Source organism: Calonectris borealis, chromosome 2 (genome assembly GCF_964195595.1).
Source record: "Calonectris borealis chromosome 2, bCalBor7.hap1.2, whole genome shotgun sequence".
Taxonomy (NCBI): domain Eukaryota; kingdom Metazoa; phylum Chordata; class Aves; order Procellariiformes; family Procellariidae; genus Calonectris; species Calonectris borealis.
The window spans coordinates 115,254,535-115,317,457 of record NC_134313.1 but is presented as its reverse complement, the minus strand read 5'-3'; the positions used below and the strand labels follow the sequence as shown (position 1 = coordinate 115,317,457).

Genomic DNA, 62,923 nt, shown 5'->3' with positions numbered 1-62,923 from the left:
CCTAAGAAGAATTAATTGCAAACCTTTTACCTTTTTCCAAAACAACTCTTACCAGAAGAAAGAATTATGTTTCACCAGATTCTTCTGAACTCCTTTCATATAAGTGGGACAGATCCAAATAAAAATGAAAAGCAAAAGCAGTAAATAAAACTGCTATAATATGATTATCAAGCCTGTCCCATTATTAAGTTTTTCTTATAAAACTATTTCAGAATTATGCAACTCAACAAAATTTTTGTAATGACCATATTGTATCTGACATTTGTTTGAAAATTACAGAGTGACTTTGTTTTTCAAGCTGTGATTTTACAGTGCTATTAGTTATAATGCAAGTTAATGTTGCAAACTACTTAGAATGTATAAAAGGTCTGTCTACTAACAGGGTACACTAAAGTTTTAAAAACAGTTCTGCAGTATGGCTTATGCTGCTTAGTAGCTGCCTGTTTAAAGTTTGGCCCTTGACATTTAACAAATTTTTTTAAAGGCTCACTTAGCAGCACAGTGGGCTTATTGGCCACCTTTAACAATTTTTTTCCCCCCTCAGCAATCTAAGCAATCATATTTAGTTAGTGGAATAACAAAATCTTGAGAAGCAAAATGCTTGTTCACTTGCATGTACTGGATTACTAATTTCCTCCTGAAAAGTCAATATAATGGTCAAGTCAATAATTATTCTTCCAGAGGTGCAGGCAGCAGTTTTTTCCCTTCTGGTGTCATCGTTCTCCATTTCTAGGTCAGTGTCTTCCCGTGGTCTCTTTCTGCAGTACAGAAACAAAACCAAAGTATGTTCTGTTCTCCTATCACTTAAGCAAGAAACAAAACCAAAGTATGTTCTGTTCTCCTATCACTTAAGCAAAACACAGGCGCAGCAGATGCTCTACATTAACACTGAAAATGCAGAATGTTTCCCAAAGCTTCCCAGAAATAAAGTTTTATTTTTACTTCTAGGCATAATTTGTTAGAAAAGAGTAGTTCATAAGGGAATTTAAGACTTACTGATCACACCAGGATTCTAATCTTTAAGCACGAAGTCAGCTAGGCTCTAAAGGACACATCACAAAATGTTGGTATTTCTAAGGATTTTCTTCATTATCATTTTCCTGTAATACTGAGGGGAGGGGGAAAATTCTTTCAAAAGACTTCTGCCTCTCCTAACAGCTCCCTGGAGGAGCTATAAAAGATTCAAGTGCTTTTATCTTTACTAGGGTAACATCTACAAAATTCAGTAACAGAGTTTATCTTTCTATCCCCCACAAGAGAATGACCTCCAAATAGAGATAGACCAGCATGATCTCACTAAACTAAAGGCCAAAGAGAACAGAAGAGTCTTCAATTTCAGGGCCATGCTGTGAAATAAATAAGTAGCATTGCATGACCTCGAGAAAGATGAGACTTGCTGAGGAGGCACCATCTCAGGGGACAAGTGCCCCCAGGTGTCACTGTGTCCCCCTGAACATCAGCCATTTCAGCCAGGCAACTGTCATCTTCCATTTCAGCATCCTGTGGCCTGAATGCACCCTCCGGAGGTCCTGCATTAATCTCTGTCAACCCTTCAGTGGGGCCTGTACTTAGGGGTTGTTCACTGGCTGGAGAAAAGCATCCAATTTCTGCTCTTGGGAATCCATGCAGCCTGGAATTTAGACATTTACAAACAAAAAATTAGTCTAGAGAAATATCTCAAAGTGTTCCTGAGATTGTTGAGGTGACCTGGGAGGTACCATGAAAAGCAGTAACAAAAAAAAAGAAGGCAAGAGGTTATTTTGTCTTGATACAAGTATAGGCATGAAAAAAAACCTGTAAGTAATAATGACTGACACTTAGATAGCAATAGAAAAAGCTCTTTTTTGTTTTTAATCAAAGCACAGTTCATTTAATCAGAACCAGTGTATCTGTGACAGGCAAGTGAATAGTGGCTACATGACCTTACCAGCATTGCTGGAGACCACAAATTGCTTGTTGGCCAAATGAAAAGCAAGTGTTAGCTGTAATTATGGAAAGCTTATAGGGAAAGTTAGTATTTTGGGTCAGACCAGCTGGGGTTTGGTTGAGAAAAAAACACAAGTTGGGTTTAATTATATTAATCAGATAGTTTTAGAGATGCTTGCAAGGGGAAAGAGAAGGTTGTTAGTGCCTCTTGCATGCACGGTTATGCCCTATTACTGCCCACAAAAAGGTGCAAAGTTAGTAGAAAGTGGGCATAAGGATAATTGTAACATTGCATAATGCCAGTGTTTTTATTGAGGGCATGATTTTTAACACCCAGCACAGTGCATTCTTCCCTCAGACCTGCGGGGGTTTTGTTTGGTCCGTAGGGGGTTGTTGGCGCCAGGTGGAAATATTGGGTGAGTGTTAGGGGACAGACTGCAGCACCGAAAAGGTAAAGATTCGTCTTTTGTGGGACATCACATGCCAAAAAGCAGCCTTTGGGATGCCTAATGCGCTCACGGTTTTTTCTACCAAACTCCACCGAGACCGTGAATCTCCACAGCCTCATCTTGTGCACCAGAAGGAGATCTTCACCCCACACTTCCCACTGAAAACCAGGCGTCCGTTAACTGCAAGCTGTTGATTTACCCCTCATAAAAGCTACAGCGGTGAGGCCAGTCAGGCTGAGCAGCAGAAACACCCCGCACAACCTTGCCGGCGGAGGGGTGAGGCGCCCTCCGGCAGCTGCTCGGGGCCCGCCCGCGGGGCGCGGCGGGAGCCGTGGCGGTTGCGGGCGGTTGAAGGCTCCTCGCGCGCGGCCCCGCCTGGCGAGGGGCGGGTGTAGGCCCCGCCGCGGCCGGGGCGCTCGGCCGGGCGGTGAGGGCGGTGCGGCCGGCCGGGCCTCCCGGGCCCGCCCCGCCTCCGTGTGCCTCCTGACGGCTTCGCAGCCCGTCTGCCGCTCCCCGGTTCCCTGCCGCGGCCGTTGCGGGTGACTTCTTTGCCACCGTTATTTGTGAAGGTAGGAGATGGCCAAGTCCTTGCGCAAGCCATGCAGAAGGAGTCAGGCCAACTTGAAAGAACGAATAAAAGAGAGAAACAAGAAATGGACAGGGCTGGGGAAAGCCTACGAGCCCGCGTCTACAAGTGCCAACGGCACATGTAAGATGCTTTGGTTGCCTGTGTCACAATTTGTCTGGTGCTTGTTCTTCTTAATTCCGGATGTGTAACGATGGATGGTTCTCTTGCAGCCAGCAGCCCTGTGCGACTGAAGAGCATCCAAGCCAACAACAGAGCTCTAGCTCTGGCTTTGCAGGAGGAGAAGCTCAAAGCGAGAGAAGCCCAAGATGCATTTCTGCGTTTAAAGGGAGAGAATCAATGCCTGAAGTTTGAGATCTTTTACTTACAAACACTGCTTCAATCACAGCAAGTGCAGGCACCTGCTGAGGTATTTTGAACACCGTCTTTGTCTTGCAGTAATGGGGAGTGTCAGAATTGGCTCCAGATAAGCCTGAGGTCTCTTTCTGAACTTTGGTGACTCCTGACAAGTCAGTTAGCTACACAGGAGAGGTTGGGTTTCCCCTGGTTCTAGTCATTAATACTTCCTATTTTTTGCTTCTCCTCCTTCTGTAAGGAAAGTCTGTGACAGTCTGTGACACCTGATTTACATATAGTTCAGTTTTCTCATAACATGGTTGTGAGATATGTGTATGTGGAGCTGAAAATACCTGCACCAACATGGGTTGCACTGTTCCTCCATTAGACAAGTGTGTCAGCCTTGTTTAGGCTCCCGTCTTCAGAAGCTGCTTGGAAATTACTGTAGTCAGTTGCTGGGCCAGAAAGGTCAGGGGGTTTGTGATGTGGTGGCATCCCACCTTCCCGTCTTTGGTCTGGACTTTTACTTCTGTCTGCCAGGGAGGCTTCTGTTTTCTGAGTTTTCCCCTCCAAGTACCTCCATTGCTTTCTTCCTGCAGACATCCACACAATTCGCATGTAGAGGTGAAGGAGAGGGCTGGCTCTAAGCGTGGCAGAATTTGGGTTTCTCTTCTCTCCTGCTGCTAGTCATCTGAAGCCTTGCTCTCCTGGAGACTATCAGTCTTGTTTCAGCTGCTTAATCACAGTGAAACTTTTCTTGTTGGCAGAATGCGGGAACGTTTCCTTCAGTGCCTGTAACGATTCCCGTTGTCACTGGACAAGAGTATTGTGCGTAAGTAGGTCTGATAATTTGTCTTGTCACTTCTCTTAGGGAGGCGCATGTAATGCAACAGAAATAATTCCTTGTCCTAAAAGCGATGTATTTTTCCCCTCCCTAGGGGAGCTCCACAATATACCGTGGAACGTGAAGAAATCTCTGAGAGTAAGACGAGGGCCACAGCAGATGACAATAAGCCAGCTGGCTGCGTTTCAGAGGACCACTGTGAATCTGCCAGTGCCGATGCCATAAAGGAAGTAGACCCAGAGTGTGGTAAGGAAATCTACTGGGCATTCCTCCCTCCTGAAGTAAGGGGGAGGACTGTGTGCCTATAACCGCATCATGAATACTCCCTTGTAGTAATGGAGAGATAATACATAAGAACGGAGAAATTCTGTGTAGTGGTAGCTGTGGTTGTACTCTAGTGAGGAGCAGACTTGAGTATCAGCAAAGGTTAAAAGTTTTGAGTGAAGATGCCTGGCAGAATGGGGAACGAATTTGAAAGGTCTGACTCTTGTACCCCTGCCTCCTAGTGACCTGATCTACTGAACAGCTGACTAGAGAAATCTCCTTTTCTGTGGCCTGTAAGTGTTTATGATGAGCTACTTTTTCAAAGCTCAATATTTGAAAAGGCTAATTAGAGAATAAGTGTGAGCCGCAGCTCAAATTTCCTGGAGTCCTGCTGTTAGGACTCATGTTTTCCTATGAGGAGAATACCCAAACTGTAGCCTATTTCAGGATGCTTTCTGGAGACTGTTCACCCGAGCTTATCTTGGTGACCACACACTGGGTCTTGCAAATCTTTTTAGAAAACTCTGCAGCTGGTCTGACTGATGGATTTAGAAAGTAAGCAAAACTTCTCTGGGTTGTTAATCTGTAGTTCAGTAGGACTCTGTTCTGAGTTGAATTTTTTTTTTTTTTTTTTGCCTTGGTAACATAGTGCCAGAGGTGGAGACTGTTTCTTCAAATGAAGAGTGTGGACAATCTGGCAATATGTTCCACAAAAGTATGTCCATCAGGCAGTGCTATTCAGAGATAAGGGCTCATGCAGTGTGTCCTTAGGGTTTTGCCCTTACAGAGACACCTCATTCAACAAGAGCCTTTTCCACACAAGAGGAAGTTAGACTTAAGGAAAGCCTAGAAGAACATAACGTTGAAAACACAAATCCCAGTATTTCTCAACAAAATGAAAGCATGGGAGAACTGGAGTAGGTGTTGAGGCAGGTGATTCTGCAGGTGCTCAACTGAACTCAGACAATGTGCCTGACCTGAAGGAAGTTGTATGTAAAAGGCTCTTGAGTAAGGAGGGAGAAGTATCAGCAGAGAAAGCTGGAAGGTGCTGGACCAAGCCTAGCACAAGTGAAGACTTTCCAAGGAAAGCCAGAGGTGCTGGCTGAGTCCTGTCATAGTAAGGGCCACACTTCTCAGAATGGACATCAGGTGACAGCTTTTTGATGGAAGAAGGTGACTGACCCAGCTACCAGTGGGGCTGACACAGAAGGTGTATCTGAGTCCCAGCCACAAGTTGGGCAGTGCTGATGAGGATTCAGATGATGGCCTCCACATGCCCATCAGCATAAATCACCCAGCAAGTGGCCAGAAGAGGTGCCTGGGGAGAACACGCAAGACCTGACCTGAGAGGTGTCTGGCAGAGCCCGAGCAGGAACTCCAGAATGAAAGAGAGATGGAGCATCCTACACCAGGGGTAAAGCTAGCTGGTAGGGGGAGTTTGGAAAGGGTTGTGTCCTGATCGATTTCTGTACTTCCTAGACTGTTGTTTTAGGGAAGCAGACTGTTTCAAGCTAGCTTCCACATGAAAGGGTGCTGGAAACCTGATATGACAGTGTCATTTATCCAACCGCTTGTTTTGTCAGCAAAGAGGTAACTGAAGCTGGATACTGTTTGAAAAACTGTTTAAAACCAAACTATACTGTGTTGTTTGTGTTTCACAGTGCTTTAAGGATGAAGGGAAACAGGAAATCGGAGCTCCTAATGAAAAGCATGTTGCCAGAGAAAGCTGGATATTCTTTTTTTTAATGGCAGATCAGGGCTTGAAGAGGATCAGCTTAAGGATTTCTTAGTCTTTCTTGAATGGAGAGATGAATGTCATAGGTGCAGCTGCTTAATGTCTACTAGTTCATTTGTATATATTGTGCCTTAAGATCCATGTTTTCTTGAAGTGTTGGGTGTATAATGAACTAACATGCCTTGAAACTTTTTGAACAGGGGAATCCTTTGAGCCTTCTCGTAGATGTCTTCAGAATGTTACCAGCGCGGCATGCTCCCGCCTCGGCACCGGGATAACAGTTGTTCACCCAGCACGTGAAAGGCCACCACCTCTGAAACGCAGGCAACGTGATCCCAGGAACTGTGTATGTGTCCTACTTCTCAGCTTAATGCAGTAAAGCACTGAGGCCTTTCTTAAGAGGCAGGATACGGCGGGGGTTATTTTGGGCAGAAAGTTTCAGGATGGCCTTTGAAGAAGTGTCTGATATGAGTCGTACAAAATAATTCAAGCAGGATCTAATGTAGTAGTTGGGAGTTGAACTGTTTTGTAAATAGAGGAGGGAGTGGGAGATGAAATAGAATCCAAACTTAGTTTTGCTGCATTATTTTTGCAGGAATCTTAGAGGAGATGCATTTGCAGATGAGTATTGTCTGACAGCTCCAATTTTCCAGCAGAAAAAAAAGAAGAATTTCATGAAATAAAGGAGAAATGTTTTAGTTACCAGTGAGTTTTCCTGTCATTCTTAACACCTAGGCAGGTTATGATGCGTGAGAATGTCTTCTACAAGTACAGTCACTTCTGGGCATCTGATACTAGGGACACAGGCAAAAGGTTCTCTTGTTTTCTTTAGTCCAAGGAGTGACCTGCTTTTAAGGAGGTGCCTTTTGTGTGTAAGGCATAAGGTGACTTTATAACAGAGGTGATTCTATTCAAACTCTTCTGAGAGAAATAATGTTCATTATTTCTCATTTTAGAAATGTCCTATACAATGATGTTTGAACATTAGATGTTGACTTTCCTATCATGTTTGAAGTAGGACTTTGGTTGATGAGGGTGGATTTGGAGTGCCTAGGATCACTTGATTCTGAATGTTCGTGTCTCTTCAGGTCTAGTTTATGCCAGGGTTGGTGTTTTATAATGATGCTTGTAGTAAAGGCATTAGGAAGTACAGTGGAGATCTGGGAACTGGTTGGCATCTCTTGCATGGCCTCAGAGGTTGCTTTAAGTGTCCTCTGCCAGGTACTAGAGTCTGGTCTGGGCACAGTGCCAGCCGCTTTTCCTCCCCTGTTGTCTCTGTATAAGCACCTGTGTTAGCCAGTCCGTCAGCTCTGGTTTGACTGCCCAGCTGGAGCTGAAAACCATCCGAATCAGTTGGCACAGCTACAGATGTGGCTTGAGAAATAGAATCTGGGTGCTGCCTTGGTTTGGTGCCTGTCTGGCTTGCTTTAAGACTGTGAGAGGTGCTCTGCTTTGGGGCATGGGAAGGGGGATATTGTAAGGGTGGAGAGAGCTGTTGGCAGCAGAGAGCTTCCCTGCTTTGTTCTCACGGACTTGATGCATTTGTCCCTGTTAGAACATAACCTCAAACCACCAAGGAAGAGCCCTCCATTTGTGAACTGATGCTCTGAGTACTGCAGTAGGTGGTCTGTTAGAGGAACCTCTGAAAACTGCTAAACCATTTTAAGGCTGTGTAGCACTGGCTGTTTTTTCTTTGCCTGTCTATCTGCCACTTTCTGAAGTGAGGGCATGAAGAAGACAAGTGCATCCCAGGTTCATGGTGACAGAGGACAAGTGTACAGCTTCTGTCTCTTGGAGAGATTCCCACCCTCCCCTGTCCCATGTGAAGAGGCACGAGACTTCTCCCCTTCTGTAGTTTGTAAACAGCAGTCACTCTTATGCTTGCTTTGTCTGTGGTGGTCTCAGCAGTTCAGATGAAGGCAGTGCCTGCTGAATGTTTTCTAATCTTCTGCCGTAATACAATGTTATGGTTGTTGACCTAAAGCTTACAGGCTTCCCATGGGAGTCAGTGATTCCAGTGGGGAGTGTAAACTTGATGTGCTGTCCCCTTCTGTAGTCTCAGAAGGATGTAAGTAGGGTGAGCTCTTCCCTGGTGCTTTTTGTCACCTTAGCACCCCTGCAGCCTGCAGTGACTGTTTTCTGTGGCTAGAAAGCTAGCTTTGTACGGAGCCTGCCTGAAGCATAGGAAGGCTTCTGAACCTGAGTGTGCTGCTGCTTCTCACTTCTGTGTTGGTGTGCCTAGGGCTGTCAAGAAAATAAGGATGGGTTTTCTCTGGAAACTGCTGGATGACCTCTAGCAAATGTAGGTATATTTATCATATACTTTCTCTGCCTTAGGTGATGGAACCCCAGACTAAATCTTACTCAATGAATAACAGCCCATCCTTCCATGTTTTTTGGAGTGCTTCTTTAACACTGGGCAGATGCAGCCCTACCGTTTAGAGGGTTTTCTTCCAGTGTGCCAAAAGTAACTTGCATACCGGCAGATGATGGTAGGTAAGTTCAAACTCCAAAGGGAGAGGATATTGCTTCTGTTCGTTGTGTACCATTATGAAGGGATATTTAGTGAGCAAAATACGCACCTAGCAAAGAGCATGTGTTTTCAGAGGAGAACTCAAGACCTCTGAGCAGATAAATCCAAGTTGCTTGAGGTGTTAAGGTTGCCAGGGGTTAGTACAATTTGTGACAAGGTATGAATGTTATGTGGGGTCTTCCCTGCTCTTCCAGTAGAATTGCTGGCTGGGCCCTGCTTGGACTCAGTGGAGTCCCTATCCCAGGGAGTTTGTAGGCTTTCTGAATAGTTTTTGGGGCCACTGGGAGGGGAGGTAACTGACCTCTTGCAGATTCTGTGCTCAGTTGTGACGTGGCAGCACAACCTCTCTGCCTAGAGAGGTGGTAGATGCCCCATCCCTGGAAACATTCAAGGTCAAGTTGGACGGGGGTCTGAGCAATCTGATCTAGTTGAAGATGTCCCTGCTCATTGCAGGGGGCTTGGACTACATGGCCTTTAAAGGTCCCTTCTAACCCAAACCATTCTATGATTCTATGAACTATATGCTGAAGGCAGACCTAGCGAAGTAGAAGTCCAAGTAATTCAGGTTTAGTTATACTTAAGTTAAACCTCTTCTGTACTAGTATAAAATACTGATTTGACAAATATGGAATTGGTCAGATGTTGAAGCATTTGCTAAATCACATATGCTACTGTGACTTGTACAGTATCTTGAAAACTTCCAATTTTAAAATTGGGGAAACAGTGAATCTCTTTGAAACTGAAAAGGGAGACATTCAGTATGCTTTTTTTAAGATTAGTGACTTTCACAGGCTCTGAAGCTAAACAGGTACATCCAGCCAGTTGCAAGATGATTGTGGTATCCAACCTGGCTATAAAACAGTTCTGTCTGTATTTTAGTAATACATCCAGGTGTTGATCAGACTTGTTACACATTTAAGCTCTAAGCTAATTCTAACATGGGCATTTTGAATGCCATTTTTGTCACTGAGACTCCTTCCAGCTAGTCTCTGAAATGTTCTTACTGAATAGAACCCTGATATAACGTGCCACAATCCTCCCACAAAGCCACATTCTTTGTCAGAAGACTGGCTTTTTCTCAGCCTGGTACCTCCTAAACTTTACCTGTGGAGCATCTGCAATTATCAGCTGCCAAGAATGAAATGTTTTAGTCTTCATAAGAGTAGTTTATGAATTTTAACTAGAAAATATCAAGTGATGAGGTTTTTTTGGCCCACATTCATCTCTGTAGAGTTAGAGTTATGTCTGGGATGTCGTGGAAGCAGGAATATGTATGTATGTGTATTCAATTTCATGCTGTATGATCTTTTATACAGTAGTTTTCTCTGTCCTGGGAGAGTTAAAGCATTTATCAGTGAGCAGTAGGACATGAGGCAAAAGTACATCAAAACCTCATCCTGTTGAAGCCACTTAAATACAAGTCTAATAGACCAAAGACATTCTAAAAGATATTTTGGGTTCTTATGCCCTGCATAAACCAGATCAATGTATAAACAAAGAAAATGTGAAAGACATGAAGTATCTAGCCAGACACTTTTCTTCATATACTGGTCATGAGACTGTAATTTTCATGTGGAATGTTTGTCAGGCTCCCCAGTACGGCAAGTTTTACTTACATTGGGATAGGACTTGATAGAAGATCCATGAAACTGTTCTTCTGGATGTTGTTTCTCTTCTCTCACCTGAGTATTTCTTCAAAAACTCTGTATTAAAAAAGATAAAACCTCTTCAGCCCCTCATTTCATTATACCATTTTCTAGTAAAATAGAATTGGGGGGGGGGAGAAGCTTTTAAGCCTGACACTTCATTAGCTAAACTGCCTGAATAGTCTTTATATTTCCAAATGTGCAGTTTACCATGTTCGGAGGGATTTTGCACTGTAGCTAATAAAACTTTACATGCATACTGTAACTGGTCATGAAAAAAATTTTCAGACATCAAGTGCAATATAAGGCATCACTTTAATAAAATAAAATTTCTGTATCTTCAATATAATATGTTTGCAAACCTGAAAGAGTTTTTAGAAGTGCTAGTGATTGAACAGGGAAGTTTCCTGAAACACTAACTTGTGAGAAACAGAACTGCATCCCTACCTGTAAAACAGGCACACTGGTTGCAAGAAAGGCAGCCTCACTTGTCAATCACACTTGTTTAAATTACTATAGAAAAAATTCTCCATTACACTGGCACTTTGGTAGAATTTATTCTCAGGGTAGTTCGTGAAAAGTAACTGAAAAAAATGCTATGAATAATTTGAGACACATAATCGCTACAGTTGCTTAAAAATTAACTAATACTGTGTTGAGGATGTGTTTCAGGATGTGGTGCGGCTAAGGGAAAGGCAGGAGGTACAGTTTAAGAGAAGTGGAATAAATAGCACTTCCCTGTGCCAGGGAATGGTTGCTTTTTTGTTGTTTTAATTGCTAATTAAACCATAAGGAGGATCAAATTAAATACTTGCTTACATTTTCTTGAATGCAAGATGTATGGCAAGAGGTACAGCTGGGAGTGAGTTCATGTCCAGCCCAGTTGTAGACATGGTCTTTTAAAGAGCCATGCTTGCTTGAGTTACCTTCAGTGAAGGATCTAGTGAGCATGGAAGTTCCCTGAACAAGGGAAGCTTTTGAGCCATCTAGTGGCTGGCTGTGGGATGTCTCCATGAGGGCTTACTCGCTCAGCACCCGGAATACTCTTACCCTGGGAGATGAGGGAGCAACAGACAAGGTGGGCTGAGCTGTCCTCTTCCTTTGAGCTCTAAAGAGCCATGTGTTGAGGGGTAGGTGTCTTTGTTTCATCTTATGGAGCACAATGAGTGTTCTTTCCGTGTCTGGTGTGTGCATTGAGGGAATGCTTAAATACAGGCAATAAGCTCTCACTTTTTCAAGAAGTGCTGATATTAATACAAAAGAGTCTAGGGAGTGAGCAGCTTCTCTCTCCTGTCACTGTCTACTTCAGTCCCTTACTTGTTTGCAGAGGAGGTCTTTCACATTTTCTCTGTTTATATATTGCTGTGTATATCTGTTTTCTCTAGCACTTTTGTCAAGCTTGGGAAGAGAAGGAAGATCTGGACCTGCAAGGGTTGCTCTGCCTGGAGGTGCAGAGGGAAAATCTAAATGAGGATGTTGTTTCATGGTGACTTCCACAGGTGTTTTATTGGCCAGTGTGGAGGCAATGTTCTTGGCTATCCTGGGTGTGAGGTACTGGGAATGTCCTGCTAAATTGTGAGCTTGTTGGCCTCCCAAGGAAAAGCACTAAAATTCACATAAAGCACTGAATTTCCCTGCAACCCTCCTAGGGGATTTAGGAAAAAACCTTTCTAACTCACATGCTTGAAATTAACAGTAGTGAGGGCTGCTTAGTGCTTCCAGGATAACTCTTGAGGGATGAATTAATTTCTTGCACCATGAGCTGTTTACATGATTTTGAAAACAATTATGCTCCTGGGCAGTTCCTTTTAATGTTTGTCATGTTTCCCCAACCTCAGGCTTTGTTTTTAACTGGTGAAGTTGTCTCATCGTTTTTGGGTTTTTTTTTTTTCAGAATAGTCTGAGGTCTTTAGGGGAGGAGAGTTGTGGATAATGAGTATCTTTTTGTTTCAGTGTATGTCAACAGAGGCTGTCACTTGTAGCACGTGAGCATTAGGTGCTGCTGGAATGAAAAGGGCAGAGCAACCTTGACTTGGCTGCCCTGTGTATGTACACCTCAGGCTTGTTAATGGTATAGTTGCAGGTTTTTTGTTATGACAGGAGGTCACTGGTGGTTTGGGAGTGTGTATTGGGAACTTTGCAGAAAATGGTGTATTTGAGGAGCTAGTGATCTTGAACAGACTGTGTCCACTCTATTGTGCCTTGTACTTAAGGCTTGAGAAGCCTATATGTTTTTAATACAATCTGTAGCATCTTTGGGGAAGGTAAACTGCATGTGGATCAAGGGGTGGAACGTAGTGACCACTGCACGTCGTGGAGTTAATGATCCACGTAACACAGCGCAGGCCTGTGCTGTGCTGCACGTAGAGTGGCCTTCAGGCCCTGTGTGCTGTACAGATTCCTTGGCTGCAGGATCAATTCAGCCAGCTCATTGTAACAGAGGAGCCGGCGGGCAGCTACCACTTGGTAGCAGTGGTTATGCCACCTCCGTGGCTTTGCTTTTATCTAAAGGACAACAAGAAGTTTTCCTGTGAACATCCTTTATGAATAGAGTTGTTTTCTTGTAAGACAATTATAAAGTAGCTCACATGACCAAAATGGAAGAATCTCTTCTACGGATAAAGTCTGCCCAGCGTGCTGTGCGTGGATCGGAGGCCTGTTCGAAGCTACAGCACCCAGGGTTCCCACCATCTACAGTGACAAAAGATTGTCTATATTATGCTCTCCTTATAGCGTTAGCTCTGATAAATAACATTTTAAATGATACCTTACAGAGCCTGAGTGCCCTTCTTACTGGATCACCTCCTGGTGTAAAACAGGGGATGTTTACCTGCTCGGTAAGTAAGCCATATCTAGAGGCTTTCTTCAAGATGGAATTAGGAGTCTACTAAGATAGACTTCTATAGTTTTTAACTTGTGATCATCCATAAAGTCTATTTCAGTATCCTACACAATGTATCAAAATAAAGCAGGTTCATACTGTTTTCGTATTAAGCGTTTTTATTCTGTGGAATCCAGGGCGTCTCAATTTATCAGGAGGTTTAAGGTAATAATGTAGTAGAAAGTCTCTCACATCTATCGTTTGTGTTGGCAGCAGTCCTCTAGCATCCATTTTTTTGAGGATGTTAGAGGACTGCTGAAGATTTTTCTTGAGGAAGAGAAGATTCTTCCTCAAAATGGATTGCAGAGTGACAAATATTAGAACAAAAGCTATCATGAGGTGATGTGCAATTCAGTATGCACAAGGAGACTATAACCTATGTTCAAAACTTTTCAGACCTCTTTGCGCATAAGAATATCTTTATTGGTTTTAGACCATTTTTACTATTTCGCAGATTTAGCCTTATTAGAAAATCCCATCTGGTACTGTAAGCTCATCTTGCATGTTGTGTCAATATTTACTAAGATTTAACTCACCAGCTGTGGTACCTGCAGATAGCGAGCCCTGCAACTTTGCAGAAGTATTTACAAGAATTCACAGATTTAAAATTGGGGTTTGGAAGGACTTGCTTAGCTACAGTGCTTTAACAAATATCAGTGTCAAAACTGTAAGAAAGATACTTAGAGACTGAAAGGTCAAATTTTTATAACTGTGTAGCAGTAGTTACAGGTTCTTATTCTTCAAGGTGGAACTGTTACTTGCTGAACCATTTATTCAAATGGTTAGCTTGAGTCTAACTACTGAGGTTAAGGAGAAAAGTATTTGTGTTCTCAAATACACAAATGGAAAGAAAACTACCCCATATACCTTGGCTGTGGCAGGGTTTGGTACCTCCCTCTGTCTCTCAGCAGAGAGCACTCTCCTGGTAGGTGAGAAATGTGGGGAGGACTATAACTGCTGGGTTCATAGGAAAGGAAAGCACACCCAGCCATCAATGCTGAAAAGAAGAGTGTCAGGAGCAGGAAAGACCAAAAAGCCCATTCTTTGGAAGGCTTCTGCCATGCTGGGCAGAAGCCCTCCCAGAGTGAAGGAGTGGGATGATTGGGGATCCTCCTTTAAGTTAGCTCCTTTCTCTGAGTGCTGGCTCTGTCAGTCCTCACTCTCAGACAACCAATTTTCCTTCTGGAGTACATGGGACAGGGCCTTGGGCTCTATTCCAGGGCTGTGCGCTTAAACGCTGAGCATCTAACCTGGGTACCCAGGGCCTGTGCAGGCCATTTACTTCCCCTGGTCACCCTCCCAATAGTAAATACTGTGCCAGAAGAGCCATCTACAGAGCAGAGGTGGGGGATCGACTGTGTCCTGACCTCCCTTTAGTGGAAATGTTCAGCTGAGTTGCTCTTACGCACACTCCAGGGCTGTGCTTTGTCTCTGCGTTTGCGGACTTTTAAATTTCTGATTTCTGTGCGTTTAATAATCTACAGATTAACCCACAGTAATCCCCGTCGAGCTCATTGGGACATGGTGTATTAGGGTAACCAGATAATACATTCCTCAGAGCTCCGTGGCAGGGACAGTCCTGGAATCGGCTGTGGGGTAAATTGAAGCAAAGCCCATATTGCAGGAAGGAGCGGCCGGCCTTAACACTTCTGTGTTTGGCGCACACATGGCTTGAACAGCTTTCAGTGAAGTATTGTAGAGGTTTGTAACAGAAATGACTGTGTGGATGCAGTACAAAAGGAAACATGCAGTAAGAGGAGGGACGCTGGCCTTGTGCTTGCAGCTGTGACAGATGAAAGGTGGCACCTTTCAAACATGCAGCAGCTATTGGTCTCACATTGCATGTCCTCTATGGTCCTGTCCTTAGTTGGAGGGGATCATAGTGATCAGATTTCCCTCCTTTGGGTGGGAGTGACTAGTGAGTGGCAGTCAGGAATGCTGTGCTCTCTCATCTTTGGGGCAACCACCAGACGCTAAAAGTACCCTTTGCCATATTGTATTATAAAGTTATAAATGTTGGTGATATTTTTCACAGCTTAATTGCTGCCTTAACAGTTACTGAGTGATTTTTTTGACAGCACTGTCTCATACCTTAGTGATGTTCATCAAGGGTTCTTCCCACCCTTAATTATGTTGGGTGGGAAGAAAAAGAACTATTGGCTCTGTGTCCTGTGGAGAGCTAATCCGCCAGGAGTCTGAGCTGCCTCTCTTGCTACAGTGTTGGAGATGCTGGTTACCTGGCTTCTGAAACTCAGCAGCCCCTTGCTTTCTGACCTGGCATTTCACTATCATGAGCGAGGCTGGAAGACCCTTTGCTGAAGAAGGGATTTTTGTTCCTGTTTCAGAAAGCATCTTCAGATGTCTGGCTGGTACTCTGCACTTGAGCTTGTCTAAAGGAGCGTGTCAGAGCTCAGCCATCGGCCTTTCCCAAAGCTTTGTGAAGGAAGAGGATTCTTTGCCCAAGGAGCAGAGTGCAGAAGAAGCAGGATAGCCAGCCCTGGGGTGGAAGTGTTCATAACCTTTCATGGCCTTTGTAAGCCCATGTGCACATTCTGTGTGTTTTTCCTTGCATTAAGGAGTTTGCTAGCATTTATTCTGCAAGCTTATATGAAGGTGAGCAGATATGCTCTGTACCTACTAGGAATTGGAGTATATTCAAGACAGATGTTAAAATCTTTCTCAAGAGGAGTTAGAACTCGATAAAACAGTAAGAAACTTTGCAGTGTCTTGGCATAAGAAGTGACTTACAGCTCCGTCTAGGGGTGATGAAGCATCAGGACAACGAAGAGTATAATGCTGTGCTGTACCAGTGCACTGCAAATTAAGGTCTGTTTTTGACACAGGAGATACTTAGGAGGGGGAAAACTTGCGTTACAGGAATATAGGTCACGAATGAAATACCCTGGTTACCAGGCAGGCTGCTGGGGCTCCAGGTACAGTCTTTCCTCCGTGGAGATTCTTGAAACCTTATGCAGTGGCATGATCCCTGGGAGTACTGTGGACTGAAAACACATAACATCTCAAAAGGAAAATGTATTTTAATTAAACATAACAGAGGCTCAGTGGTCTGGTTTTGGTTGCTGGTGGATTGAAGAATGTTGGTGGAAACAGGGTGCTTTCACCAAAAAAGCAGATTGAAACTGCAGAACATTAGCTGTTAATATTTTTAAGAGGAGGTGCAACCTTTTGCTGTGAGTAGAACAGTCAAACTTGAAAATTCAGAAAATTTTGAAAGACTGTATGCTCACTCTGGAAATGTTCTCCTTTTGTTCCTATATTTGTGACCATACTTGAAGATAGAAATGGCTGATGTTTCTGACTCCCCCTCCTTCTATTCCTTCTCTTCCTCCCTGCTCACGTGCATGAGCTGAACGAGCTAATGTGTTGTCCATTGCAATTTAGCCAGGTTAATGCCTCATACTGCAAGTGGTGGCAAGGGGCCTGTGACTGGTGTTGCTTTGAGCTCAGCGAGCTGCCGCTTGAGCCTCAGTAACAGCTCGTGCACTTTCTTTCTGCTAGTCTGCCCCAACTGTCAAGCAAATAGTGTTGGTTCAAGCACCCTTTATGGCTATGAGGAATGAAATTACATTAAATGATGTGAAAATGGTTAGAGACTTCATATTAAAGGTGAAGGGACTAGAGATGAAGCGTTGGTTGCTGAGTAATCATTCTGCTACTAGCATGTACAAAATCAGCCTGGAAACAGTTTATTCCTACTGTTATTTTACAATTTGAGCCTCAAAATCATCGGCAGTTATGCTATTCCAGGAAAGGAAAGGAAAAGTCTCCCTGAAGTGACTAATCCATCAAGCCACCTTCCTGCAAAGCAGTGCCTCCCGCCGGAGCTGTCTCTGGGCACGTAGCCCTGTGACCAGCTAAGCTTTCTTTTGGGGGGCCTTTGAGCACTTTGTCACAGCAGAGACCTGTATCTTTTTGTAGTGCTCTTTCGTTGAATGTGAGAGATGATTTCCTCATTTTGGTTGGGAATTACTTCATTTATTTTCAGGATTATCTTGCCCCATGCATTCATTTTGCCACAAATGGCAAAGCTCCAGCTGGGGGAGGAATTAAATGTTCTGGAGAAGCTGAAGCTTCTGATCTGAAATCTTCTAGTGCTTGTTAGGAACAGTGGATGGCCTTTTCTTTTGAGCGTGCCTGTTTTCAATATCTGTTGTCTTGACTCTCATCTTCATTCATCCTGACTTCTGTAAAAGAAAATCTCTGTGGGAAGTTGTTGGGATTTGGAAACTGTGGCAACAGAGTCTGTGGCTGACTTGCTGGTGGAGCTGCTGACAGGAGAGTTTATTCGTTAGAAAGCAAAGGGAACGGTTCCCGTGCACTGTAATACCTCACAAAGGTATATCTTCCTGGCACATGTGTATTAGGTTGCCTCCCAGGTGGTATGAAAATATTTGTCCATGATGTATTCAGTAGTTCCTGAGGCTGACCTTCCAATGACTAGGTAATCACTGGAAAGTGTTGTCTTGTGTACCTAATCAAGAGGCTGGTAATACAATGAAGTAAAACTTATCTACGGTGGAACTATATTTAATGATTGTTTGGACTCACTAGGTAATACTTGTCAATTACTTCTTATTAATTGTCATTCGATCTATTTGCCTGTAAATATCTATAGGTGCAGAGGAATGAATTCTCAAACTATTTCTCTGAGATTTTTTATTTCCTCAGCACTTTTTAAGTGTGTGCTGGAGCCCCAGCAGTTTCAAAATCTCAAACTGAAAAGTCCACTAGTTGAATCTCTCTTAAAATTTATTAGTGTCGGTACCTAGTATCAACAGAAGTTAGCTGTTGGCAGACTGCTGTAATCCTTATGCAGATCTTTCTTATTTACAACTACATGTGAGAGGAATCCATGGGTAGTGTTCCATATCACCTATTGTAGGTTATTTTGATAGTTGAGAAGTCAATATTCTCAAGCATGTAAGTTGCTGTACAGCATAGGACACAAGATTTTTCTAGCAAGATACTATCTAGCAAGATAAAGAATACATTGCAAATCCTTTTCCACAAAGAAATTCATTTGTGCTGATTACTCCTTTGTGCTTTCATGGCAAAAGTTGATCCCATTCTGACATCTTGTTATTAGAAGCACCAGATTGCCTGTAACCATTTTTGTAGTATTTGCATTAATTCTGCAAGTCTGTAACAGGAGTAGAGCAGCTGTAATGCCCATACTCGTAGAAGCTTGAAATCACTGAAAATCAGTTGTGTTACTAGATAACATCTAACTCTGGCGTGCACTCATGATAAATAAGACTGCAAGTCCTGCAGACATCCTGCAGCACCCATGTTTTTTGTGGTAGCAATAGCCCCTACACGTACATATCACAAGCATGCAGTTAGACCAACATGCCTAGCGAACAGTGAGTTTCGCTGTGTTATTTACATGTAACTTAGGCATGTGGTTTTTATCGCTTTGTATTTCCATTAGAAGGAAATGGTTTAGAAGTATACTGTGGTAAAAGACAGGACGGCTGTGGTCTAACTGTCCTCAGCTTATCACCCATTCTCATCGCAGCCCACCTCCTCTGAACCAGTTGTGACTGGTTCAGTTTACAGGGTTTTTCCACTAAATAACCCAACCTTCCTGCAAACAAACGCCCCAGCACCCAGAAGCTTTAAAAATCCACTTGTCTTCTTATTTGGCCTAAATAAATAAAAATTAAAAACTTAGGATGAACAGTATATATCTGTATAAATAAATTTCAGGGACATATGAGCTGTTGCAGATGTAAAACCTGCAACCATGTACTTGAGAAACCCCAGAAACTATGAGGTGATAGCTATGCTTAGCATTGTTTAGGGTTGCATGTAGGCAGGGGGGTTTGTGCAAAAAGCTTAAAAAGCTGTGTTTTCTCTCTGTTTTCCTGTGCTGCACGGACAGTATCTTTCAGTTTCGTGTATGAGACACGACAAGTGGATTTGGGGATCATTTCCATGACAGAGATCTCGGTTCATTAAGTGTTTCTCTAGCAGGGATAAAGGTAAGGGAGACCAGGACGGTAATATCAATGAAGCTACTGAAATCTACAGTAACTGCGTTCCAAAAATACCTTTGTAGCTATTTTATATCACTTTGATTGGAACAGAGCCTTGACAAATAATAGCATGGGTTATCAGCTGTTTCTCAAAGAGAGTTTGACTGAAGACTAGACATCACATCTTTCTTCATGTTGAAGAGTAACATGACATTGAAGGCAGTAGTTAGTTGCATTGGCTTCAATATGCAGATCGTAAAATAGCTTCTAAGATATGCTGTTAGTAAAATAGCTGTGGTTGTTAGAACTGAGCCTGACTTATGTTCTCCTTCCCTTGCAATGGCGTGAGCCCTAGAAGGCAGTCCTGTTGTAACAGCACTGCTTTTCCCCCTGGCTCAGCTTGGGTCTTCAACAGAAAAGATGTAACGAACTAGCTTTTATTGTTCTGTGTAGAAGTGTTCTTTTTTAATACATTGAAAAGCAGAAAACTGATGGTTTTAAGGATCTTTGATTCCCTGAGGAATTTATACGAGCAGAGAAATGAATCAGGTTTTCTAGCCATCTTGGTACATGCTGTAGGAATGCTGGAGAACAAACACAGGCCTCACAAATGCACCTGGAGGAAAGCTTTTATTGCCCTCTATATCATTACAGATACAGTGAGTGTAAATGCTGCAGGCACTTATCTCCAAACTTACAGCAGTGTTTTGCCCCAAACTGAGCAACTGAGCTTTACCCCAATATGTCTACTTCCAATTTTTCCACAGAAATTTGAAAGGAACTGATTTGTGGAACTTGGAGATGAAGAGTTCAAAGTCCAACATCTGAGAATTGTTCCTCTATTGTGAAAACACTTTCTCTAGCAAAGCTTCAGATTTAAGGTTTTGCTCAACTTAAAAAGGTATCTCTAAACAAGATGATGTTCATGATCATTACTATTGTTTTCTTTCTTTAAAAATACAACGTGCAGGTTTTCAGTCTGTGTCATAGTGCTGGTGTGGGGCCTGCTGGATTTCTGTACGTGTGCACCTTAGAATTGTTTTTATGCTCGTCTAACTTCTTAATTCAAAAATATTATGTTATAATATATATAGTACTTTTTAAAATTGTGTTTAATTGACTCTTAAAGAACACATCACTTCAGAATATTTAAGTGCTGTTTTGATGGATATATAAGAGTTGCAATAAATCGATAGTAAAAATGAACAAATACCTGTGAATTTACAGCACAGGAATGCTCCTAATGAAGCCTTAAGCGCAATGACAAAATGCATCTGTGCTTTGTATGTCAAAAGCCCCGTTACACCTCTAAACTTCTGCATGCATAACTACTTTTAACATGACTACCTTCCTCATTTTGCAATGAGGACTTTGGATTAAAATCCAAGGTATGTAACCTTACTCCTATTGCCCACCTCAGTTCAGTACTCAGAAAAACTAGGAAAATCAGACTCTCATAAAAACACTAGCAGTAAAGCAAAACAAGCCCTGTGCACTAATGCCAGAAAATTATTTTGGGATTTTATTTTTGTTGTTATATCTAACACTGAGAGCAGGGGAGTCTATATGGATAAGTATATAGCAAAGCAAATTGAAGGCGATTTTGTAAGCCTTTCCTAAACCAGCGTTTATGCTTTCTTTCCTTGGTGCTTGGTTGAAGCCCACATTCTATAGATGAAGAAGAGTACGATGAGATAGTACATGGAGCTCTTCAGAAGAAGGACGATGTACACTAAATATGCTGTCCTGTGCATTAAGTGATCTGTAACAAACATACGACAGAAAAATCTTGTTTAATGTCAGTAATGTACAACCTCCTAAAAGACGGGTAGAACTGGGACCGTGTAGTCTGTTTACTGCTGCAATTACATTGATTCCAGCGGACAGTGTATAAACACATACAATGTCTGACTGTACTTCGGGTTTGCACTGCTAATAAGTTCTAGACGGAGTGGGTTTCTTAGCACTAGAGTGCCTCTCAATGCCGCTGCGTTATTATTCCCTGCAAAGGCAAGAACATAATTCTAGTGCTTCCAGCACTGATTACCGGTAGCACCGTGTTTGCTTGAATCGTTTTGTGTTGGATGTTTTGAACGTAAGTGCTCACGATTCTTCCTAAATCCCCATTCAAGCTAAAAGAAAATTTTTTTGTCCAAAGTGCTGGGCAATTGCTAGGCTGATGGAGCGTCAGCTGAAGCGTTGAGCATCTAACTATTTCAGGTATTTAAAAAAGTGGCACTGAATGCGGGCTAATAATCTAGTAGCCCAAACAGCATCTGTAGCATCCTAATAAAGCTCCTAATAAAGCTACCTAATAAAGGTAGGAGAGCCCCTTCTTATAATCCACAACAGAAGTTAATTCAGAGTAGCACTGAAGCGTTTTTAAGTTACAGACCGCAGACTTAAAAGATTTCCAGTATGCTATTTATAAAGATCATTTTCATGGTGTTCTGCACGTATGTAGCAATATCTAACTCTTGCATGACATGCATCATTTTCCCACATTTTAATACATTTTAATTACCTCTATTAAAAACTGTGGTGTTTCCAGGATATGTGCTGCAGTCCTCTTCCTGAAGAGCAGTCTTTGAAGAATCTAATGGAAAGAGAGTTTAAATGCCCCAATTAGGCTTTTCTTTAATTTTAACAAACATGAATTGAGAAATAGGGAAAAAAGAGGCAGTATAGGAATGGCAAAATGGGAAGTTAGTATTAAACAACAAAAAAAAGACGTTTAAGATCTGTCCGCAGAGCAGATGTTCACAGGTAGGATTCATTTGCAGAGAGAATTTGAAGGGGGGAAACGCTGGTAGAGAAGTGACTGGGTATTCGTTGCCGTGAGAGGTTTGCCTTTGCCCTTTCAGGAATGTGTCCGTTAGGCTGTTCCTTGGCAGAGTCTCTTTTACTTGGAACTGCAGTCAATTTGACCACCTGATCTTGTCACTGAAGTAGCTAGAGTCTGTTTGCCTTCACAACGTACTGTTATTTGAAATGCAGAATAATTTACTTCGGAAGGGACCTCAATTAGTCTTTTACTTAATGGTTGCTCAACACTAAATAATCTTGAGGAGAGTATGATCTAAGGTGCCCCTCTTGGGAATTTGCTATTTTGGTGGTGATTGTTTTCTAAAATAAATAAACCCCTTTTTGTGCTTGAAGCAGCAAATTTGTATTTGTTCTTGGTTATGGTGTTTGTATGCATTGATACATGGGCTTAAAGACATCCATATTACATCTCTAAATACATCCTCCATCTAAATAAACTTAAAGCATATTTTTGTCAGAATATATTTTGAAGGTTGAAATGTAATGGTTATTTATGACCATGCTCTCACTTATTGGAGTTACTTTAATTTATAGTAAGTTGAACAGAGGTAGGTACTGAGAAGAGATTAATCTAAACCAATATAGGTAGCTTTTCTTAAAGATATTACCATGATTTAAACAATTTGCATTGGTTATAGGTGACTTTTTTCTTTAAAATTGCATTGTCTTTCAGATTTTGCTTTGCATAATCAATCTTTCCACAATTAAATGAGATATGTTCATATATAGTTATTACCTCACTCTTTCTGGACTATGAGTAAGTAATATATTTATACTTTGCTCTACATCTCCAGCAACCTCGTTTTTAACTGCTTAGTTTTTTATAGCTGTGACTAATGTAAGAGGGTATCAGAGGGACTTACACCCATGTAAGCCATGGGTAACAGAGAGGCAATACTGTTTCCAGAAACTTCTGTAGACTGGAAAGTAACCAACACGGCTCAGTGCAGACCTTTTGGAGCTATGCTAGTTTACACTAGCATACACTAGTTCTTGATGAGGTTCAGGAACTGCTCTTTTCCTATTACAGGGGGACGTTCACTTGGGGAGCGTAGCACAGGCTGGGTTGTTTTTCCTGGGAAAACTTTGGTAGTTTCTCTGGATGTGTATTTTAGCTATTATTGTGCCAAGGAGCACAGATGCTTTCAGGAACAGTAATAGAAAGTATTATTTCTATAATTTTGTTGCAAAGAAAAAGTGATGTCTATAATAATATGTAGAATGAATTTTTTAACATGTAGTATATACCTTGTGTCGGCAGTGAACGCTGTTGGCTTTCATGCTCGTAATTGCAGTAATAGTTCTTGTCTTTGTTCTCCACCGGTACAGTTAACCAGCTGCCGATTGAGTATTCATCCTCTCTTGTGGGCTTCCAAGTGTCTCCTTTTACTACATTGTCTGTTATCTCCTTATTTTCTCCATCGGTCCATGTCACCCGAATAACTTCTGGGTAGAATTTCTCAATAAGGCAAACATAGGTTATCTGATTTTCATGTTTCTTCTGCAGGATTTCAGAGTTTGCCGGTGGAGAATTTCCTTTGTCTGGGTTGGTTATTGCAGGGAAAAAAATTAACAAAATAGAGAGTTGGAAGATCAATTGTGTACAGCAAATAAATACGCAGCCACAAAATACAAATTCTGAAGAGCAACAACCTGAATGTGTTATTAACAAATGTTTTAGCTCTCTAATTTATTATGAAATACTTAGGATGGGAATAGAAATGTCTCAAGTATGAAAGGAATATTAGGTAATAGGATAGATTAATTACAGCTGTTTCCGTCCTTGAAGTAAAAATAGGTTTTTGGCGAGCTGGACGAACCTGGCATTCAAACACACTTTATATTAAATATTATTTCAATGGAGCCAAATGGCAAGTTTTAATTTTCAGTCAAAAACAGTTACAATACTATTTAGAATAATTGGGAATAGAATATATGACTTTTAACCTTATTTTAAAATGTGTTATTTTATAGAGAACTAAAATGAATAGAGGCTTTTATGAGTCTGGTACAGAAAATGAAGCTCAAAATCAGAAGACAAGACTCCATTCAAATATTCTAAAGTCATTTTTGTTTAGATAATATAGAGTCTTCCAGATTCCAGAGAATGTTTGATCTAAGCTTTGATACTGTGCCATGTGCATGGAGAAACATTATTTAAGTCCTAAATTGTCTAGTGAACACTAACATCTAGACTGCTTCGTTCGTGCTTCTTGTAAAGCAGCACATCTGATAGAGGAAGATTAGAGTAGACTACGTCTACTCTTTAATACTGTAATACTAGAATAGATCTAAAAATATCTTTTAAAAGATTTCTTGAGTATTTTATTAGAAAAATAAATTTAAGTCTGGTTATTTAAAAACTTAGAAACCTACTCAAAAAAGTTTGAAAAATTATTTTTGAGAAACATTAAGAAACTGAAATATTGTTGAAGATATTAATAATCTCCCTTGAAACTGAGCTAGAAAACTTCAGGCAACAACGTGAGAGCTTATATCCCACAGCCTTCCAAGCAGTGCTGCTGTCAGAAAGTGTATTTGTCTGCACAAGTCTTTGACAATTTTTAAATAGTAGTAATAGTTCCTGAAAGAGCTTTGTTCATTCATTTCATAAGAGGAATTTAATATTAGTTTATAATGTTTATGCAAAAACAACTACATGAAAATTTTGTCTACAGAGTGTTCAAGATAGACGACCTGCCTTTCAAATCTTTGCAGTTTTATGTCCCCAGTAAGTCCCCACTGCTAATTAATGAACATCTGCTATATCTAATTAATTTTTTAAAAGTTGATACTAATTTTGTGATTTTTTTTTTTTTTGGGGTGGGGGGGAAGGCAACAAAAAGACGTTCTATGTATTTGCCAGGTAAAGATCTTGATAAAGACAGGAAAATGGAATCACAAAATGCTCTGGACCCCAAAGGTTGACAATGCTGTTCCTTTAATGCTAGATTTGTTTAGATGTTTAAATTAACACATCTGAAAACGAAAAACCAAAACTAAACTAAAGCAGAAGAACATGCTATATCTAGATAACATTTCAAGATCCATGTAGCATATCTATCCATACCAGGGTTGTCGTAGGTGATGTGCTTTGTGAAACATGCTCACTATGAACATACGTGAATAGATTTTAAATGAGAAGTGAGCTGTTTCCACAAGCTAACTGTAGGTAATCTCCATTTCATTTGCATCTCTGGATTAAACCTTATGTTATTAGGAGGAGTCCAAATCATCCAGATTTTGTCCACACAGAGAAGACATTTTGATATTATAAAGGTGGATAGGAAATTTAAGAGTCTGTTTTAGTTAAACATGAACTTCTGCAGTGCGTGCATAGGCAGTGCTCGTGGGCAATCGTTTTTGTCTATGCTTAACTGCAAGTGAAGACTGGATACAGTTTTCAAAACTGACTTTTGTTATATAGAAGGTACTGCTTAAGACTGTGGGTTTTTTTTTAAGGCAGCAGAGAGATTTTAGGTGTTCATCTCCTTACACCACTCTTTCTCTTTAGATTCCTATGTAAATCTCCGCCACTGAATTTGAGCAGCTAGATGCACAGGGTTTAAAGTGTGGTCTGACTGAGTGGTGCAGTTTTCATGCATTGTGAGAAAACACATTAATATAAACATGTTTTTTTTTGTCAAAAAGTTTCCACCATTCTTTAAATGATCTGGCTCTTCTAGAGCAATCTTCTACATTGCAACCCTCCTTAAACAACTTAGTGATTCTTTGAAGTATTTCATACTTGGTGTTTAAAAACACAGATGACTAAAGCATAAGGCTGTCTACCTTCAAAAAGATAACCCTTATATTATTAATTTCCTTCATTTTGGAGATTTGAAATGAAGATGTGGACTGAGTTCTGTTGTACAAGAAATAAAATTGCTGACAATTTTATGGTTGTCTAACATTAATTTAGGGGTTAATTTTATCTTCTTTCTGCATCAGTCCTCCTAGGGATGCAAGATTAAACTAATTCCTAAAATTATTTATTTGTTCCAGAGTTGTATATGTTCAGAAGACCATGACGTAGCTCCTGTCCCAGTGACATTGTACTCTGCAAAGCCTCTTGACTATTTCAGATGTTTCTTTTAGATTTTCAAAGCTTAGTTAAGTTACCCTGACTAATTTCAGTAGGCTAAAATTTAATTGTCTAGTTTGATGTTATTCTCTTGGATTATCAAATCCAAATAGAGAGGCAGAGAGAGGTGCTTCCTGCTGCTAGTTCATCCTGACCATTTTAGAGACTTCTATTAAGATGGAATAATTTCCACCTCTGGAATTGCCAATGTCTTTCCTTTTACCATAAAAAGGTTCTTAGCTTAAATGAAACATCTAAATCATATCACAATATTGAGGAAATATATTGCTTGAATAACTGCAACTGTGTGTATGCATGGGAGAGTCTCATGTACACACATAGGTAAATGGGTGACAGTGGAGAACTGAACAAATTAAGTTTTGCATGTATATGTGTATATATATGTTTACGTGTGGGAAAAAAATATATCTTCATAAACTGTAGGTATGTTTACGGAAAAAAGGATGAAAACTTGTAGAATTGGCTGAAGATTTTGATATATTTTCAGGCTGATCTGTAAAGTCGTGAAGTCAACAAGACAGTTTACGCTGGCTTTTCTGGGCAAATGATCTGATCCTTTCTGAAGAATTTTAACGTCATGAACTTCCACTCCACTGTCTTTTTTTGTTTTAGTTAAACTTAGTTTACTTTGTTAAACAGTTTTCTAAGGCAGGTTTTAAGAAATACATAGATCTTACTTTTTAAAATTATATATAAGCATGTGCAGATATTTCTTAAGCTAAAATCTGTCTTTTCTCTCTTGTAATAATGCAGTGAGCCTGCAAAACACTGTGCAAATAAAATTCTGGAGTTAGGCTTGTAATCAAGGAGCTATTAATGAATTTGGGTTCAAAATATATGTTTTTATAAATTAACTGTCAAAAGTTTTCTTAATGAAACTCCTCCACAGTTTCTTTATAAGTATCTATAAATAAGATTTATAAATAAGCTCAATGTGTTCTTAAGCTGAAATTTTAATTCTTATTACTTGGATGATCCCACAAAATGGAGTAATTTTGACTGATACTCAAAGCTCCTCAGTTCCCCTTCAGGCCAGTGGGAGCTGAGAGCGCTCAGCACACTCAGCTCATAAACAGTGTTCTTGTCCTGCTTGCCAGCGACTTCAGTCGTAGTAGTATAGTCCTGACCTACTGTGAGCCTCCCCAGATACCTTAAAGAGCTGTCATCCTTCACTCCAAAGCTTTCCCATTACAAAACTTAAAAAAATAAGTCTTTGAAAACACTTACTGGACACGATGAGTTTTGTGCCAGAACCAAATATCTTGTTGAACGCCCTCTGGTACATTCCTTTACAAAAACTGTTTGGGACGTTTTGGCCTGACAAGGACTGGATTTAACAACCATCATATGAATAATAAGAGTCTATTCATTTGGCTACATGAATGTAGAAAATTTGAATGCAATCTCAGCTAATGCTGCTATTCCCAAAGAGCCTTTAGTGATACGTACTTTAAGTTCAGTTTCAAAGTAATCTTTGCCATCACTTGTTTAAAAAAATATCAAAACAAACCAAAACTGTTGTTGTCCAGGGCATGATTGAGCTACCATATTTCCTCTAGATTTTTTTCTAGAAAAATTAATTTTTTTCCAGGTTGGTGGGTGTTTTTGATCACACAATTTAAAAATGCACGCATGCTAGACCACTATTTAACTGAATTAATGAAAGGCAGTCCTGAACAGCCACGACTCCTCTCAAGCCTGGTGGAGGGGCATTTACTCATCTTGGGCCTAATCCTCTGCATGTTGAGGTTACTGTAATCTGCTTAAATGGATGCGGGATCAGGACTGTTCACCCTCAAATCTTGCCGTACTTGCCTATGCAATACTATTGCAGTAGTCAGTACCAAAAGGAAACATCACACGTGCATCTATGTATGCTGTAGAGCAGCATCAACTTCCATCATTCCCATGCACGTCCTTCCCCAGGGCCTTCTGGCTTCTCCTGAGGGAAAACCATCTGCAGCTCACATGAAATCCTGCCGCCACTGAAACCAATGGCAACATTTCCAAAGGTCCAGGATTTCCCCCCACGTTTTAATCTTCTGATCATTTATTGTCTGCCTGCAGCTAACCGGTGCTGCCGTGCATCCAAGAGAGCTCAGTTCCTCTTGGCTGGAATAAATCAGCTTTGTTAGGACAAATCCATGGGGAAAGACCTTCCCCTTGACCAAATAGAGAGATGCAGAGCTTCAGCCATGATTTAGGGGATCTGTTGGCACTCACAATGTTTTCCTGTACAGCACCTCTATTCCCCCTGCTCTGAGGCCAAGGGGTGATCTACAGCCGTGTTTCTGAGTTACCCTGACCCTGCTGCTCTGGGCAGTAAGCTTTGCGCCAGGGAATGACCTGATGTAGCCCTAAGTCTCCAAAAGAAGTTATATTTCAGCAGTTTATGGTTTATGTGAAGTCCTGTAGTTTACCCTGACCTCTCTTGTACAAGCATTTGGATGCTAAAGAAATGAATTCTCCTACTGCAAAGTCCACATCACTTTCCTGTATTATACTTTTAAATCTGTATTTTAATCTGTATAATAATTTTAAAATAGCATATCACATTTCCCTCTCCTCTAGATTTTGGATTATCAGAATAAGGGATATTTTCTTAGATGCTAGAAAACTTACCAGAAACAATGAGCTTTGTGCCAGTTCCGAAGACTTGGTAATAGTCACTGTGTACAAGTGCTTTGCAAAAACCCACCCAGTCTCAATGTTTTTAAAACTTCATTTTGTGTGCCAGCCTAGCCTCATTTTCTTATTAGAAATGCACCTGTTTCTTTTGACACTCTGATTTCTATAATTAAAACTTTCCTTACAAAATGGTGTATGGATGAACCTGTGTTTGCTCATACAACAGATTTCACTTTTATGTTAGTCTTTCAGGTTTAAATAAATAAGCTTGCATGTACACAAAAACTAAGGATTTGGAATACTGACAAAATGGAGGATGGAGCCCTAATTTAACAGTGGGCATTCAAAATCATGGAAATATTTAAGCAGAACCTGCGCACCTGAGATTTGTAACTTTCTAGACTGAGGCTCCTTCAGCATTCCCTGAGGTTTCTATGGAAAATGTGAGGAACAGTAAAGGTTAGCACCTTGACAACATGGGAAATAATGCATTTTTATATATGTATGTGTACATCTGTGTACGCATATATATCCTACAACAACCACCTAGCACTGCACGCTATCACCCATTCAGGCTGATCTTTTTGGGCCATGGCTTTAGGGTAACAGAGTTAGCTGGTTAGCCTGCACCGGTTAGCTGCAGGCAGACAATAAATGATCAGAAGATTAAAACGTGGGGGGAAATCCTGGACCTTTGGAAATGTTGCCATTGGTTTCAGTGGCGGCAGGATTTCATGTGAGCTGCAGATGGTTTTCCCTCAGGAGAAGTCAGAAGGCCCTGGGGAAGGACGTGCATGGGAATGATGGAAGAATGATAGATGCACGTGTGATGTTTCCTTTTGGTACTGACTACTGCAATAGTATTGCATAGGCAAGTACGGCAAGATTTGAGGGTGAACAGTCCTGATTATGAACAGGGGAATGTACACGCTGAAACCTGTTTGTGAACATTGCCTTAAAAGAATTGGATGCTGAATTCATCTTCATGCCCATGAAATCTTTGATATTTTAAAGCCCTTAGCAAATGTTCCTATTAATATTAATCATGGTAAGAGGCTTTCGCTCTGCAGATTTCTTTTGAGTGGCCACATCTTCCCTTATTTATGTCTTACAGTTCCATCCTTCTGCCCTAACACTCGTTTGGACTTTCAAGTCTACTAGGTTTTGATTCAGGGCTTCATGTTTTTCCCCATTAAAAAAAATACTATTGCAAATTAATGCATATATTAATCTTCACCATTTTGATTTAAAAGGGCAGAAAGTCAGTTTAATCCAACTTCAGGTAATGTATAAATAAATTTAAGTATAATCTATCTTTAGGCAACGTATATTTTATAATGTATAATTAAAAAAGTAATTGTAGCTTTTTGAGCTCTAAACTTTAATGTATTTGATGAAAACAAGGTCGATACTTCAGTAATATTTAGGAACTAGCATTTAAACAAATCAAATATTCCTGCCATAATTTCTGCTGTGAAATTATTTCCTAGAAATGTTAGTAGATTGTTCTTTTTATCACTTCAAAATAAGTTAGCAATATGCTTCTGAGTTGCCAGGGAGACCCAGCTGCAGCTGTAGCAGAAGGGGTGGCAGAGGGAAACCAGCCCCACGCTGGCTGAGCAAGCTACTCTGCTTCTGTGCTGAAGGAAAAAAACTGGATTTGGAGAGGCTGGTTCAGTGTTCGGTTCAGTCTTGGCTTCCCTGTTGTGACCTTGTGAGTGCCTAAATTCCCTGGAAAGATACTTGCAGAAGAATCCTGTATTGCCAGTTTATGTTGGATTAATATTCCTGTTCCGCTGTAAGCTTCTAAAAACTCATCTATTCCACCAAATGCAAATGCCAACCCAGTCTCTCAAATCCCAGCCTTTCTGTTACCTGCATTATTGTAAGTCTCAAGCAACTTTCATTTGGTCAGAACTAATTAAAAAGACCAACAAGAACAAAATCAAGTTCATTACAAGTTGATGGGAGTTTGGCTGTTTATACATTTGACTCTTTCAGTATAGATCTGGGAAAAGATTCTGCTCAAGCTCAAACCCTGATGATTCAATTGAATTAAAGTCACTTATCCTAAGTCCTGGTTTTCTCCATTTCTTTCCGTTAGGACTAACTTTCTGAGCTAATGTTGGATAGTCACCTCTGAAAAGGCAAGCTGTGATGAAATGCCTGATCTTAAGCATGAGGTAACTACAGCCCTTTTACTCTATTAATCAGTCAGAAGCCTTGGGCACATAAAGACAAAATCCTACAGAATTGGAGTGGTGCTTGAAAAGAATTTATTTTAAACTGTAGATACTAAAAGCATGGCGACTACCTGATTAACAAGGTAAGGATTTTCACTAAAACCAGCACGCTTATCCTGACACGGATATTTCTATTGAATTATAGTTATGATTTACTTAGTCTTTCTGACATAAATCATCAACAACAATATTTGCTTGATAGGCTAATATAAGTTTATGTATTTAACTAGGCTTAAAACATTTGGTAGCAATAGTTCCTCTGCCTTGTGTTTGTGTAGTTGTTTATTCCAGGATTATGGCGTTTAAAGCACATTTAATGGGAAAAAGGTTTTTGTCCTCCACTTTCCATTAAAATAAATGTCTCTGCAGGAAAGGCAAAAAAATGGATCACTTCTTCATACGTGTGTTATTAAGCAATAAGAAGAGCATTTGGAGGTACTAATTTTTTCTACTGCCAAAGTGCTGTGTACATGACAAAAATAACTATGGACAAGTTATTTCACTTTTACTAGCCTAATTAAAAAATGGATTTTGGCAATGGCCATTGCATATCGCTCATTGTATCTATATTGGGAAGAGGTTTTCTTTTTTTATGCTTAATTCACAGCTGCTTGATTCCCTGCTTATTCCTTCAGTACAGCTGGAGGAAAGAACAAGGACTCTGGAAACTACTACAGGCCATTTTCCACCACATTTCCAAGGAGGAGTATAATCAAAAGTGGCTCAAAATAGCTCCTTTTCAGCAATGTTTGTGATCCTAAACCACTGCGCGACAAATACAACAAGGCTAGGAATGACAAGCCAGGGAGGGGAATCCTGCGCAAGGACGGTGCCGGCTGAGGCTCTAAGCGGGCTGAGAGCCTTCTAGGACACTATAACACTCTTCTATATGACCACCCCAAGCTCCTATAGCTTATTGGATGGAAAATAGCATGTAACTTATCTGACACAATGAGTTTTGTACCGGAGCCAAACACCATGATGTAATAAGCAATCACAGTAAATAAAGTTTTTGCAATAACAGTGCAACTCTGTTATCTTTATATGGGTAAATAGTATTCTTTAAAGAAAATCAGATTTGCTGTATAATCAATTTTTAGACCCTAGGAAAGTAAAACAGAGCAGTTGCCTAAACTAAACTAAAAAAAAAAAAAAGGTGGAAGTTTTTGAGGGCATGTATGTTGTTAAATGGACAGGATTCATCTCAACTAATTTTAGTCTTCTGAAAGTTTAGACGGACGGTGCAGATTAAGCACCTTGGCTCCGTCTCTGCTTTCTGGAGAGAGGCAGCACTAGCAGGGGATCTATTTGATCAGATATTGGCCAAGTAATTTGCTCCTTATACACCCCCATAAAATCAGACCTAGAATTGGTGAACATTATGCTGACATCTGAGCAGCACAAGACCCCCGACCAATATTTTTGTTGTCAGTAACATGTGAAAACCCTGCATGGATTGGAATCAAACCTCCTACTAACCAGATGATACACCATTTTCAGATGGTCAGAATTAGGCAAACTATTTTCATCTCAGGTGCTTAGCTAAGCCGAATCACAGGCAAGTATCAAAGAGCACCTGAAGTTTTCTTGAAGCAAAATAATTTTGATAAGTATGTCAAAACATTTTGAGTTTGGCATTCTTCCTTAATAATAGTAATAACTGATAATAAGCAGTTTCTGCAAAAGCTAGGAAGCGAGAGCAGCCTTTCAACTATGCGAGTCTTCAGACAGTTCTGGGCATATCTCAGATCTAACTCCTTTCATTTAGTATAGTCAGACGTAGTGCTAAAGGAAAGCGTTTTGCTTTTCAAAGAATTTGAGTAACCCAAAGGTTTGACATTTTTCTTTCAGAATGAATTAGAAATATTACAAAGGATGAATATGCATATTTAAAGACAAAAACATCTTTCAGTTCTCCAAATGCTATCTTTGCCATATTTAAATTCACCTTTATAAAGAAAATAATAATGGGGTTAGTTATACCTCTGTGCTGCAACAGCTGTTGTGTTTCCCCCATTTCATGCATAAATACAGAACAATTACATTGTGTTCTGCATATGGAAATGCTGTTTAAGAGGAAAATCCTGCAAAGCATGCAGTAGGGTTAAAACTAGCGGGAGCTAAAATAGCAGAGCACTTCACGCAGCCAGTATGTAACTGTATTGAAAAGCATTTCGGAAGTAGTTAAGTTTTACATTTTGTACTCACTTGAAACAATAAGCTTAGTTCCACTTCCAAATATTTTGACATCAACATCCCACAGTCTGATAATGCTTAACAATATCTCCTGCACTGCACTTTTCTTGCATAGGCTACAGAAGAAGTCTCTCTGATTTAGTGGTTGGTGATAAATCTGGCCCAGTGCAATAGCTGAATTTTCAACATTGACTAGAGTGACATTTTTAGAAATACTTCTATTTTTGTAGTGAGTAAAAAGTTCAGGTTTTTAAACCCAGCGTTTTCTGAGCAGAAAGCAGTGTCGTGCTTATTTTATAACTGTTCTAATCCTTCTAGCTCTGGGATTTCTCTAACAAAGATCTGTTGCCTCTGCTCTGCTAGGTTTTCTCTGAAGTAACCTTCTTTGCTGTTTTAAGGAGAAATGCGGTTACATTATGATTCCCAAAGGAAATTAAGGAAGTTTACTAGTTATTTGTTGATTTAAATCTACAGGTAAATGATTTTTTTTTTTCCTAAGAGTCCTATCTTGTGAATTACTCGTTGTGTGAAAGTACCTTAACTAAAGTTTCATCAAAATTATATTTTGAAGTCCACATTTTAAATGCAAAGTCCATATTCTAAACAAAACTTACTGATGCCCATAACTAAGTTCATGCCCTAGGTAAATGGTTACGCTCTTGTCTTTTTGGCAAAATCAGCTGCTTCTACACAGGCACAGTTTAATTGCAAATTGCAGCAGAGAACATTTTTGGTCAGAGGCATGGATAACATTTCAAATTTCTCTCTAACTCTCGTCTGCTTTGTACGATTTGACTTAGTTATAGTCACCTTGATAATATCATGTATTTTCTGAGCAACATACTGTAGGCATTGCTATAGGCTTTATACTGAAAACAGCATTCATCCTATTGATTGCATAGCTTCACCACAATTAAGAATAATACAAATGCAAAAGTAAACCTATTACTTTCAGTAGGGCAAGGAACTAGAAATTTATTACATTCCAGGCAATTTTCCTTCCCGGTCAACTTAGACTGCACCATCTCTATCAATAAGAAACTTTTTGCATTTCTCACTTGCTGTTCTGAGAGGAAACTTTCAAGCAGTTCACTTTTCTTTCCCAAAACAGGAATGAATCCATCCCAATATTTAAATTTTTACCTCTCCTCATTTTTCCATTCCACCGTCCTTAATAAGTATTCAGTACTTGTTCTAGAGGCGATCTCTGTATTCACGAGGTCGATATATTTATTGCCCATCAACCCACACAACTGGGGCACCACCACAGTTCACAGATAAAACACGATTTATCAGGCAGAAATTAATTTTCCTGCAGTCTTTCATTCTTAATTGTCTGAGAACCTGAATTACTCTGTAAAAACCAGATCAATAATAATGGTACTTACTGGAGACAATTAACTTGGTTCCTGTGCCAAAGTATTTGATCCAGGTGCTCCACACTATGTTTTGACTTTGCAATAACCTAACATGCTCTCTTGCTATGCCATTGTTGAAGAAAATCCCATTTTTTTCCCAATCAGCCCCAGGAGACTAAGTGAAGGCCTGGCCCTTGGCTACTGGGAGGATATCAGGAATTTCAGACTCGTACCTGGTTGTTCAGCTGATATCTAATGCCCTTCGGAGCAAATCTCTTTCCCAAAGTGTTGCAAATTTGTTAGATATCCCCTCCGCTTAACGCCTAAGAATTGGGTGAAGGTTTCTCTGCAATTTTAGACACACAAATAGGTGCACAGGGTTGGGCATCTTAAAACCCACATACCTTCAGGTGACGATCCTGCTCTTTCCCAAAGGGGTACACCCCCTCTCGCCTGCAGTTAAATGACATCAAGTACGACTAGCATGGAGTTCATTTTTAGTTGTCTTAATACAATTCAGCAGAGGGAAAGGAAGGAGAGCCAGCACCATAGGCATCCGAAGGTGTCCGTGTGCTGCAGGTTGCGTTTTCTGCCCTGGTACGTGGTTAGTGTCTGCCCATCTCCTGGAATCACTCCAGGCTCTGCAACAGCAGCTCACTGGCATCTTTTCCTATACTAGCTGGTGGGAGAAGGAGGCTTTTCCTTTGCGCACGGGTTTCTTACAAAACAGTCCAAGGTAACATCAGAGGAGTCACTGCTACTGTTGATCAAACAGCTTCCATGCTTAGTTTGCCATTTAAAAGAAACTGAGTTTGAGTGCTTCTGGGATCTCGTGTGGCATACCGACTGCAAAACAACGGTAAGAAATTACGATCTGCGGCTAGAGGGAGGAACTAGACTGAGGGTGAAGGTCTTTCAGTTGAAGTAGGTGTAACAAAAGCAATTGTCTACTCTGAAAGCTCGTGGGCAGGAACATCGTAATCACAACCACAAAGCAATGGCAGGAGTGATGTAGACAGATAACGGTGCCAACTGTTATCTTTTCCTGCCATGTCCTTAGACACACAGCGAAGGAGGCCACCACCATCTCACCTGCAGTTGCTGGGACTGTTGGATTATGGTCATGACAGTGAGTAGCTGGGAGGTCTCATTAGACGAAATAAAGTGAAACACTGCATATTGCAGACAGCTTGTCTAACTGCCCTGTATGAACTGGGCTTGCAAGTATGAGGAGGACAAAACTGAGCTGTAGCTATTTGGAGACCTAATACATATTTGAAACTGTTGTGTCACTTTTTCGTCCCATCAGACTAATATTCTTTAATGAGTTACACTTCAATGGACCAAGTGAGGAGAGTATCAGGGTACCACAGTAAAAGAAAATATTAAGGAGAGGCTTGATGGTAAAGAAAAACATCTGTGGATGAATTTCTCAGGCAGGAGGGTCAGCATGCACTTGGAGGCAGTAGCTACGAGGGGTGCTCTGCGTATGAGACATAAATACGAAAAGTTGTTCGTAACTATGGAAAGCTCTTTTCTTTGGTACTAACTTTGGTAACTCTGTATCCAACTTTTTGGTTGATTCCAATGCATCACTACTATGATGAACACCAATGAAATAGAGACAGTGATAAGAAAGAAGGAGGGGGAAAGGGACTGATACAGCTCAAAAAGAAAGAACAAAAATGCCCACCTCCAGATCTCAGGAGGAATAAATAGAAAATCTTCCTCCTCTGACAGCTGCTAACTTTTAAGTGAAAAGAAGACTCCCTTTCCTTTGCTTAAAATTTTACAAACCTTCAGCCTAAAACTCTCTATTTCAGTTTTGTTTGCCAGGCCAAAGTCTTTGAAGACCTCCAGTAAAATGTGCTGACCTATTTCCAGGAACAACAATATGGAAAACTGCCCCCTTTCCGTTAAATAAATCCTTGCAACCAGTTCGCTGACATGCTTGAGCGAAAAGGAAGAGAAGATGGAATGGAAAGGGGTTAGATATTGGACCTTCATCATCCCCTTTGCATTTTCACTTGCTCAGTCAAAATCTCTAACTTTTGGCAGCTGATGCTTCCAAGGAGTTGGTCAGCACCACGCATGTCCTGCTTCTCCAGAGCCTGTGTGTGAGGCCAGGCAGCTCATCCACACCGGGGGAAGTGAGTTGGGATCTTTCAAGTGATTTATGGTTGAGACGCTGAGGGAGTATTTGTCTCGGTGATCTCTGAGTTTCTACCACTGTGACTATGATAGTAGGCGCAATAGTAGGTAGCAGTGTCGTCTGGAATGACATTGTTTATTGTAAGAACACACCGATTCTGGCCAGAAACCTTTTCAACCATGTACTTGTTCGCTTGGAAGCCCTCATCTACTATTTTTGTCTGTGATAAGTAGAGCATCCTCTCTGGAGCTTTATTCGCCTTCTGTTGATACCAGTGTATGATGGTGCGATCAAAATTTCCAGAGAAGTCTTTAAAGTGACGTTCCAGGCGTACACTTCCTTTAGACTTGGTGACAGACAGAGGACTCTGCATGGGAATTACTTGTGCATATCCATCTGGGAAAAAAAAAGAGGAGAAATTATGTCATTACCTGGAATTCAGGAATTTGGGAAGACACCTGTTAGCACAGCCATGGGTGCCTGTGAGGAAAGGTAGGAAAATAAGGAAGGACTTACAAGAGCAAGCAGCTGTGGCCACAAGCGCTACCAGCAGCAACATGTTTGCTTGTCACACTCCGCTGTCTTTGAGACTCAGAGGAGAAGGAAACCGGCCCTGGTGCAGAGTGAGCAATGCCGCGTGGGAGGAGGAGAGGACTGCCTTGGGTGGCAGCTGGTGATACTATGCGTCAAGCCAGAGGAACATGTCCCCTGAGCTCCTGTGCGGAGCAGTGGGGATGGGGGAGCAAGCGGGAAGGGAAGGGAAGGGAAGGGAAGGGAAGGGAAGGGAAGGGAAGGGAAGGGAAGGGAAGGGAAGGGAAGGGAAGGGAAGGGAAGGGAAGGGAAGGGAAGGGAAGGGAAGGGAAGAAGGAGACTCTCCCCTGCATGAGGCTTTGCTCTGTGGACAGACCATGGACGGCTATTGTGAAGCGTGGGAAGTTCTGGTCCCCTGTGAGACATCTGGAGTGTGCCAGAGGTGGTGAAACCACTAGAGTAGGGTCTCTTAATGGTCCACATCAATTTTACTATCATAAAATGGGCATAGTGATGCCACACGCTCCAACGAGAATGAGGTCTCCTTCAGGAAGCTTTCTGACACCATGACAGGACCAGAAGGAAAGGGTCCCTGAGAAAAACATCAATGCTGACTGCAGCAGTGCAAGTGCAGTAGTGATGGATGCTGGAAACCACTGCACACGGAAGGCAGAAAACAAAAAACGATGATTCACTGAACTAAGAGGAAACTCTTTGGAAAACTGCCATGAGATCCTATAAATAAAGACAGCATGTGAGAGTACCAATTTCTGGTTGAGAGTTGGGCATTACGGCACCAACTAGCCCTGAAGATACCAAGAGGATTCAGTGAAATCAGTAAGCACCTGTGTCCTTAACTTCACTTTGTGTTTAAGATTTTCAAGGCCTGAGGCTACTGGTGGTTAGTGTTTATTTGCATCTAGTCCGATCTGATGAGTAGGCACATACTTGGCTAAAGGCACAAGCAAAAATTATTCCTCTCAGGTTCTCCTGTGAAATGCTTGCGGTGCCCAGGGCCATATACTAACTCACTGCAAATTTGAAATAAGTCCATCAAACTTGATAGTTTCAGCAAATCTCCTTCTTTCCAAAGAAACCTGTTTATCCTATGTACCTTAACATGAAATGAAAGAAGAGGATGTTTTTAAGCAGCACGTCATCAGCTGTGGTGGATAAGAGACTGTAAATCTCTGATTTAAATTGGTCCGTGTGGGATTTTGCGGTATCTGAATTAGGTAAACAATATTTCCAGGGACTTACAGTTGTTTACATGTAGAGCAAAGAAGACTGCAGTGGGGAACACGGAAAGCTTTTTCTTAGAAGTGCTAGGTGGTGGCAAGCATACCGTTCCCACCACCACGGTACTTTCTTCAGCATGTTGCCTTTCTTTTACTGCCTTCTTTCCTAGGGGAGAACAGTGGCTGGACTAGAACATCAATGCAACGTTTGCTCCCCTCAAGGGCCACCAGACTTCTGCCATGGCTCACCAAAGGAGCAGGTGAGTTTCCAGTATTTATGTGCTAATTCTTAAGGCAGTGAAGACTTCCTTTGGCTTAAAATAGTAGACGTGTGTTTGAAGACCAGAATGCTATTGACAACCCAGACTTCGATAAGGACAGTTGTGCAGGGTTAGCTGCTTTTTTGGGTACAGAAAAAGGTTTGGCCTTTCTGCAGCTGATACCAGACAGAATTAGAAGATCAGGGGAGTGGCACAATTACAACCCTGTGGTTCAGACGTTGAGGGAGGTTTTTTCTTTTTGCCGTGATGATCTTTGAATTTCTATCACAGTGAGGATCCCAGTAGGCACAGTAGTAAGTAGCAGCGTCATCTGGAATTACATCTTTTATTGTAAGAACACACCGGTTCTGGCCAGAAACCTTTTCAACCAGGTACCTGCTTGCTTGAAAGCCACTTTCAACCAAAGCTTTCCCTCCTGAAAAGAACAGGAGCCTCTCTGGAGCTTTACCCTCCTTCTGTTGATACCAGTGTATGACAGTGTCATCAAATCTTGCCCCTGATGTTTGAATTTCACATGTCATCCGTGCACTTTTTTGGAACTTGGTGATGGATATAGGGCTCTGCACAGGAATTTCTTGTGCAAATCCATCTAGGAAAGAGAAAAGGAGAAATTATGTCATTTGCTGGAATTCAGGGATTTGGGAAGAAGCCATGGGTGCCTGTGAGGAACAGTAAGAAAATAAGGAAGGACTTACAAGACCAAGCAGCTGTGGCCACAAGTGCTGCCAACAGCAGCATGTTTGCTTGTCACGCTCTGCTGTCGTTGAGAGTCAGACGCGGGTGAAAGGGACCCCAGATGGGGACAATGTTGTGTGGAAGGAGGATGTGGCTCTCTTGAGCTTTCTTCAGCAACAGGTCTTCTGTGTGCAAGCAGATGGGGCGCATTTGCAGAAAACCCTCTCCAGGATGGCAAATGCTAAAATTGGTTAGAGGTTGTTGTCCAGTCTGCTTTTCAGGTAAATCCGAGAAACATTGGTAAATCCTAGGATTGTGACCCTTGAAAACTCAAGCCGGAGCCACTGAGAAAGGATTGCAAGCAAGAGCAGCTCCAGCATGAAGGTTTCAGCCCAGAGGTCACCCCGGTGGGCGGTGAGTGCATGTCGTCACCCGGAGGGGTGAGGAGAGGTGTACAGTGCCCGAGTGGGCGGGAGGCATTCCCCCATACTGTTAGGGACCTCCTTTTGCTGCTTCAGCTTAGTCACCCAGCTGCAGCATGCTGAGGCGGCCAGGGTGCCCCCGTGCTGGTGCTGCCCTCCACCGAAGCAGCTGGAGGCCATCAGCCTGCAGCAACCAGGGCAGCTGCACGGCGGGGACGCACCTCCGCTTTGGTTTCGAGTGCGGGAGGAAATGCACAGCCACAGGATTTTGGTTTCAAAGCTCAGCTGAGATGCAAACACTTCTTGGAAAGGAAGACTGGAAAAGAAGAGCGAGCCTGGTGAGGGCTGCTCTCAACAGCCATCGCAGAGGGCCATCTCGATGAGCGGGGCTGGTGCTGCAGGACACTCCCCTGTGACCGGTGAGCAGGGACTGCAGCTCACTGGGCACAAGGGAGATGAGCTGCTTCGGCCTCCCTCCTGCTGGCAGTTGGCCACATGTTGCTAATCAGCTTGGGAAGGTGCCCGTGAGCGCAAGGCTCCAGGGGGAGGCAGGCAAGGAGACACCTGCCCCTGTCTGGTGGCAATGGAAAGGGTCCCTCTCTTCCCAATAAATAACCGTGGAAAAGTCTATTTAATTTTCTGTCAGGCCACCCTGAGAGGGATGAGAAGGACAAATGACTCAAGGACCAGCAGGCACAACAAAGTGACTAGGTGGTGAGTGACATCAAAGTGACAAGGAAGAGAAATATGAAGCAGACTTTAAGGTGAAGGGAAAGAGGTGCAAGGAGAAAGTCACTCATCCCAGCAGCATCCCATGACAGTCTCCTGCATGAGCAACTACAGTTAATCAGAGTGAAAACTGTGTGGCAATTTTACGTTGAGGACCTGAAATCAAGCCCCTGTTGCCAAAAACTACCAGGACGTGTATAAAACAGTAGCAGTATGTTGCTATTCTTCTGATCACACAGCAGAAGTCTGTCAGGCACCTGATCCCAGATGAAGAGTAAAGGAATACGGTAGTGATTGGGTCTCACACAATTAAATGTCTAAATTACAGCCACTGTCTAGGTTTTGTACTGTAGCTTTCTAACACAGCAAGTCTCCCAGTAGGAATAATTACAGATCAAACTTGATGGTGTCTATGCCAGGAGGACACATGCAGTGGCCAGAGTCGTCTTCAACAATATATCTTTCCAGGTTCAAATTATCACCAAATAAACTTGTGACTGATGAAATGGCCAACATCCACTTTGCAGAGAGCTTCATTATCTAAAGCTATCTAAATAGCTTCCCCTTTGTAAATCCATGCTGACTACTCCTGATCACCTTCTTCACCTTCATGTGTCTGTAAATGGTTTCCAGGATTAGTTGCTCCATCATCTCCCCAGGGATTGAGATGGGGGGTAACCCGCCTGTAGTTCCCCATGTCTTCCTTTTTGTCTTTCTTGAAGATAGGAGAGACATTTGCTTTCTTCTAGTCTTCGGGAACCTGTACTGATTGCTGTGACCTTTCAAAGATAATGGAGAGTGGCTTTGCAAAGGCATTGGCCACCTGCCTCAGCACTTGTGTGTACATCCTGTCAGGCACCATGGATTTATGTATGTTCAGTTTAAGTTCTCACTAACCTGATCCTCCTCCACCAAGGGTATGTCTTTCTTACTCCAGACTTTCCCTCTGTTCTCAGGGGCCTGGGATTCCTGAAGGCTGGTCTTACAGGTGAATACTGAGCCAAAGGAAGCATGGAGTATCTTGGTCTTTTTCCATGTCATTTATCACCAGTATCCCTGCCCTATTCAGCAGCTTTCCCTAGTCTTTCTTTTGCTGCTGATGTACTTGTAGAATCCTTTCTTGTTCCCCTTCACATCCTTTGCCAAATTCAACTCCAGCTGGGCTATTGCTTTCCTAAACCCATTGCTGCATGGTTGAACAGCAGCTCCGTACGCCTCCTGGGCCACCTGCCCTTGCTTCCACGTCTTGTACACTTCATTTTTATGCCTGAGTTCAGTTAGGAGCTTTTTTCTCATTCATGAAGCTTTCTACTGCCTCTGCTTGATTTCCTACTTGTCAGGATGGACCTGTCTTGAGCTTGGAGGAGATTCCTGAATATCAACCAACTCTCCTGGACACTTCTTCTCTCCAGGGCTATATCTGATGGGATTCTCCCAAACAGATCTCTGAAGAAGTTAAAGCCTGCTCTCCTGAAGTCCAGGGTTGTGGTCCTGCTTTTTGCCCTGCTCCCTTCTCCCAGGAGCCTGAACTCCACCAGCTCATGGTCACTGCAGCCAAGGCTGCCCCTGACCTTCACAACCCCAACCAGTTCTCCCTTGTTTTGAGTAGGAGGTCCAGCAGAGCGCCCTTCCTTGTTGGCTGCTCAATCACCTGTGTTAGGAAGTTGCTGTCAACTCACTCCAGAAACCTTCTAGACTGGGTGTGAGGAATCCTCACATCCCACAATGTGAAGACAGAAAGCAAGCTGACAAGTTAACATCTGAGGTCACATGTACTACAACCTGTTTTTCAAATAGTTAAGGAGGCCAGAAACATCTAAGCAAGCTTTTACATATTCAAATCTTTCCAAAAGTCCAGCAAAACCCACGTTCCGAGCCTGTGGAACTGGAAAACCAGCACTATGGAGGTATTTGTGCTCATTTTTGAAGGTCCAGACACATTAGTGGAATATTTCACAGGATATTGAATATGTGCACTCTGTCTTAACTCAGGAACTCGAAGGCACAAAACTATCTCAGTTTTCTGACTTAGCTGTCAGGCAAATGCCAGCTTTCCTAGAAACAGTCTTTGATCGTAGAACCTGATTTGTAAAACTCAGTACACTTGTCCTGAAGGGCCTGAGAGTCTCCGCTTGCCAGGGGCATAGGCCTGTGGCTGAGGATTTCAGTTCTGTCCTGGACATATCAGGTGAGAAACTGACAATAAAACTGGGTTTTCTGGGATGTTGTAGGAATTTGTAGAGACTGAAATGCAAAGGAAGGCAAAAGAAAAATATGAAGGAGGGTGTGCAAGATCATCTGGTCTTCTCTCCTCCTTTTATATTCATGTCTTTTTTTTCAAGAGAAGGCACTGAGGGGATGGAGATACGTTTCTCTACTTGCTCCAAGGGTTCTAACAGAGAAGAGAAATTTACAGCTCACATTTGTTCACACACAGAGACAGGCAGTGTTCACTGTCAGGTGAGTGCTTTCAGTACAATCAAGCCTTCATCTTAAGAGCAAAGTTCAATATATTTACGCTAAAGTGACTGGGACTCTCCAGTTTTCTGTATGTTACAGATATGTGTGAGTACTGAAATGATATACTGATTATTAACAGCATATATTCAGCAGTTGTCATGATAAATTGCTGTTTTTCTTATCCTGTTGCAGAAAATTGTGAGAGAAGAGTGGAATAGGGAAGTATCTGCATTTTGGCAGAGTCCAAACCTTGCGGTTCAGAGCGCAAAATGCCTTTTTGTATGGCTTATCTTTGCCCATCTAACACTGTGATGCCTTGATAAAACCAATATGCACAGTAGTAAGTGCCAGAATCCCTCAGGGTTAAATAGTCTATTGTGAGACCATAGAGGGGCTCACTAGGATGTTTCTGAACTTGAAATCTCCTTCTGTCGCTGCTGTCATCAAAAAAAGGTAACTGTCCCGACACGTACAGTATCCTCTTCGGTGGCTCTCCGGGAAGCTGCTTGTACCAGTGCACGACGTCTTCGGCGCTCATTCGGCACGCCATGCTGGCAGAACTGCCCTTCACCTGCCTCCGCAGCTCCGGGGTTTGCACCGGCGCTGCCTGCGCATCTCCACCTAGAAGGGGAAGTGGAGAAATTGTGTGAGGGGAAGAAACCGCTGGAATTTGGAGCCGGGACTGTTCTCGGCACCTGGGAAGGAGAGGGGAGAGGAGAAAGGGCTTACGGGACCACAATGAAATTGCAAGAAGGACTGGAAGCAGCCACATGCTGCCCGTGTGGATTGAACCTGGAAATGAAATAAACAAAGGCAGAACCGTTATAAAGCCCTTCAGGTGGAGAAAGCATCAAACAACTGGGAGGAGGAAATGACTCATTTGGCACAGCCAATGGTCGTTCTTCAACTCGCTTTAACTCGAGGGGGTTATATTTACTGACAAGCTAAACCACATCAGTAAACGGTGTAGAAAAGACCTAAAATACTCAGCCTGAAATAATTTTTCTCCATCTATCAGTCTGCTACATTCTCTCAGACTTACCTGCTGAGCTCACACATAAAAACTCAAGTTGTTCAGTATGGCCGTTCCCCAGGCTGTTCTCCTCTCCGCAGGTGCTCCAAAGCTCTCCCAGAAGCGCATTTCCCCAGCCTTTCCTAGAATGTCCTGCCTGCTTTGGTAGCACAAATGGGATAAGTCATAGTGCACTATCATCTCTTACTCTTACTTGAACAGCTCCAAACGGTCTTGTCAGCCTTATCCACCTGCCCAAGACACGGTGAAGTGAAGCCAGGGTGAAGCATGCATGTCTTACAGCCAGCTGTTTGCTGCCCTCTGCTTTTTCTTGTACTTTCCCTCATTTCAGAGCCCTGAAAATGTTCCCTGCAAAGGCTTCATGGCAAATGGTCCCTTGGGCAACAGTCACCACACAGCACGCCCTTCCCTGAGAAAGAGTTCTCATTTTCTGACTCAAAATTGAGAGAATCCTCTCTGGATCTTTTTTAGGTCTTTGTCAATAGCAGTGCACACAATTAAATCTCATCTCACAACTAGTACAGAGAATTCGTATTGTTCTGTTGTCCCTGTGATAGATACATGAACTTGTGTCAGGTCCTGTAGCGTAGACATATCTACAATGAAAGAACAACAAAAAAAAATTATAAGCATGGAATTTACTGACTTGAAGACTCTGTCTTTATTATTAGTGAAAGACAGAGAAGAAGGTATTTTCCAAGGCCAAACTAAAGCTGCAAGAAGAACTTGCAGCAATGATGTTTTCAGAGAAGACGGCTGGGCCTGTGGGAATTGAGGTTCTTCAGGTGGGGGATGGACTGCCATTGAGGAGAGGAAATGACGCACTCGAGTTGCATGAAACACTCATATGGACATGGGACTGTGAATACCATTGCCACATAAATGAACTTTTACTCTGGCTCTGCTCCCAGCTGCCTGGCTGAGCAGTGCTGTGTCACCGTTTCCATACGTTCCCTGCTTTAGTCTGCAGCTTTCTCTTCTAAACGGCCTTCACAACCCTTTCTCAGGGCCGTCTTTTCAGGAGTTGCCCAGTGTAACAGATCCTTGTCTGTAACAAGGGGTCCTAAGGGATAGCGGTGTTATAAGCAGTCATCATCATAATCGTTAAGATGGGAGTGACCAGTGATGAGTATCACCAGTATCTCCATCGTGACCTGGATTTGAAGTCTCCCAAGCTAGATTTTCAGTGCGAATATCCTCCTCCTATGCTCCCTCCCTGCCATTTGCCTCACCTTTGCTAGCTCAGACTGTATTTGGGAAAGCATCTATATTCAGCAAAGACGATCTGTGTTACTGTATAATTCAGCTGTCATTACCATCACCCACAGGAGCGCTCCTTTTCCCCAGCATTATACCAGCTGAGTTGTAGCACGCTGCATTTCTTTGCTGTTCTCTCTGTCCATCATTTGTATTTACGTACTCAGCATAACCCCGTGGGGATGTTTTAGAGGCAGGAAGGTGCCATCGTGGTTCTCTGCGTTTGAGAGGAAGCCTGCCGCTCAGGGTACAGGCAGCTTTCTGTACAGGCTGCCTGTGGTCTGCCAGTTCTGTGGGACTGCCAGTAGGCACAGTAGTAGGTACCCTCGTCGTTGGGGTTGATGTTATTGACTGAGAAAGTGCAGACATTTGTACCTTTCTTCGAAGAAGAATACTTGCTCCTATAGGCATTGTCATCATAAGAAGCTGCACCTGATCCGATATACAGAATCCGTTCGGGAGCTTTGGAGGGTATATGTCGGTACCAATGTATATACGCAGACTGGAAATCAGATATGCCCTCGACTATACACTCAATCCATGCAGTTGTAGTTTGCCTTTTGGTAACGGATGCTAGACTCTGCTTCAGAAGCGCTTGTGCTTGTCCGTCTAGAAAGAAGAAGAGAAAACACAACAAGCGCTCAGCCCGCTATTCATTCGCACTCCTAAACCCGGGCTGCCTCCCGCCGCTGCCCCGCGCCGTGCCGTGGTGACAAGGGAACCTACGAGAGCAGGCCGCAGCCAGGACCAGGAGCGGGAGCAGCAGCATCCCGAGGGCTCTCGCCGGCGTCTGCCGCCGGCAGGAAGGCGACAGCTCTCCCGGCAGGGACGGAGGCGGCGGCTGAGGAAAGGAAATGACTGACTTGGGCATCATCCGGAGAGGCGGCAGGCGGGTGATGTTGAGATAAAGCAGCGTGACTGAACCCTGCTAAATGTTAACAGCCTGATCATGGCTTTTACACAAGCGGCACAAACTCACCTTCTCTCTCTCTCATGCACACGCACAAAATTACGTTACCTCGTTTACAAAGTAATTTTGTAGTCTGAAGCAATTTTACCACTGCTCTTAGACTAGTTGAAGGCTGCTAAACAACGCCTGGGGTCAGACACTTTTCCTCAGGTCCATTGCCAATAAAAGGAAAAAAAATAAGAACATGGAACTTAATGAATTTGAAGGCTCTCAAATTACTGCCCATCACACAGGTTGAATGCCAAAGGCCAGGAAAATACACAGCAGCCATTTGGGAGCTCAGGAGCGGGATTGCTGCCCTTGTAACTGCTTCTTATCATAGGTAAGGTGAGACGCCGCACCTCAGGGCGGCATCTCCAAATGTACCTTGTACCAGAGACTGGGAATACTGGGTCCTTTGGGATCAGAACACAGTGGTCCTGTGATTTTAACAATCGGTTGTTTGGCCATAAACAGAAGAGGGGTGAAATAACTTAAATTAATGTCTTTCTATTTGCACGATGGAAGTATAAATATTTGTTTTATAGTTGCCGTTTGTTTTGCAGGCTTGCTGCCGTGTTGGATGAGAAGCCCCACTGAAGACAGTTAAAAGTGACTTGTGTTTTAACTTAAATGAAGGTTATGATCAGCTCCAGATGGAAAACAAAGAGAAACTAAAACAAGGTTCTCTACCAGCAGAGAAATACAAAACGGGTATATTATATCTGCAGTCCTGTGCGGTGCTTGAAGTTTATTTTCACTTGTATCCTTCTATTCTGCCGCACAAATGATGTAACTGGGGATTTATTCCAAAGATGTAGCTTGAAGGGTAGTGGGAATAAAAAGATTTTTCCTTCTTTTAGCTAGCCCACCCACCCGGAGGCAATCCAGCCAGACCTGTGAAAACGCCCTTTTTGTTGGTAAAGCGAAATAACAGCTTTGCTGGTGCTGGCTGCAGTGCGTGTCTGCAAAGCCTGCACTAGCTCAGCAGCGTCTTTTGTACCTGGCTGCCTGTCCAGCGTGTCTGATTCAAGGCTGATGGGGAAAGTAGGGTGGGGATGTTCCCGCGTGTTGTCAAACACTTCAGGATCTGGTTCAGAAAGCAGAGCGTGTCTTTGTGCAGGTCCCCTATGGCTTTCTACCGCTGTGCATCCCACCTAGCACAGTAGTAGGTAGCGGAGTCTTGCAGAGTTACTTTGATCACTGTCAGGGTGCAGAGGGACTTGGCGCGGTCCTTCTCGATACTAAATTTCCCCTCGTCGGACTTGTTTTCAAGGAATACCCGGGAGGACATGTAGGCAATGCGCTCGGGAGCTGCATTAGGCCTCTGTCGGTACCAGTGAATGAAAATGTTGTTAAAATCAGGATCGGAGACGCGGCAGTGGATTAGCACCGTTTTGCTTTCTGTCTTGATGATGGATATTGGGGTTTGCTGCAAGATTTGTGCAGAACAGCCTGTGTGAAAGAAGGAGAAAAATTAGAAACATGAAGCTGAGATAAGAGAGCGTCCCCTTTGCCACTGGCGGACGTGCAGGCATCGGGGTGAGCAGGGCATGTACAAGAAAAACCAGCCGCCAGGATGAAAGCGCTCAGCAGCCACATTGTCACTGCCCTCCTTACGGCTTCCTTACGGGGACAGGGCCAGGGCCAGACTCAAGTGGTGGCAAAGCAGATCTGAGCGGCAGTAAACCACCCAATGAGGCTGTGCCAGCTGCGGATGTGTTAAATAATTATGCACAAGCCATTTCCTTTGATTAACACTTAAATAGAAGGCAAACAAAAAAAACCCCCAAAAACACCCTTGTAAGAAGAGAGCTCACTACTAAGGCAAACGTGTATATTTTTTTTTTCCCCCAAGGAATTTGCTTAGATGATGAGTAAAGGGTCACCTTTTTTTTTTTTTCCCCTCAACATATGATTTATGCGCGCTAGCTTTTAAAGTCAGTTCTTCATATCCGGATTTTTAAAGTACATTGGCTGTCAGAGGATGGAACAGAAGAGATGCCCCTCAAAAGCAGGCAAAATTGCTGCCCTAAATCACTGAGATCAGGAAGCATTTCTGGGAAATTGCTGCTGTATGTTTGTTCGTACAGTCTCCCGTAAGGACCTGCTGTTGGCTGCTGCTGGAGGCAGAGCGCTGGGCTGCACCCTGCATGGAGGGACGTAGGGTTAAACGTTGACTCTACCTCACGCTGGTGGTGCAGCTCCCTTCTGCCTTTCCTTCCAGGTTAGTCATCTCAAGCAGCCAAGCAGCACTTGTATGCTATTTTTCACAACTTGTCACCCTAACAGGTTCCTGCAGGCGAGCCCAGCCTGGCAAGCAGGACCCTGGAGTCAGGTGAGGTTTCCAGCCCTTGGGAGCACAGAGGAGGTTTCGTGTTAGTTGCCCGATGGTTTTCTAAGGATGTGAGGTCCCAGTAAGTGCAATAAGAGGTAGCCTCTTGCTGCTTTGTGGTTTTATTTATTGTCAGGGTACAGATGGACTCTGTCCTTGCCTTCTTGGCCCAGAAAATCTCTCTGTAAGATTTTTCATAAAAATAAGGATTCCCTGATTGCATGTACAGAATGTGCTTTGGTGCTTCTCCGGGTTTGTGTTGGTACCAGTGGCTGAAGGTATTTAGAAAGTCAGACCTGGAAAAATGGCAGCTGATCTGTGCAGTCATTTGCACGGCTCTGCTGGTGGAAGGTTTTGGCTGCCTGAGGCTTTGCGCAGCTCCATCTACAAGCAAAGCAGAGAAACAGCACTGTCGTGACAGCAGTGATAGCCCCCAGGGCTCACAGACCGGGACTCTCCCAACCCCCTGCGACTTACATCTCCAGCAAAGGGCTGACGCAGCCAGGAGCACCTGCAGCAGCAACGTGCATCGCGCGATGCCGAGCCTGCCTCCCTCAACCAGCCAGGAGCAGAGTCCGACCCTGGCAGGAGGGAGCAGGCACTTGAGGAGGAGAAATGAGTGACTCAGGTTCCCATCACCCTATGGCAGGTCCTCTAAATGCCTTGAGCTTTTGGGGGCCACGAGAGATCTCCTCTGCCCCCGTACGAAAGTTCCTGGAAGTGGTGGTACCCTGCAAATGCATACCACCACCCACAGCAGCTCCCAAAATTAAGCCCCGTGTGAGCAACTACAGCTTTTCTTTAAGGAAACTGCCTCGTGACCTGCAGCAGAGACTGTACCACAGTCATAGGCAAGTTGCTTCAGCAGTTCATTGCCCCACTCTTACAGATTTATGCCTTATTTGTAGCCTGAGTTGCCCTTGCTTCACTTCTGCCTGGATATATCTTTGCTTGTTGTAGTGAGCACCAGTTCTCCGAGATTTATTCCCCAGATATGGTACTAGACAGAGACCAGCATCATTCCTCAACTCTCTTACTGACTGAGATTGCTGGAGGCTCCAAGTGTAGGATGATTTTTCATCCCATGGCAATATCTCTCAAGCTCTTCTTTTAACAATTTGTCCCATATATTTTGAACCTTGAACATCAAATGGGAACCTATCAAATAACATAGCTTCCACCTGAAATCCCTGTTACTATGGTCAGTGTGGGGAGTTACCCAGTGCTGCAAAGGAAGCTCCAGGGTTTTCAAACTTTTACGGGCAGCTCCAGTAATTAAAAAAACCATAAATATGCATCAAAAGTATGCCTGTCCAGCAAACATCTTCCATTACCTGGCCCTACAGCTGCTGGCTCTCCTATTACTGAGAAGGTGGGATTTCTCTCCGCCTATCAGGGCAGCTGTCTTCATACTCAACCATTTCCCATGGTCTTGGTACCATTACAAATTTCAGCAGGCTAGAATCTATGTTTAGCTCTAGCTTAAATGGAAATGCTTTATAGTATAAACTTATATGACATCTGCAGGACATCGGTAGGAATATGCTCGTTTTCGTGTTCTTATTATGTTCTTAAACCTTCAAGAAAGTAATTTTTAGAACATGCTTTCTGTGCATCTCATATGGTTTACTATTTGATTTTCTAATCAAAATAGTGTACACTTCCCAAGCCGAGTGCTGCACATGGGCCTACGTATTTTTATATCAGCTGGTGTTAACTGAACAAGCCAGAATCCCATTTAAAAAAAGTTCAATACTGAAATCTGATGATGAACAGCCCTCTCCCTGGCTATCTCCATCTCCACTGCTTCCTCATCCAGTGTCTGAAAAATACATTTTATAATGACAGTTTACTGATACTGATGCTATCGGGGTTCTGGTTTTTTAAAGTAGAAATCAGTTGCTTACGCAAGATACAATTTTCACAGCACTGTGAAGTAATTCACACACTTCCTATTCCTGCCCCCAAATTGATTAGAGTTTCTCATCCAAAGAAGACAGGGAATCTTTCCATTCATATCAGTCGGATTTTGAACATGCTCAAATAACTGCAGACAACCTACACACAGAGATTTTTTTCACCCTGGCCTAACTCCTATCAACTTCTTATGTATAAAAGAGTTTCTGCTTAGGAAAGCAACAAATCAACCATTTTTTACAAAAAAAGATCTTGTCTCTTTCTTCCTGCAAACCAAAACTGTACCGGGGCTTTCTCTCATACGTGATATAAAATCACAATGTCATCAGGGGCTTTGTATAGCTCCATACAGCTCATAGTGCTAAATGACCTGTTAGGTACAAGTTTGTCCACAAGCAAGTCTGACTTTGAATGGCTTAATCCAGCCCAGTGTAGAGAACCAGCACATGGTTTTGATGAAACCGTTCGAGCCTTTTTTGAGACATGAGTGTTCAGGTATCTCTGACAGGTGGAACTGAATTCAAGGTTGGTTGTTGTTCTGATTTCAGCTAGGAAATTTTAAGTTAACAATTTAATAGTACTTTCTGCATTGATACATCTGATAGGTGTATCACAGCAACTATGAAAATGTAAAGAAGCCATTCAAATGCTCAGTAATCAATTACAGTGATTAATAAGAATTTAGGTAACTTAAGGATTGCCTTCCAACAGTCTTTTTGTAGATGCTTCTGGCTTGACAAAATATTCACCTTCTGGACTGGCTTCTTCCTTTGCTCAAAACTTACAACTTGTTGAGAAGACATGAAAATCAGGTCAGCTATTTCATCAAGGCAGACAAGATGAGGAGGTATGTGTTGCAAGAAAGGAACTGTAAAGAAATGTATGAGAGCATTTTTCAAATTTTAGGAGACTTTAAGCCTATCTGGAACACCACGGCCATTTTGAATAAGGAAAGAGTCCGCTCCACACCTCAGTCACCCCATCCCATCAAAACAACTGTTTATCATTTCATGGTGTGGCACTTGGCATCCATAGCTGTTAGATCTTTAAACAGTGTTTTGTTGGTTTCCTGTCTTAATGGCAAAATAGTCAAAAGTGAAGGGCTGTTGCAATTGGAAATTATGTTTGTGGCTTTCTGAGTGGGATAAAAAAAATTATGTGAGTTTATTTTGTAAAACTACAAAAAGCTGCAAGATCAACAGCAGTGCTGTATTGGCCCAGGACTTGCACATCACTGGTCCTGGAGACATAGACATCAGGAGTTTCTTACCTTGACCACTCACTCTATGTGAGGTTTAAGAGGCAACATCATAGCCTGGAAAAAGAAGACGGGCTGCTCCAGTATAGATCCTGGTCTACCCTTCGGCCCTTGCTGGAAGGTGTAGACAAACACAGGGTAAACCTGGGAACGGAGTTCTTTGCAATTCAGTGTCTGAAAAATATCCACCCTCTGACTCAAATAATGACTTTTTTACCTTAAATTTTTGCTTTATAAAACTAATATGCAATAAAGCACTTGAATGCCTCGTTCAGAAAACCTAAATCTATATAGCCCTGAGCAACTTCAGAAGCACTGGCTTTCTCTGTCTCTCATTAGTGTTAGTTAAAAATAATTTTTAGACAAGGACCCCTTTCTTGTGAATCTCCCAAAGTGCTTTGCATTCTTTTTGCACGAAAAAATGGTAAAGCTTTTCTTCTGTGACCTAGAAGAGTAATGAACTCAATGTTAGTAACCCTTGCTGGTACAGCAAATTCAGGCTGTCAATCAAGAGAATGTCCTGATCTTGAGATAAGCCAGGCTGTAGCCCATCATTTCCCCAAGGAGAAGATGGCAACTCCATTTTGGGCACTGCTAAAACTAGATTATCGTAGAAACAATATAAGAAATAATCCTATATGGAGAACAAGATGGACTGCAGGATCTGACAGGTGTCTTAAAATTTTACTTCTGGTTCTAGAAACCTTTGATACAACTTCATGAAGACTGCTGAGAGTGTATATTTAAGTACCATAAGTCTGTAAATAGCTCTTGTTTGTGCTTGATTTTTATCTGATAAATAAACCATAGCTTAGCAGCATCTCCCAGCTGCTTATCAGCTGTGTGGCGTACCTCACATCACTCAACAGCCCAGGAAGGAAGAGTCAACAACCTAGGAAGGAAAACCAAGATGCTCAGCGTCGTGCAAAGTAGGATACTTCTCACTGACCCTCCCAAAGACTGCACTTATATTGAATTGCTCTGGAGTAGCAAGAGGGAGCTGCATGGCTCCTGACAGTGCTACATGGCTCCTAGGATGGCCCCTTGGAAAACATAGGCACTATGCAGTCCCTCCTGCCTCCTGCCCAGGTCTTCAACTGAAGATAATTTGAAAAGGACTCTAAGATAGAGGTGGTTTTCTCCCGTAAGGATTCCCCAGCATTTACTGTGCCCTTCCCTATTACATCTGGAAAGCATTCTGCTTCTTCATCCCTCTGGATTTTGCATCCATTAAGTTTGTTACCCGGGGTAAAACTTGAAAACTGCCACAGGACATGCAAACTTGGCAATTTCATCCAAAATGCCCTCCTGTTCCCTACTCATTTATGATAGCACCTCTCTCTTCCTCGTTCTCTCCCTCTTGGATGCCCCTCGTCCCCTATCAAGCACTTCCCGGCCTTTTTGCCTGCTGTTCTCCCATGTCTAGACAAATAAGCTGGACTGTCTTTAGATGAAAAGTTCATAGTATTGTGGGGATGTTCCCCTGCAAACACATCACTGCCGTAGTAAATGGCAGAAGGTTAAGGGAATGGCTGTGGGTGCAGTCCCACGCAGCGCAGTGGTACCACCTGCTGACTTGGTTGTCCAGCTGAGGACTATAACATCACTGCCAGCTTCTCCATCAGCGCTGAAAGCAAAGATATTTAACTCTGACCTCTTCAAAGTGAGCACAAACCTCTGCAGCCTTCAAGCATTCAAAGCGGGTGAAAGGAAATAATCAATATTTGGAAATCTGTCGGGTTAATGAGAAACTACCACAACATTCCCTAAGGTGTTACACTCTGGATCTACCTCCAGAGCCAGTGCATTTGGTGGCCATCTGGTGATGGACTCAAAGCCATCGACCACACAAATAAACCATTGAGAACTTCCACAGGGCATGAGGGTTTGCTCAAAAGAAGGTCATTTCTGTAAGAGTAAAATCTTTGAATAGCCCAAGTAATGTTATGTAAAACAGATGTTGTTGTTCATCCGCTCATTCACGATGTGAACATAATTCCTTTCTTTATTAGGAAGAGTTTGAAACCTGTCAAAAAATGGTACTGTGTCACAAACCACTAAATCTGCTAAGCTCTGCTAAAAACATTTATCCCTAGAAACCAAGTTACTTCATCAGAGCATCCTCTCCTGTGCTGATAAAACTTGCTGCCCATTGTCTACCAATGTTCCCCGGGTTGATGCAGAGCAAAGAGGACCAATGCCAGGCCACACCTAGGAGCCTGACACCCCTAAGGGGAGCCAGAAGCCTCTGGAGCTAACAGGAACCTCCTGTGTTGTAAGTAGAAACATATTTATACTACAGAATTGCAATTGGATTGGAGCCAGGCTTGCATTTCAATAGCTTCCCACTCTACATATTCTCTGTGCAGATGTCTCTGGGTGGGAAATAGGCTGTGACCTTCACAGGAGGGACACCAGTGTCCTGGACAGGACCTGGGTTTGAGGAGAGGTAGAGTGGTGGCCCATTGCCCAGGGCTTTGTACCGGTGGATGTAGCTGGAGCTCGAGCCATCAGCCCCTTGGGCAATGCTGCTCTGCTGTGGCTGGCGGCTGATAAAAGCTGGATGCTGATCCACATGGAGGGCCCACAGCAGGTTTTAGTCTCCCATCCTCCTACCAGTCTCAGCACCATGGCTTTCCCTGGCCTGGAGAGGCTGGGACGGCTGTCGGGACAGCAGCACTGATCCTTCCCTCCGTCCCCAGGGTGGAGACTGAGAGCTGGGAGGGAAAGGGGGGGACATGGCCCCGGGGCTGCCACAGTGAGGCTAAGGACTCATTGAGATGGGCTTTGCTGAGCAGGAGAAGACATGCACAGGCAGCCAGAGAGGCATTCCTTTGAGAACCAGACCTGGCAGGTATGTTTGGGGGGGGGTGTCTCTGCTGGCTCCCGCGTCCACTCTTGCTCTTTATTTCTTTGTATAAAATGCAGGGCAACGCAGGCCCCGGGTACTTTAGTATATTTAAATATTCATGGGACCTTTTGCAGAGGCAGAGCATGTCACACAGATCCTGAAGGATAATTTGGTGCCTCACTCATTATTATAATCACAGTTGGAGCCTGAGTGGGGTGTCTGGGCATTTAACATTCACTAATGTCCTTCACATTCCATATCGTCTAGTCATCTTGGTTACCTATATTCACTTCAGTTTTAATTGGATACTGTACATTTTCTTCATTTCTTCTCCTCTATTCCTGTATGCTGCCATTAATTTCATCTCACAGATAGCTGCAGTGACCTTCTGTCTGAGGACATATTGTTTTGTTACAGGGACATCATTTATTTCCCCAGCTTGAAACGATATTCCTCCTGCTCGATCTCTACATTGGTTCCTGTGGCTAGTCTAATGGCCAGCGCTGAGGGGAAGGAAACCTGGTGGAAGATGCCCCACAAACCATGCCTGGCAGGTAGGGTTTGCAGACTGGAAGAGGCTTGTGGCTTGGTGCCTGCTCCCACAGGGCACAGGAGCAGCACTTGCTGCTTTCCTTCTCCCGCTTGAATCCACCAGGACGCAGGTGTCTTCTCCTGCAGAGACTGAGATTTTTCTCTGTGGAGATGGCTGTTTCCCCAGTGAGGTCAGAGCCTGAGAGATGGAGGCGGAGATGCTTCTCTGGGGCCTTCCCTGAGAAGACTCAGTGCCGATGGATGTAGGTCACCTCTGACCTGGCCATCAGGTTGCAAGAGACTTCAGCATTGCTGTCCTTGTGTGCCTGGTTTATAAGAGCATCCTGCTCCAGACTAACAGTGCACAGAACATCTGGAAAGTGAAAAGAATGCAGCGATGAGGAGGCCATAGTTAGAAATATGCCCCTACCTGGGGCAGCAATGCCTGTGAAGGTGGGGGGTGCCTCTTTCCACTGAAAGGGATCTCTACAAAGTGTTTGGTATTTGAGAGCGGGGGAAAAAACACTAGACAAAATGTCAGATTAGTGCCCATTTGGTAAATTGGAAGAGCAAAAGAGTCTTCAAAGCATAAAGACTGTGCATTGCATTTCCTTGAAAGGCAGACAAGAAGCATGCAAAGAGACAACTGCCTTCAATTAACTTCTGACCCCCAACACCGCACTGTTGGCCTTCTGCATTGCCTCCTACTGACATCCATTCCCAGCTTTAACTCACCTACATCTCAGAGAGGAAACCCTATGAGAATGATGAGAACCATGTGTGGGCTCTTCCTTACTCCAGGGAAAAGCTGCAGGCAAATGGGACAGAGAAAAGCTGGGGTGGGGGAAGCGATGATGGGATAGGCAGCGCCGCTTGGGCAGAGACCCTGCATCGATCAGATCTGTCTAGAAACCCTCACCTCACATTTCCTGGCAGTACCTTTTTTTCCCCCAGACCTCTCAGAAAAGGGTAAAAACAAAGGGTAGGAATACTATGAATTTGTACTCTATTTCACAGACCTAAATCGAGCAGGCAGTATAGAAAAATGGTGGAATATTTTACTTACTGGTAAGTCTCCTCTCTCTACCTCCTTTACTGTTTCGGGGACTCCATTTAGGGGAGAGGTAGTTTGGTGCAGGATTTTTGTAGCCTCAAGAGCCAGTGTCAGGCAACTGAGGACTGACTGGCTTGCTGGTTTGGAGCACTCCAACATTAAAAGACTGCAAACATTCATTTATCTGTTGTTTTGGCTGAAAGTCAAATACTGCAGCACTAACGCCTAAGAACCACAAGTCGAGCAGGGTTTTCCATCGCCCCAGTGAAACCAGGACAAACCATGGGTAGGTTGAACAGAGAGAGACGGAGATAGCGGGAGACATGTAAGAAAATTATGAGGGAAACGGGCTTTACAAAGTCAAAGTAGTGTGAAGGAGCTAGAAAATGAAGACATTTTTTGTTTTAAAATGTTTTCCCATAGTTAATAATTTAGCTATTTATTTAAACACAGGTAGACTATAAAATTATTTTAAGCAGAGGTAGCATATAAAATTATTTTTTCCTCTTAAACCAACATTGTCTCTTTGCACTGAATCAACGGAGTAACTTGTTACTTGGTGCAGATTTACCATGTTTGGTATACAGCATGAGTTTTAATACGTATGAGATGCAAAGATATGTTGCTGTAATGACTTACGATGCAGCTTGATAATGTACTTTTCTGTCTTTGTTTGCCTGCTGGTTGAAGTAGCCAGTTACTGCGTACATAAAACTGGTTTTGCCTCTGTTATTGCACTGAGTTTGCCCTGTGTGTCTGCAGGTATGAGCCAACTTCAGATAATGAGAGATACTAATGAAACAAACTCATAGCTGGAGATGGATCCAAATGACAGCTAATTTGGCAAATGCAAATTCTAGCATCTACCACCCTCTGCTGGGTATGAAGGAGTAAAACCCTCAGAAGCCCTTGAGCAGCTGTGGGAATGCTATACAACATCCATAGGCATGGATGGACACTGGGAATTCCTGTAATACTCTGAAATTTTTAAGCAAAACAATTGTGCATCGGTCACTTTTATTTTCATGACCACTTTTTAAGTGGGCAACAGTGTGATGTTCTTTCTTGGGCTAGGAGATACATGAAGATCCTCAGCATTTATAAAGCCTCTCCTGTAAAACATACACATTATAGGTTTAAAATATGGTGTTCTGAATCCCTGCAAAAGACTATGGACAACTTCCACTTTTATTTATACTTTTACAAGGCTTTGGGAGTGACAGCACCGTGCCAGCTAGGGGGTCTATCAGATTTTGGCTGCTGAGAGAGAGAATTTTGTATGACTTTCTCATTTAGTGGTTTTGTCTTAACCTGCACAGCTTATTCCTCAAGATTACATGTTTTTTTCATTCACTGACACACAGCCAGATTCTTCCTTCCATTGCAGCTCAATGTGTTTAAATTAAAAAACCTTTACATAGAATTTGACCTTCTTTTGAATAATTACCTGAAGTACATGAAATATAGGAAGCCTGGAGTACATTCACCTTCTCCTTTGTAGCATGTAACCGGGAAACATAATAATTTAAGTATACAATGACTTACCTTTACAGTGTTTTGATGTTCTTGGTCCAATTTTACCTTGTACTACAAGCAGTCTGTCTAGGCAAATATAGAGGCACAATTAGTCACCTGGGGTTAGCCTGGCTTGCACCAAAGCCTATGCTCCTATAGCACCAAAAGAGACCCCAGCCTGTTTTCTCCTCTGAAGCCAGGTTGAGGATGTATAGGACTTTTGCATTTGTTGACCCTCTTCAGCAGATGTGGGTCTCGGTGACTCCTGGAGACTCTAATTCTGCTTTCTTGTTCCCTGCATTTAGTGCCTGTGGCTGGACAGAAATCCTGTATACACATGGAGTGGTACTTTTACTTCTGTCTAGGTATTTTCTTTCACTAAAGTTTCCTTTAACTGCTATTAAGCATCTGGATATGCAGCACAATTCCCTTTGGGATGATTTCAGCTTTGCCAAATTAATGTTAATTATGAGGTCTTCCTGTCAGTTATGGGAGACACCATTTGGAAAGTGCTGCAGTTTTCCCCACATGATGCTTTTGTGGTGATTAAACAGGTCAGACTGAAGACGTCCGTGCAAGAGAAACACAGACATATTAGAAATGCTGCCAGAGACACGGTACACCCAAAGATAGCATCAGAGCTGAAATCACACGGGTGAAGAGCTAATAGAGGAATCTTTGAAAAGTTACTACCTCATCATACATCTATACCTTTAGAGATATGCTGAGTCCAAAAACATAGCCCACTTCATATTCTCTAATTCTGAACCTGGACTGAGAACGTGCCATTTCCTAAAACACCTCTTCCTAATTAAACAGGATTTCTTTACTCCAGAAAAAGCTGGACTTTAAAACAGAAGCAAAGTGGCTGCCACGTAGTGTCACTGACTCTCTTGCACCAAGTCCATTGCAGTCCTCTCATCGGCAGCAAACGTCCCGCCACCAGAGAGCACATCAGAGCCAACAGTGACACTGCTGATTACAGCTGGCTGGAAAAACACCTTCATGCTCTTTTGAGCTGCTTTCAGAAATGTGACCTTGCTTAATTAATTGAACTAACTACTTTCTGTAGCTGGGGATTGGCTTATCAGGTGGTGTTTCATCAACTGTCACCTTAGTGTTTTAAATACTAAAAGATAGATCTTTTAAATCTGTTTTAAAAACTAACAAGAAAATCCGATGTTGTCCTTCAAGCAGCAAACTGTGGTGTTCTGGAGGCCACTGTGGTACTTCTGACTGCTGCAGCTGTAATACGTGCTCATGCTCTGCCTGCACATGGGTGTGCAAGAGAGGACAGCCTTGTAAACTGTTCCTACAGCCAGTGACTGCTCTGTCCCAACCCCATCCATCTAACCTACCCATCATGGTGACTTTCTTTTCATGCCTTTTTCCCTGTGTCAGCAAGACACTAAAAAATTTTCATTAAGCATGAGCTTAATGAGACTATGAGTTACTTCACGTCTTTGCGGCATTAGGGCATCAGAGCATCCTGGAATCAAATGCCATGCAATTTGAGTAGGACCATACCCCCGCAGCCTCCCCTCCTTCTTCTTGTGGCAGGGACAGACGCATCCAGCTGTGAGGTCTGGAAGAGGTGGAGCAAGGTGGGGGGAGGAAGAGAAAAGAGAAGGGACAGAAGTGTCTTTCAGCTTATGCATTTTTCATTATTTATGAAAGGTTGTAAACCAGATAGATGAGCTGCAAATACACAATTTATGACTTCACTTACATGAGATGTTCCTCTATCTTCAGTTATTTTGTCTACTTCCAAGGCCAGACCGTGCATAATCAGCCTGCGGAATCAGGAGATTGGGTCCCTCAATCTTTCAAGGGTATATTTGATGGAGAATTAGAAATTATAGCTGCTGTACCAGGTTGGTAGCATGTGCTGTCTTAGGCATAAATAAGTCTTAAGACAAACCAAGATACAATGGGTTATTGCTTTACAATCACCTCGAAAGCATGAAATTCAGTAATTCGCCAAGTCCAACGTAGTGTGTTAATCAGAAAAATCCAAGAAAAGGGGGAAATAATTCTGGGCTAATATAAATCTGAGGGAAGGGGTACATACACTGGTATGTAACAGCAGTACAAACTGGAAAGAATTTCCCTTGCTTGCCGTAGAATAAGCTATAAATCACAGAGAAATACACTTATTTTATACTATTCCTCTCGGGAGCTGCAGACATGAAAGTGTCTGAGAGATAAGTCTGATTGTCTAACGAAACTAAGGTAAGAAGAAATTGAATATGAGAAACAGTTGTTAACCCAAAATGACAAATACATTTCTATTCACGAACTCTATCTGTTAGAAGGGAAAATCAGGAAAATTATCATTCTGGCTAACTTATCAATGTCCTTCTTTTAGTATCTATCATCTTAGTATATGAAATTTTGTGAGGAATTTTTTAGATATAACATTAATAATTCTCCGCATCCTTCTTGCAAGACATCTATTTGCTTTGTGGCTCTGGGGTGCATGTGTGAGATATGAAGACATACTTAATGTCAGAATGGTATGCCATATCCACGGTAACCTGCAGCACTTAAATGACACAGGCACGTGAGCAATAGCATGGCTTTTGGGACATTATCAGTACCTCTTCTTATTGCCAGCAAATAATGACAGTCCTTGCAGCGAGATGTGGACATCTGATGATTTTTGAAATTATATATTTCTTTATCCCGCAGTGGAATTAACAAATGAAGAGTAGAGTCAAGCAGTATTTCTGAAGAGCATGTCAGAAGAAACCATGAAAGCTCTTTGCTGTAGACCAGAGACCTTTCCTATCTATATACAACCTCAAGTGTGCTGCAAACCCCTCACCAGCGGATTTGGCGCATTGACCTGTAGCAAGGACATTAGAAGAATCAAGGCCAAGAGTGTTGACTTTGACTTAGATACTTCTAGAACCAAGAGGGCATAATGGTAACTGCACAAAAATCAGGACTGGGTAAAGAAATGCTTTGGGCTGATCATAATGTCCTCTGCTTCCTTACGGTTACGGCTTTGAACATGATATTATTCATCATGCATGACGGTCTCACTTGATTGTAGGCCCCAGTCAAAGAAGTAGTGACGTGGCATCCACAGAGAAACTGAGGCTCCATCGTCCAGTGCTGGTCTGTTGCAGTGATCTATAAAGCAGCTATTACTGAAATGCAAGTGTTGAGATGTAGTAAAGCAGGAAACTGGCCTGGAGGTTACCAGAGTCTCACCATAAATCAGGTGTAATACGTTATTATGACCACCTCAAAGTTGTGCACTGTAGTCTGGAATTTATTGTAACACACCAAAACCAAAAGAAAGTTGTTTCCCTGGTGAGATTCTTGGCTCTGGATCACTACCGACACCAAACCTGTTAAAGGAATGAACAGAAAACCAAAGAGCTTTCCTGCAACCTGCTGAGACTCTGATTGCTCATTGTGACATTTCAAAGCCAAAATCCCAGCTATCGCAATTGAGGCATTCCGCTTCTTCACAAAACACAGCTATCATTAGACTTGCTTTTGAAAGCTACTGTATTCTGAAAAACAGAGAGAAACCAACTTTCCTCCTCTTCCAGAGCAACAAAAAATCTGTTTCTTCAATTGAAATCTGACAATTTAGAAATAGAGTGGAAACAGATACCACAAAATGAGCCCCCGACCAAAATAGCATGAAAAATAAGTGAATTGCTAGGAAAATATAGGTGTTCTAAATATTTGCAGCTTCCGTGCATCAGCAAACACAATAGAACAGATTAATGAAGAACTTTCTTTTCACACAAAATAAATGGACAAGTGAAAAATTATTAAGAGGTAGCAATCTTCAGTTGAGTGATGGTCAAGCACAGACAAGCTCCCTTGGTGCTCGTGGACAGATATTAGCTGGCGGTCCATCTGGAACAGGAGGAGCAGCTAGGAGATGTGCTGAGCTGGGGTTCAGACCTTTTGGAGCTCTGGCCATGAGTAGGGTTGAGAGCAAGGATTTAGATGGTGCACCTCTTACGCCGTATTTCTTTGGAAAAAGAGGTATTAAATTAAGATTGAATTCTCTAATACAACATATAAACTATATGAACTTCAGTGTTACAAAACTTCAAAAGCACCACAGATGAAACAGCTTCTCTGGATCAAAGGTTTATTTTTAATGACACAGCACTGGAAAACATAAGTTACAGATGACTTTTTGATACAGGATACATTATATATCTTATTTTAAAAGAATCTGTGAAGGTACGCTGCATAAATACATATAGTGAAAATATATTGTGTTTATTTCTTCTCAGAGATTAGTTCTGTTTCTTTTTTTTTATTTATTCAGCCAATTAAATAAAAAAGTATAGATTAGCATCATAACAGCTCCCCTCCAGATTATCTCATTGTAACTACTGCAGCTGGAAGGGGAGACCGAGCCATGCCTTCTCAAAGGTTTAGCAGCTTTGAACATGGTATTATTCATCATCTCAGAATGAAAATTTCACATTACAAACACAGATACTGTATCATGTTTTGGCAATGGAGCAGCTAGTTTTGCTTTGGAACAAAACCGTTTCCTGTAATGCCAGACAGTGAAAGAGCAATGCATGTACTGATGATACTACACAGTCAAAGAACTACGATGAAGTTGTGAAAATGCATATATATCCATATGCACTTATATATACACATATAAGTTCTTGTGTGTATATATATTATGCATGTCCAAAAATAACATTGAAAAACGTTGCAGCAGTTAGTTATTTTTTTAAACACATGAAACTTATAATAGTTTGACCTCATTACTACAGGATAACTAATTAGATCTTCTGCAGTGCAACTCAATACAATACACTTAGTGCAGAGAAGTTAAGGTTTTGGTATTGAGGAGGCTAATTTCAGATTTCATGGGAAAGGACCAAATACAGGATCACCATAGCTCTGACAAAGCACAAACAAACCTGTTGCCACGTACATGTGAACAAATAAGGACATTTCTTTTTTATTTGATTTTTTTTTCATGTACTGCTTCAGAAATTGCTAGCTTAACTGTTTGCATTCATGCTCATTTTGATATGTTTCAACAAGCTTTGTCTGGCACCAGTCTGTAAACCATTAACTTAGCTTAAACTACAAAAAGGTGGGCTCCTGTGTTTCAAAGAGGTTAAAAACCTACTGACTGAGCTTCGTACCACGTTCGTCTGCTGGAGCGGAGAACT

At 42.4% G+C, this 62,923-nt stretch overlaps 3 protein-coding genes and 2 long non-coding RNA genes across 9 annotated transcripts in view; 2 read left to right on the top strand and 3 right to left on the bottom strand.

The window, feature by feature from the left end:
• Positions 1–4,345: 4,345 nt before the first annotated feature.
• Positions 4,346–6,837, top strand: LOC142078270 (uncharacterized). Its single transcript, XR_012672168.1, has 3 exons — positions 4,346–4,387; positions 6,341–6,486; positions 6,736–6,837. It is a non-coding gene; the product is annotated as an uncharacterized LOC142078270 (long non-coding RNA).
• Positions 6,838–19,812: 12,975 nt separating this feature from the next.
• Positions 19,813–46,262, bottom strand: TARP (TCR gamma alternate reading frame protein). Of its 5 annotated transcripts, none has more exons than XM_075143002.1 (6): positions 46,060–46,262; positions 45,633–45,942; positions 27,358–27,404; positions 23,274–23,567; positions 21,724–21,795; positions 19,813–20,961 (listed from the first exon to the last, which is right to left on the bottom strand). In XM_075143002.1, exons 1-6 carry the CDS (start codon positions 46,205–46,207, stop codon positions 20,828–20,830), a joined length of 1,005 nt encoding a protein of 334 aa, XP_074999103.1. In that variant the 5' UTR covers positions 46,208–46,262; the 3' UTR covers positions 19,813–20,827. The 5 variants fall into 5 exon arrangements, with proteins under 5 accessions (XP_074999103.1, XP_074999102.1, XP_074999100.1 ...); XM_075143001.1 differs by lacking the exon at positions 27,358–27,404 and adding an exon at positions 28,753–28,799 and having other exon boundaries at positions 46,060–46,261; XM_075142999.1 differs by lacking the exon at positions 27,358–27,404 and adding an exon at positions 33,210–33,265 and having other exon boundaries at positions 46,060–46,260.
• Positions 34,588–45,703, top strand: LOC142079216 (uncharacterized). The gene is made up of 3 exons (XR_012672576.1): positions 34,588–34,629; positions 39,028–39,054; positions 45,654–45,703. It is a non-coding gene; the product is annotated as an uncharacterized LOC142079216 (long non-coding RNA).
• A 1,049-nt stretch (positions 46,263–47,311) lies between the features above and the next one.
• Positions 47,312–49,147, bottom strand: LOC142078383 (uncharacterized). Its single transcript, XM_075140846.1, has 4 exons — positions 49,115–49,147; positions 48,573–49,026; positions 47,842–47,934; positions 47,312–47,737 (listed from the first exon to the last, which is right to left on the bottom strand). Exons 1-4 carry the CDS (start codon positions 49,145–49,147, stop codon positions 47,421–47,423), a joined length of 897 nt encoding a protein of 298 aa, XP_074996947.1. The 3' UTR covers positions 47,312–47,420.
• A 12,706-nt stretch (positions 49,148–61,853) lies between these two features.
• AMPH (amphiphysin) overlaps positions 61,854–62,923 on the bottom strand; it is a 127,084-nt gene continuing 126,014 nt past the window's right edge. Inside the window, exon 22 of the mRNA XM_075142998.1 lies at positions 61,854–62,923. This exon is cut by the window's right edge and continues 106 nt beyond it. Within this exon, the coding sequence (XP_074999099.1) occupies positions 62,922–62,923 (2 nt within the window). The 3' untranslated portion in view covers positions 61,854–62,921.

Coding starts and splice junctions, on each gene's coding strand:
- TARP (XM_075142999.1), bottom strand. CDS start 46,207: ATGATGCCCAAGTCAGTCATTTCCTTTCCTCAGCCGCCGCCTCCGTCC. Junction 33,266..45,632: donor TACTACTGTGCCTACTGGCA/GTCCCACAGAAC, acceptor AAGCATTATCAG/ACTGTGGGATGTTGATGTCA. Junction 20,962..21,723: donor CACCACAGTTTTTAATAGAG/GTAATTAAAATG, acceptor TGTTTGTTACAG/ATCACTTAATGCACAGGACA.
- LOC142078383 (XM_075140846.1), bottom strand. CDS start 49,147: ATGCACGTTGCTGCTGCAGGTGCTCCTGGCTGC. Junction 47,935..48,572: donor GGGCTCGCCTGCAGGAACCT/GTTAGGGTGACA, acceptor CCACCACTTGAG/TCTGGCCCTGGCCCTGTCCC. Junction 47,738..47,841: donor CCTGGCGGCTGGTTTTTCTT/GTACATGCCCTG, acceptor TCTTTCACACAG/GCTGTTCTGCACAAATCTTG.